Raw genomic sequence first — 72,089 nt, forward strand, 5'->3', positions numbered from 1 at the left:
TATGAGGTCCCAGCTTTCCCACTATTAGACCTTTGAGCCAAATCATATTGAACAAAGTAGTTGGCCATTTGAAAGGTCTGAAAGTGCTTGGAAACCTGCCATGTTTCTTTGGCTTTAGCACTTTCCTCATCAATTAGCCTTTTGGCTTCTTTTTCTCTACGAGCGCTAACTTTTTGTTGTGTGCCTTTTGCGTGTGCAGAGCGGCAAAGCTTTTCAGGGACTGGTTCTAGTTGAATGGGTTCAACCGGCTGTGGGACAGCAGTGTGGACCAAAAGAGAGTTGTTCTCTTTTTGCCATACTTCATTGAAATGCTCATGGGCTTACGGCCCACATACTTCAACCAATGGGTTTCAGAGTTGTCTAGGAAGATGTACCGCTTTGGCCTAGGGAATCCTTTGGGCCTGTGAGTTTTATGGGAGCATGTACTCCTTAATGGCTTAGCTCAGACAACCTGATCCAGCTCTTGCATGGCTACATGGGGAAAATATGTTGAACTAAGCATATACAACAATGTAAGCTCTTGCCCATCTGCCGTGGCAAATCTTGTACCAGTTTTTCTAGGCAAGATGTCTAGTGTAGCGAGGATATGCATCCAGTTCTTAGAGTCTTCCGACTCTGGGGGAGTGGTGCACAATCCTCACTCTCCTTTTCATCTTCCAGTGTTTTATGGCATGTCTAGCATAGATGGACTTTAGTAGTTCATGTAGTTGTGACTGAGTCCTCTCTGCAAATGGTTTGCCACTCATGGGGTGCACTTTCCATGTGCATAGATTGATCTTGAAGGTAAGATCTTTTCTCCAAATGTAGATATGATCAGTATCCCAATCATGGATCATCTTGGATTCTTGCATAAAGGGTCTACCAAGGATGCAGTCGTATGAAACTGGCTGACGTCCAAAATTCATCACCACAAAGGTGTGGCGGTAGGTGGTTCCAAGAATCTTACTTTTAAGATCCTTTAGTAGACCAATGGGTCTAGCGATGGCTCCATCAGTGAGTTTAACTAACAATCGGGTGTTGTTCAAGGTAGGTGCTCCCCATTTTTCCCATCATTGTTTTGCCGCAACGCTCACTCCGGCTCCTCCATCCAAGATTGCAGTAACTTGGTGGCCGTCCTTGAAAGTTATCAGCAAGGCCGCATTAAGTTTATCGCCTTCAAAGTATTGTTCGAGCTTGTTCACTCAAACAGTAGGAGTCCCTTTTACCTTAAGAGGTATGTGGGATTCTTCTCCCACATATTCATCAAAGTTATTGGGTCTAGCGATGGCTCCATTAGTGAGTTTAACTAACAATCGGGTGTTGTTCAAGGTAGGTGCTCCCCATTTTTCCCATCATTGTTTTGCCGCAACGCTCACTCCGGCTCCTCCATCCAAGATTGCAGTAACTTGGTGGCCGTCCTTGAAAGTTATCAGCAAGGCCGCATTAAGTTTATCGCCTTCAAAGTATTGTTCGAGCTTGTTCACTCGAACAATAGGAGTCCCTTTTACCTTAAGAGGTATGTGGGATTCTTCTCCCTCATATTCATCAAAGTTATTGGGCTCCATGGCTTTGTGCATTCCTGCCCTGAGACGTCCTTCCATCTAGTCTTTCAGGTCATTCCATAGGCTTGGGCTACGAAGAGAGACTTGCAATGTCTCTTGGAATGGAGGCAATCCTTTGAGGAAGGTTAGGTTTGCTTTGTCTCAAGCTTTTTGAGGTGTATGGAATGGGAACAAGGATTTCTGCGATAGTTCCCCTATGATTTTCATCTCCCAGGTCTCTAAGATATTATGCCACCCTGTCTTTCTGTTGGGGGGTGGCTTCTTCTTCTGTTAACTCTTGCAAAAGTGGTTGGTCTAGAAGCTCGCAAAGATTAACCTGAGCATCATATGCAGGTCTCTAGTTTAAGACAGAGATGAGCAAGGTTTGAGGTAGGCAGTAGGAGGGTCAGCTTCCATTTGAGCTTAGCACTCTCACAAACTAACTCTTGGGCGACTAGGAGCCTTTCTTTTTCCTCAATAGGATTTGGATATTCCATAAGATTTTTGGATATCTGCTGACAAGGGTTAATGGGTTTTTTAGCACGGGCAACTACACATAGCATATCTTCTTCTTCAGATGAAGAAGTCAAAGGATACGTTGTTGTGCTGTGCCGCCAGAGTCAAAACTGCTTTTGATTATCACTCAGCTTTCTTCTTCCCAACCTTGGTGGCCTTCGCCGAGTTATTCGGGCTTATTCAGGGGTTCTTGCTTAGTCCTGGTTTTGAGAGGTTGATGCCCCTATAGTAGCATGTGTTGCGGCCCTTGTTCTACAACCTGGTTACTATGTCGTTGAGGGGGACTGCTCGATTGAAACATCTCTAACACTCAACAGGTTAAGGCTAGTGTTGGGATTATAATCATAAGCCTTTCCAGTTGTTCTTGGTTTTAGCAGCAGGCAGACTTTGTACATATGGTCAATACCACATCCAATGCACAATGGAGTCAAGGCTGGAGCACCTGCTGGGGTGCTCACCATCCTATTCCTATTGGGACACTTAGTCACTCGGTGATATCCACCACAATCATAACACTGTATGGGCGATATTTTTGTTGTTTGATTTCATATCCCTAGCTCGCAATATCGGGGTTGCTAAGTACACAGGATTCATTTGATCACCCTCCATAACATAGTGACTGATAATTTGTGAGGGCGCACTCACGGGCTCTTAGGTTTCATAAGTGGGAGTCTCCAAGATTTCTCCCTCATTCCCATCCTCGAAGAGTTCTCTCAGGGTTATTTGACGAACTGGTGTGCGACTCTGGTGGGTAACAAGGGCCGCAGGGCGGTAGGAGAACTGGGGGTGGTAAGGGCATTTCTGAGACCCTAAGGATTCCTCTTTGGGCCACTTCTTAGCCAGGTTAGGGAGAATTGTGATGTGTAGGGGCTGGCAAAGCCAGCGATTGCCTGGGGTTTGCAGGTAGTACATGAGGCATAGCTTGAGCTAAGGCAACCTTGTGATGGTAGCAGTTAGAGATCTCGTGATTGCCCCATTTTACACAATAGGTACAATAGAGGCTTGGGTGGGGTCTCAGATGAGGACATTTGATGCCACTATGGTTTTCTTGACAGGTCGGGCACCATACAAGTTCCCTTCTAGGATAAAGATGTGGATGGCCCCCTCAATCCCGGACTTGGTTGATTCTCCATTGTTGGGTCATCTGTTACATTAGGGCGGTGGCCAGCTACTCCACACTTTGTCCAGACATGGATTCCTTACCCTTTTCATGAGGCTTTGTGCTGGTGGTCTTGAAGGAGGCTTTTGATGCGCCTTCGTGGAGTTGTTGAGAACGTGTTTCCTTGAAGTTTTCCTCAAACTTTAGAGCACTCCTGCAACATTGTTCAAAAGAGGTGTGACCCGAGGTAAATAAGGAGTTGTGCAGGGGAATATCTTCGAGTCCCTCTAGAAATATCCTAATTAGTCTCTCATCAGAGAACTTGTCTATAGTATTATAGCGTGAGTGGAGATATCTGACTCTATTTATGTAATCTCTGATGGTTTCGCCCTCATTTTGTTTGATATTATTGAGTTGTTCAACATGGCTTCATCGGGTACCTTAACGAGAGTACCCTACCTTAAAAGCTTCTTTTAGAGCCTCGAAGGAAGCTTTATCTTCCGCTTTAAGAGATCTGAACCATTGGCCAGCTATGCTATCCAAGGTGAGGCCAAAGGCACTTATCTTTATCTGATCATCTATATGGCCAAATCTTCACAGATCTCATTAAACATCTCTAGGTGAGTGATGAGATCACCTGTCCCATCAAACTTCGTGACTTCGAGATGTTTGCTGGTTTGATTCCTTCTTGCCTAGGTTGAACTGGTGTGCAGGGGGATTAATACTTGAGGCTACCCCCTCCCTATTTCCATGGCAATCCTTAACATTTCAGGTGTCAACCCTGTCATGGTGGCGGGTGCAGGTTGGGGAATGGGTTGTGGAGGAATGGGATCGGGTGAATAGTAGACAAGTGGGGGTATTTGCCCTCTGGGAGGACCAAGTTGTGGCCCTTTGGGGTCCCGCTTAATACACTGGGTGTACCCCTTGGTGGGTACTGCTGATAGGCTAGCAGGCCCTATTGTGGCGATGGGCCTGGGTAGACCCATTCTCTCTAGTATGATGTCTCAGGCCTTTGGGAAGATGGACCTGGTTCTTGGTTTGGCAAGGTTTCTGGAGCTCTAAATGAGTCTACGAGCCCCAAGAGCGGGTATGGATCTCCAGTCTAGTAGGTAGCGGGGTTTGGCTTTGATTACTCTCGCCTTGGTCGACCTCCACTCTAGGGATTAGAAAAGGAGTGGGCCCACTTTCTTGAGGTTGATCCATATCTCTCACCCTGGGTTGTAGTTCTACGGACTATGTGTTTCCCATGATAAAATTACGAAGCCTTAATGCAAGGCTTTGCTGAGAATGAGTTGGAGAGATAGGAGCAGTTTCTTGGACAGATGGTCTGTCCATGTACTGTGGTTCAGGCTCTCTCACCTCTGGGTCTGCAGTCCCCCGTCCACTACTAGGGAGGTCCTCACTCTCTCACTAATACTATCAAAGACAAGCACGGCTTAACTCCATCCGGTATTTATTGATGGGTCCAATTTGATTTACGAAGGGGCGTCTAAAGAGCTCACTTCGTCGAAGAGAGGGTTATTTCTCACCAACCTACTCGAGTAGAGGTGCATGGGAATATAGAATTACTACTCAGAACCCCCTAAAAAAAGAAGGTTTTTTTTAATGGAACGGTTGTACGCTTGTGAGCGAATGGGTGTACGCTCCTGAGAGAGAGAAGGAACGGGCGTTCGCTTCTCTCCTGGCATAGCGTGTGCTTCAAGGAATTCGAAATGGATAGGAGTTCACTTCTAGTGATTGAGAGAAGAAACGGATGTTCAGAATGAGATCGCAAAATGGAACAGCCGTTCGCTTCAGGGTCAGGAAGGAAATTGGAATAGGCGTGGCAAGCTGATGCCGCGGGTGTTTTCTTCAAGGTTGGCCATGGGCGTTTGCTTCCGAGTGTCAGGCAAGAACGGACGTGCGAGTTTATGAGCCAATTAGGACGGACGTGGCAAGGTGAAAAAAGGAACTCAAATGGGTGTTCGCTCCAGGATGAGGAGTGAATGGGCGTGGCAAGTCTTGAACGATTTTAACAAGCATGGCAAAGTTGGAACAGGTGTTCCTTGAACTTGCCACAGATGTTCAACTCTCAGAGAAGCTTGGCAGAATGCAATTTTGCCTAGGAACCTCTCCAATTAGCAGCAGCTGATTCAAGCACCTTCCCAGGGTCTTTTGATGCTTTTGTTTTTAAAGGAGCTAGAGCTAGTCTCTAGATACTTATTGTGATAACTACAATGCATGGTTTAAGTTATTAGATTGAGATTAATTGAATGATTAAATAAAAATGCAAACATGAAGAAAAACATAGAAATTGAAAATTGCTTGAATGTTGAGGACAAATAGGGACACTTACTTCCTTCTTCCCCGCCCTCGGGTGAAGACTCGAATGCTCCGATGCTCAATCATCAATCCAACATCTGGGTAATCTCTAACAAAACACAAAACAACAATGTTAATCAACCAACTAGTGGATTTGCATCCCAACTCCACAAAATCAAGCTCTAGAGGACCCTAAGCCAAATGCCAATCCCCGACGCAATAGCATCGAAGATGTTAATGATTCGAGTAGAGGACCCTAAGCCAAATGCCAATCCCCGGCGCAGTAGCATCGAAGATGTTAATGATTTAACATGCTGTCTCACAAGCACAAAAGAGAAGAAGAAGAGAGTGTATGAAAGGGTAGAATCAGATGATTTGCACCCACTTGGCCAACCCTATTAGGGTTAACTCCCCGATGTGAGGCCACTAAGGCTCACTCTACACTCTCTTTATGTCACCTAAAGAGAGATCCAAGTAAGCTAGGTAGGAGCAAGAGGGAAGGAGCTAGGGACATCTCAACCTGTACCTCATGCCAATCGTATGCAAACAAGACAAAGTGGAGAGCAAGAGAAGGAAGAGGAGAGAAGGAAGAGCAACACCATTCCTATTCACATACACCAACAATCACAAGCATGTCAATCGTATGAGAAGGAAGAGAAGGAGAGAAGGGAAAGCAACACCATTCCTATTCACATACACCAACAATCACAAGCATGCAAGCATCACAAACAAGAAAACTACCATAAGCTCAAGAGAGAGAGAGAGAGGGAGAGAAGGCAAGACTCAATTGAGACAAATGGGATTGTTCCTTTTTTATATTCCATAAAATGTCTTATATACATGAGCTCACTTTTTACAATGGCTAGCTTCCCAATTACAAATGGGAGCCCAAAACTAGTCTTCCTAGTTTAACTAGCTCTATGTACATCAATTCCTTATGATCAGCATTACACAAACCGTAAGCTCGGTCATCCCATGTCTCATTTAAAATTGGCACTTAGCGCGGTTACAAAAAGATGGATTACAAAGGAAGTGTGGTAGCCACGCGAAAGGTCATGTTAACCAAAGTGGTTAGCACTCCCATGCAGACTGTCACCCTCAGGTTGCAGTGATCAGCCACTCCTGGGGCAATGAGGCATATCCTTGCTTACTACATGGGTCGTTGCCCATGTACACTACTACTAGCTGTGGCTTCAACCCCAGTTGCCTTCGAATCCACCCATTGGACCAAGCTTAGAAGTTGCTCTCCTATTTCCTGGGTGAAACCACATAATTGAGGAAGGGCAATTTCCACCTTTACCCCTACCAACACTGCCTCCCACCAACGTAAATTACTAACCTTGGGTTGAGTATACTCCTCATCTGCCTTTGAAGGTGTGGTTGTTGGGGGAATGACCAAGGTAGGTGCCGCTTCCTTCTCCATGGGTGGTGTTTGAATGAATTCCTCCATGGCCTCCTTATAAGCTTTTTCCACAATGGATGGGTAGACTGCACCATCCGGGGGAGGAGTTGGTGTCTTTGGGGCTCCTTGGGACCAGGTGACAGCCGCCACTATTGGAGTGTGCACCTTGGGAGATGGCACCATTTCTTCCACCATGTTAACAAGTGGGGTTCTAGGACAATCCCAGGTGTAGTGGTCTCGGCTCTTCGGGCAATGTAGGCAATGGGACGAGCCCTCTAGTATAGTGTATTGAGTTTGCAAGTGGCCGCTCCCCCCACAATGGAAGCATATAAGGGGCCGGGTGGGTTGTTGGGAGGACGGCGATTGGGAAATCTTTGGTTAGGCTAGGCCCCATACATGTTGTTAGCGGCCGAAGGTACTAGAGGAGTTGCCGCATAGACCATCGGGGGTGGGTTTTAATAGGCTTGGGGTGTTTGTGGGATTGGCACAGGGGGGAGGTATGTCTAATAGGTTGGGAGAGTGCCTCCTTGATATGGGATTTGCATAGGCAGGGGGTTATATGTTAGGGTTGCTCCAGAATGAGGGGTATTGGTGTATGCTACCGTGGCCACTTGAGCTCCCTACTAAGGCGATGTGGCCTGGGGCGGTTGGAGGGTTGGTACATAAGTAGCCATGGGGGAGGGAAGGGTATGTGGGGAAGCTACATAGGAGGGTTGGTACATAAGTAGCCATGGGGGAGGGAAGGGTATGTGGGGAAGCTACATAGGAGGGGCCAGTGGTGATAGGGTTAATATAAGCTTGGGATTGGGGGGTAGCTATTCATGCCGATTGATGGTTCAAGAAGGGTGTTGGGTTTGGTTGGTGGTTAAGGACCTAGGCGAAAGTTGAAGAACTACTGGTTGGGGTCACCATGTAGTCTTCGGCAAAGGGATTAGGCAGGGTGCTTAAGTTGTTGTTGCATAAGTCAAAGTCCCTTGAGGTAGTAACTCCTTGTCCTCATGGCCCGTCTTTAAGCAAAATGAGCAATATTTCTTGGAAGATAGCCTTGGGAACTACATATCGGGCACCATGGACTCATCTTGGGATCTTTGGCCTTAAGTTGCTCGATCTCCTCCTTCCTCGGCACTGCCACGGCCGCGTCCTCTTGTTGTGACCTTTTGAAATCTTCAAGCTCCTTCTTGAGCTTGGCTAGCTCATCTAGGGAAGTGGATGTATAAGCTACTATTAGGGCTAGAGGAACCATTGGAGGAGCCGAAGAAATGCCAGGGGTAAGTGTAGACCAAGAGGTACTACGCTCCGCCATGAGGCGAGCATTCTCTAGTTGTGTAGGTATGTCTTGGAAGTCTTGCAAGGTGCCTTGGGGTGAAAGGTCAATCTCATCTTCATAGCCGTTTGAGTAGGGAGTGCGCAAAGCACCCATTGTTGCAGCATGTAGTTTCTAGGATCTTGGGGTAGCCGAGCGACCAAAACTTTAGGTCTTGTAACAAGTTGGGCCACTGACTCCCTCATCTTCATGGAGAGTTGGTTGAGCTCTTGAGTAATGAGATCGAAATACTTCCCAGGCTGAATGGTAGCCAAGAACTGTAGCCTGAGGGTGGCCCAATCTAGGAAGTGGTTGGCGGGGAATGGAATGTACCACCAGTCTACTTCCAGCGTTGTTCAGAACAAGACCAAGCATGCATCATCTCGATTGAGCCCTCTGCACATGGTTAAGGATAGTAGCCAGTGGAGATGCCATAGGGTTAGAAGAGGAAGATGCTCAGGGAAGAGTAAAGAACGGTGCTAAGGGAAGAGTAAGGAAGACGCTAAGGGAAGAGTAAGGAATGAGGAAGAACCTTATAACAACGACTAGTTCAAAGAGGAGAACGAAGGGTTGAATTACCTCCATAAGCTCTAGTCTTCGAGGGCCTACACAACACTCCTCTCACCATGATCAAAAATCACCAAAAAAGAAAAATAAATTTTTTGAGACTATCCTTGACCTCTAGGAGAGTCCCACCGTGACCGCCAAATTTTGTCTTAGTTGTGGATGACTCTGCCAGTCCTCACTAGAGAACTCGTGGACTACCACACAAACACTAGGGTTGGGGGAAAGGGAGCGTGGATCCTCTCAGGGAAGTATACCCGCCAAGGATGAGTCGAGCTCACTGGCTAGACATGTAAGACCTATGCTCTACATTGTCTACCGTTCTCTCCGACCACCACCTAGCACCGCAGTATCCCTACATGCCTCTCACTTACACCACACCCACCAACTGACCACTCACTCACCTCACTCACATAGAGAGATAGACAAAACACCACAAGAGTATAACACTATATACCAAAATGCCAAAAAGAATGATACAAAAGAGACTGTGCTCCAATAGAGAATGCACTACAAGAGAATGTCCTCTCTGAGAGAATGCACTACAAGAGAATGTCCTCTCTGAGAGAATGTGCTACAAGAGAATGTCCGCTCCGAGAGAATGTGGTACATGGCCGAGAGAGTGCTCCCCTTAACTCCTCCTTGGGTGTCCTCCTCCTCGAGGTCCCAACCCTCATCATGTTGTGTAGAGGGAAGATCTTCCGTTGGGAAAAGGGAGATGGTGCTCAAAGAGGATCTCACCTTGCCTTGGGAAAGGGAGAGGGGGGTGTTGCCTCCATGAGTACCCTCGGAGTTGGACATGCACGTCGTAAGTTCCACTAGTAGTCAAAGGACCTGATGGGTTGGAGATGTCAAAGGACCTGATGGGTTGGAGATGTCAAAGGGCACTAACGATGATGGTGGTCAGAGATGTTGGAGGTGATGATGGTCGGAGGGCACCAGCAGATGACGGTCAAAGGGCATCGACACTGACGGCAATTGAAGCGGTTGGAGGTGTCTGAGGGCACCGGCGATGATAGCGGTGTCGGAGAGCGGTGAGAGAGCACCGACGGTGGTGACGGTGGTTGTAGGGTCGAAGGTGATGGTGGGAGGCTCTTGGTGGAGTGTGGAGGACATGGCTTCCTTTCCACAGTGTACGTAGGTCTATGAGGGTTAGGTACCTTGTTTTGAGAGGTTCAAATATAATGAATATACAACGCATCATTATTCTTACATGGTTGAAGCAATATGTATGAGTTAGAGCCCACTTGTTTTGAGTAGGCACTTGAAAATAAAAAATGGAAAGATGCCATGAATGAGGAGATAACAGCACTCGATTCAAATGCAACATGGGAGTTAGTGTCTTTGCCTAAGGAAAAGAAGGCAATTTGATGTAAGTGGGTGTATAAGGTCAAGCATAGCACATATGGTTCAGTGAGCAGGCATAAGGCAAGAGTGGTTGCCAAGGGCTATGTGTAGACCTATGGCATTGACTATGAGGAGACATTTTAGTCCGATTGCAAGAATACCGACCGTGAGAGTTGTCATTGCTATGGCCGTTTCAAAAAGTTGGTCTTTACATTAGATGGATGTAAAGAATGCCTTCTTGAGTGGTGATTTACAAGAAGAAGTATACATGATGTAACCACCAAGTTATGATAGTGATACACACCGGATTTTGTATGCAGGTTACACAAAGCCTTGTATGGCTTGAAGTAGGCACCTAGAGCATGGTTAAACAAGATCATGGAGTATCTTGTTACCATTGAATTTTAAATATCCAATGTAGATTTTCCACTTTATGTGAAAAAGACAGATAGATGGATCGTGCTATAAATCATTTATGTCAATGACTTGATTAACTAGTGATAGTAGTGATGCTGACATACATGATGTCAAGAGGATTTTGAAGCAAAAGTTTGAGATAAAGGATTTGGGTGAGCTCTGATATTTCTTCGGCATAGAGGTCGTGAGATCACCTCATGGAATTTTGTTATTATAAAGTTAATATAGCTTTGGACATGTTGTCCAAGTATGGTATGATAGGATGTAAGCCTATTTCAATGTCATTGGAGCAAAACACAAAGCTTTCCATAGATATAGGTGAGCTTTTGGAGGACCCCACTACATACAGGTGCATAGTGGGTAGCTTGATCTACATGACCATTACTAGGAGCTATGTCCTATGGACTTGTGAGTCAGTTGAATCCAACTAATTATGTAAAGATATTGAGATTGAGTCCAATGTGAATGATTAATGTGTTTAATCACTTGTGTGTGCTGATAGTTACAACCGAGGATGGTTGTCTCCTAAACCAGGAGGAGTGTCACATGAGTGAGATTTTTGAAATATTTTATTATCCAATTTTTTGTAGAAAGAAAGCTTGTAGAGCAAGCTTGGGGCTAAAATAGCCATGTAATCTATTTTTGATGGAATAAAACACTATAAAAATACTCAAGCAGGGATGCTTTTGGCACACTCTTGGGGGCAGGCCCCTAGGAAACCATACTTGGATGTGACTAGATAGATTCTCAGGTACATTAAGTCCACAATTGATTATGGACTTTTCTATGAGGCTGGTACAGAGATACAACTACATGGGCACACATCTCTGATTGGGCTGATAGTGTTGCAGACAGGAGGTTTACCAGTGGGTTTATGTTTTCATTTGGGAGTGTTGTTGTGAGTTGAGCAATAAGAAACAACCAAGAGTTACTTTGTCACTATCTAGAGGTAGAGTATAGGGGTGCTGCTATGGTAGGTTGTGAGGGATCTTGGTTTCATAAGCTACTTGGTGATATGGGTGAGCACATGAATAAGGGAGTTATCATTTATTGTGACAACATTAGTAGCATACAGTTGCAAGTAACCCAATATACCATGCTAGAATGAAGCACATTGAGGTACATTATCACTTTGTGAGGAAGAAGATTCTAGTAGGTGCTGGAGATCTAGTATATGTCAGCATAGAGGATCAGGTGGCTGACATCTTCACGAAGGCATTGGGCACAGAGAAGCTCCATAGGTTTAGGAGCTTACTTGAAGTGCAGTGTGTGGAGTTGAGCTCGAGGGCTATTGTTGAGATATTGAGCTCAACTAGATGACCCACCTGGGTGATAACTTCTGTACTTATGTCATTGTGGCATGGTTGGTGAGATTATGGTTGATATGCCACCAGTGGATGACAGGCTATGTTTGCAAGAAACTCAAGCTCTCCCTCTCCCCCACACTCTTAAAAATCCAGCTAAGATACGCCCACAACCTCCTTCTAATCTTCTCAATAAATCTGATAGTGAGCGTACACAATGCAACGATTTCATTGACTTTGACAAACAAGATGCTCCACCTATTGTCAATGAAATTGGTCGTTAATGATGGCACCAACTTGGATAACGTAGGAACGATTGTCTAAGTCCAGGCATCCATTGCAAATACTACTCTTGAGTACGAGATTTTAGATGTAGAGTTTGAGAGGCTACAAGAAGAGCTATTTGGACCTTGACCGCAGCACCAGATACCAATGGAGGAGGCAAATCAAGGTAGAGCTCATCCAGGTAATAACCTTAGGGCACCGTTGGAGACGGAACAGGACGAGGCCAAGCAGGTCAATTTATAGTACTTTTTAATAAAATTTATATTTTTTAAGAATTGAACAAAACTTGATTTGCATGCTCTTAGGACCTCTACAAGCCCCAGGGAGCTCGCACATCAAGTTTGGTTACATTCTGATAAAAAAAGTTTGGCTATCTTTTTTTGTGTGCAACTATTGTTTCTGCGTGTGCATGTACTTGTACTTACATATTTTTCATATTTGGTTTGCAGTATGTTTAAAACCTTGATGAGTTCTCATATAAGTAAGCCTGCAGATTTCAAAGTCAAGGAAGAGTTCAAGACTTGGCCCTAAAAGAGTACATCGACCAAATGGTGTCAACATTGTTGTTGTATTCCACAAGACGTGCTCCTCCCCGGTTGCTCAAATAGTTTTTTGAAGCTGAAGGCACTAACCAAGGTTTCTACCTTCTTCAAGACTATCCCTTGACGTCTAGCTTGGAGAAGCTCATGCTCATGCGACATGCTAAGCTATTATATCTCTTCTCAAAGCAACAGTTGGGGAGGTTCCAAGCACTTGTGGTAGTTGGCTAGATTACCAAGATAGATGATCCCTATGTTATCCAAAGGGAGCTTGAGGGTGAGGCAATTTTGCTTCCTACTATCAAAGCCCCTCCTCCATCGTTTGGTGAGCCAAGTAGCAAGAGGCGTTGGACATAGCCTCTTTGATGTACTTAATAGTTTGGATTTCATGTAATTTATGATGTAATGAAATCTTGCTTCTTAATTCTTTTCACATTATACACTTGGATGTATTTGTTCAACATTATAATTATTTGGATTAATTATAATGTTGAACAAATACACTTGGATGTATTTGTTCAAGAATTCACTTGTGCACTTGTTGTGTTTATTTTATAATTAACAAAGTACCATTTAATTTAACACAATCTCTAAAAAAAATAAAACAAAGTAATTAAATAACATAATTAAAATATTAAAATAAACTTATCAAAAAACACAATCAAAACAAATAATTAAGGAGCAGATAAGAGATTTTTATGTTCATCATAATCACGGAGTTACATAACGTAGTTTACATAGGTACACAATTACATATACATAATGTATTTACATGCCGATGTCATCTCCTAGAGTATCCATCCATCTTCGCACACATCAAACCAACAATTGCATGTCCTTGTCAAAGATGGTCACTCTCGTTGTATGGATAGTAGCTTAAAAAAACTATCACTAAACATATTCATTAAGTATGCTTAGTGAATATGTTAACTAAACATATTCACTAAGTACTTACTGCCACTTGTAAAGCCTCCAGTGCTTATGCTGACCAACGATATGGCAGGCTGACAATCATGGCTTGGCGAGCCCAAAATCTCATGTCTCTTCTCAACTTGAGATCATCATTGACCTTTCGTACAAGTCGGTGGAATGGGGCTGTTAGGGATAATGTTGTGTATTGTCTTCTTATAAAACCTTATCAAGCGCAAGGCTACTACAATGCCTAGTCTCTACCAATGCTTGCAATGTCATTGGTTGAGGCTCGGTCTCATCTCATCTGCTGTTGTTGTTGCTCTAGTGAAGGCATTAGTCTTCTCACCTTTAAAGGAATCACCCTCTTTGCTATCTGCTTTGTGCGAGCCATACTTCTTAAAAATAAAAAATGAGAAATGAGGCTAGCTTATGTTTATAAAGTCAACTTAAGCAAATTTTAATTGCTTTAATTAAATGCTAAATTAAGTCTAAAATGTTCAAATTTATCAAAATTGCATGGAACTTGAGGTGTGTGTAGAGCAGTCACTAGAGAACCCCTTTAAAAAAATTAGGCTGATCTAAGGCTTCTAAGGCCCCCAGCCAAAGGCTCGCATGTGGGGGCCTGGATCTACACAAAGGCTTGCACCTTCGGTTGGGGGCCTTAAAGGCCTTAGATTAGTCCCATTGTTTTTAAGGGTGCTCTGTAGGGCCCGGTCTACTCACATGTCAAGTTTCATCGTGTTCTGACAACGTTTGAATTCTAGGATATTCTGGTACCCGATCATACGTCCACACGAAATTTTGGTTATGTAATTGATAGTTTTTTGCAAAACTTACATAATGTTCAAGTGTGTCAAGTTTCGGTAATATCCAAAAAAATTGTGGACTAGGGTAAGAATATCAATAAGCTTAATGAAAAAATCATTATCACTACATAAAATAAAATCATAACCTTATAATAAGAAAAGTACAAAGTCCAAATTTGAGTACAAGGTATGAGGGCACAAATTAAACATAAGAAAATGCTTTAAAAAAGTACCATGTACAAAGCTTGATTTAGTGTGCGGACCATTTATCATCTTAAACAATACACGAGCATGCATCTACAAGTCCTCACATCATGTCAACATTGAGATTAAAAGCATCAGAACTATTGTGTATCATTAGAACGAGCCATAAATCGTTGTCTTTGAGATTGATACGCTTGGCATGAATTGCTGCTATTTGGCCATCATACATCAAATCCACCAAATAATCTTCAGCTCTACTAATTGGATAGCCAATCAATGGTTAGACTGATCATCAACAGTCGATAGAGTTCGTGCGATATTGTGTATAGAACATGTTCGACGATGATTTTTGTAGATCTTGCATCGCTTTCCTGACCAACCTTGCAAAATGTGCCTTTGGTATAATTAACTCCGTGGACTTTTGGTACTTCCTTATCTCTCAAAGGGTGATAGTACCTGGTCTCCATCTTTTTGTTTTTTATGAGGTGGCCGTGGAGGGCACTCAGGAGCTAGAGGAGGTGGAGCTCTCTTAGTTGGAGGAGTTGTTGGATGTTGAGCAGGAGGAACACTCGAACAACTAGACAATACAACTCATCCTCCCTCATGTCCAAAATCTCCAAGATGTCTTGCAAGATCAGGAACTCCTCACCCTCTATGATGATAGGAGTCAGGGATGCAAGCGGTGGGCCATGAGGGTGAGACTCTGAGGGTTGCTAAATGCTCGTAAGTGCTAGCTCTATTAAGGTTAACATATAGCTTGGAGAGAACCACTCACCTCTACTCACCTCAATGTGTCATGGGGATGTTTTTGATGGGGCCGAGCTCGTAACCCTTGAGATCTCCGGGCTCAACACTGCCATTATGAGAGAAATTGCCTTTTATACATGGCCATAAGTGTTTACACACTTAACCTGTGGTTGGGCAGGTACCTAGGTACCCAAAGCTTCAATTTGGCCTATTGCTTGTACATTGCTTCATCTCATAATACATTGATGCATTACAACACTAGGGAGCACATCTTAGCTCATTTACTACCACACACTCTTGGAGCAGGAAATGCCATTAATTATCCAATCCAACCTTTATGGGCACGTGTCCAAGTCCAAGTTTGAGATTTTGACACCATTGCTTCATGGCTTGTTTGTACATGAGTTTGATGTGTTGACATTTGATATAGATCACTCATGCTTTAGCATATAATTGGGTGTGGCAAACCTTGTTAACCCTAACATGGGTTAACATCCACCCTTCCTGATGTCGACCACGTCCTTGTGATCGGATTGAAGACTTTGTTGATGAGGGGTAGATGTATGCTTGGTGCTGATTAGTAGATGTTACATATCTTTGTTCCTCCAGAGGGATGAAGAAGCTAGTTTTAGTAAATGAAAATATTAATAGCAGAGGGGGATCCTGATTGGGGTGGGGAGCTTGCTTGTGATTGCTTCTGATTTTTTTAATTGTTTATTTTTGTGTGGCAACAGCCATAGGCAAGGTTACAATATTTTTTGTGGTTATCAAGGATGCTAAGGCTGGTTAGCTTTGGAAGAAGAGTTGCATCACCACCAAATTTGCTAAGAAAATTGTGACTATGCCTAGTTTGGCACACTTTCAAAGTCCTTGTTCAACTTGTCCTAGGTGGCTACTACCTCAATGTAGTCTAGCATGAGCTTTTGAAATGTGTGGGCAGCTTCAGAAGAGGAACCTCCATTTGGACCATCGGGCGATAGTAGGAGCTCGCTCACCCTTCAACACAACTGCCAAGGCATGATGTTGTGAAAGGTGAAAAAGTTGTGGCAATGCAACCACCAAGCCATGATGTTGTGAAAGGTGAAAAAGTTGTGGCAATGCTGTGAAGCGTGTGAAGCCACCCTTAAAAAGCAGTGCACTTATGGTGTAGGTTATCATAACGTTCAAAATTTGAAAATCCGGATACCAAATGAGGAGGAATAGGGCAAAGGACATTAAAAGCTGGAGTCCGGGCAAAGGAAAAGGAAAAGGAAAAGGAGTCGAAAGGGTCATCATCAACGTCGTCGTTAGGACATTTTAACGTTAGAGGGTAGAACAAGCTCATCTGCCACTTGGGCACCCGTTCTTCTGCAGGTTTTCCCTTTGAAATCTCCAGTTTAGAGCAAAAAGAAGGATGGAAACAGGTACGGCAGCTAGCAAAGCCCCGGCTATGGAGTTCTGTATAGACCCCAAGTATGAGTTTTCTGCCCCTCACTTCTTCGATTTCTGCAACGGCGAGACTGAAGAAGAGGCCGCTGCTGCAGAGCGATGGTTCCAGGCAGCTCTCAGCCATCCAGCATCTCGTAAGTACAGCGCAACACAGCAAAAATTTGGCACTTTGAGGTTTATTCTATAGCCCGAAAAATCATCAAAGAGAAAAAGCCCAAATATGTTTCCCTCCACGGTAGGTGCATTTTGATTCGAAATAAATGCCCAGAAAATTCAATGAAAGCCCAGTTTTCTTGGTAGATTCTCTAAATGCCCAAATATTATAAGGAAAAATAAACACTCCACGGCAGCCTCTTTATCCAAATCCAAATTGCCTCATGGTAGCTAGCTTCTACAATGTAGCAATTGAGTATTGCAATTAAAAAATCAGCCACATTTTTTTCCACTGCAGCTTTCGTGGGTAAAGTGAAATCTGTTCGGGAGTTGTCAACAGGATGCAGTTTGGAGGAGTACATTGAAGTGCAAAAGGTGAGACACCCTACTAGGATCAACTGAACCGTCACCATTCTTATGGGATGCTGTTGAACCATATGAATTATCATTCAAACTATTTTGATAGAATGTTTGCTTTTTTGTACGCATAGCACCTTATTGCCACACCCAATGCATGGTGGGAAGCATCAAACCCTTGCCTGTAGTAAGGGGCCAGGCACTGACACTCGTGTGTATATAGATGGGCAGGCATTGCAGGCACTGACGCTCGTGTGTATGTAGGTGGGAAGGCATGGCTGCATCTAGAGGGAGGAATTGAACCCTCATATGTATACATAAGTTTAAGACCTGTTGTGTTATTACACGCCTGCATGGACTCTCATGCCACTTGATATGTAGATATCCAATGCATGGCTGCATCTGGGAAGCATCAAGCCCTCATTTTTATATGGGAAGGTGGCTTAGGCACAAGTTTAAGTTGATTGTGGGATGGAATGGACCACACAAATGATTACCCCCCCCCCCCCCCCCCCCCCCCCTCCTCCTCCCCCCCCAAAAAAAAATAAAAAATAAAAATAAAAATTGTGTTGTATGCTAACCTCCACACCATGGCTTGCACCTAGCTCTGGCATTTTACCCTTTTCACCAACATGCAAAATTCACCAGGTGGCATTAAAAAACATCATTCTTGTCAACTTGCTATATGGTGCCATGGCCGCTCACCGAGCACTGTCATGGAGCGTCATCTTAATGCTTGAAGTGGCATCATCATTATGTGGTATCATGCACCGTACGGATAAGTGTATAGTAGTGCTGGTTGATCTTAATGGGCCTTGTATTTTTGTTTGTTTTAGCTTGTAGCACGTCTGTCATCCGAGCTTCCAAAGGAGACGCAGGTCGACACTGCTAGGTATAAACACATTACATACGTACGCATGTATGTATGAATGGATGGCTAGCTGGATGGATGCATACATGTATGCGTGTGCGTGTACATATGGCTTCTCTGTATGTGTGCACCTGTGTATAAATGGAAACTGGCTAGATGGATGCATGGAAGATTGCATGCAAGTATGTATGTTTGCATGCATGAGTCTTTAGTCTTTGGGACCTTTTCCTTTTTGATGCAAGTGCTCTGTATGCATGCATGTATATATGTGAGGTTTTGATGTTCTCCTGTACTGGCATCCTGCTTCAATATGTTATCTTCCTGGACCAATCAAGGAAATGCGTATTTTATAGTGCCACTCAAACAAGTGCTGCAACAATGGTTGCCAAGGAAGCAAGCGTGCCCTACAACGAAATAAGTTTGCTGCCTAGGGACACAGGTCTGCCCTTAAATAAGCAAGGTACTACGTCTTTGCAGAAGTAAGGCATTGGTTTAAGGGTCTTTTTCTTTGCCTTCAGGAGGACTAGGATATCATTTTTCACAAATGGTGTAAATGGTTGCAGGCCTACGATGTGAATTGACTAAAGATGAACCTTGTACTCCAAGAGACCAATTTCCTCAGCATTTTGCTGAGCTTAAGAGTACCAAAGCTACACATACTGCCCCTAACATACCTACAAAGTGGAATCACTCAGAGTTGCATAAACAGGCTACCCTCGAGAATATCAAGACATTATTACCAAGGTTCAAGGGTCAAAGTTCATAAATATATTTTTTCCATCCAGAAGAGGCTTGGTGTGCATTAATGACTTATTGCGACTGCTGTCAGCAGCTGTAAAAGAACCACTGCTAAGCGCTGCTTGGCTGGGTCTCAAAAGATGGAGTCAGGTGAGGAGAAGCAGGCAACTAAGAAACAGAAGCTTGAGGGAGGGCGTTCATGCCAGGTAGTTGTCTTGACGAATTAAGTTGTTCTTGTATTGCATTGAACAAGCTGGCGGATTGCTATAGAGTCCTATGTTTCATTTGAGACTACACCCGATTGTTGTGATTCTTTCCCAATCAGGTATGGAACACAAAGACACCCGGAGTTGTACCTACTTTAACTGTTCCACAAGAGTTCCGCTTTAACACAGAGAAGCGGGCAACTAAGAAACAAAAGCTCGAGGGAGGACGGTCATGCCAGGTAGTTGCCCTGACCAATTCAGTTGGTTCTTGTATTGCATTGAACATGCTGGCTGATTGCTATAAAGTCCCTATGTTTCTTTTTGAGATTAATGCCCGACTGTTTTGTTCTTTCCCAATCAGGTATTAAACACAAAGACACCCCGAGCTGCACCTACTTTAACTGTTCCACAAGAGTTCCGCTTTAACACAGAGAAAAGGGCACACATTCACAGAGAAACCGGACAATGTAGCTCTGATGCCCAGGTACATACCAGGGTTGTAATTTTCTAGCATTGCAGTGGGCAAATCACCTTTCCTTGTAATAAATAGTACTAAAATGTTTCTTTTTTTGTGTGGTTCATAGTTTCAAGGCTCAAGCTTGCCTTACATACCTGTAGCAGAAATGGTCCAAAGGTTTCAAATGAATATATTGGGTGAACTCAGGACGCAAGTAAGTGTTAGCACCTGTTGAAGCCAAGTTTTACTTCAGAATCTGAGTATGCCAATTATCAGAAGGGTTCAACTGAATGTACTGGGTGAACTTGGGAATCGTTGTTGGGATGCAGATGTGCCATGCTTTATGTCAGTATGTGATTGTGTATGCATGTGTATGTGTGCATTTGTTGGATCCAAGCAGCCTTGTATAATTCTAAACCTATAAGCGGTGATCCAACCAGCTTGGTCATACTGCTAGTCATGGAAGCTGTCTATGGTCAGGCAAGCTTGGTCATACTGCTCGTCTCGTGGATGAAGCTGTCTATGGTCAGGCAAGCTTGGGCAACTAGCTGCTCATTAGCTTGCCTGCTTCTTGCCCCTCATCTGGCTACTGTGAAAGTTAGCAGCTTCAGGCACATACAGGTGACAGTTGAGCTGTACAGATTAGGTGTGCCCCCCTGCCCCCCTCTCCCCCTCCCCTTTCCCCCATCTCGGACAAAGACCCACTGTCTGATGCTGTAGTCTGTTGTGGAGACATCCTTTGATCTTGGAAGGCAAACTGAGCCGCCCCCCCCCCCCCCCCCCCCCCCCCCCGTGTGGGGTGCCCCCCAAAAAAAAAACACCCCTCACCTCACCCCTGCCCTCTCCCTATCTCTTTAAGTGGGGGCGACGCTTCCTCCAGCTTGTGTTGGTCATGCTTGTGGGTGTCCATGTCCATCCGTCAACCCAAACACCAGGCACAACATGTGAGCAACACGGCAAGCTTCTTCTCTCATGAGAAAAAACTTCAGTATCTAATTGGTGTTTAGAATGCAAGGTCTATCTGGCTCACAACCTGGAAGAATGTAAGGCCTATCTGTCTCACAACCTGGTAGAATATAAGGTCTATCAGTCTCACAACCTGGTAGTGGTTCCCGGCTGTAAAGTGTTCATATATCAGTGCACTTTGTGATGTCTTTCTGGAGATTCTTGCTGAAGGAAGGCTATATCTGTCATGCACATCCTGGACTGGATGCCGTGGACATGACTGTACAGGGCCTTGAGGCTGGACACCATGCATTTTGTGATTCCTTGTTGAGGGATGAGTTGTTGGTGTACGGCCTAGGGATGTTCAAAGTCCAATCGTGCATGCCTTGCACACGTCAGCAGCCGTGCTAGTCCCGTGCAAGGATGTAACCCTCTTGTACATTAAAATAATGATGTTCTGGTGTCCTGTACACTTATTAGAGCCACTGGTTGGGTAGATGGATGGGCACCTATCATGTCAAATGTCTAGGATTAGATCTTTTCTAGGTGTGTATGAACCTGCACTAGTAACACCACATGGTGGGCAAAGCTTATGGTGGTTTGAATGGTTTTGGGCAGCTCAATGGTCACCCAAAAGGGGGCCATGGATGAGTGTGGGTGCCGATGTGGCCAAGGGTCATTGGTCAAGTATGGGGCGTCTAGCCAAAAAACACGTTTCATACCTTAGGGTACTTGCATGAAACTTTGGAACGTTTCAAAAGTTTTTTTCAAGTTTTTTTTTTTTCACTTTTTTTGAAGTTCCTTGGTGTTTTCTTCAACACTTTTTCTTTAATTTTGGCTGCTTTGAGAGCACATATGGAATATGAATCGTGCCTCATGACTTTATCTTTTGTCACCTGTCTTGGGCAGTTGGCAAGGTTGAACTCTGAGCTGCCAAGGCCCAGCTGACAGCTCTCAAACCTTGTTATTTTCACATGTTTTAAAGCCGAAAGATATGCTTGTCGTGTATGTTTATACATTCTACAAGCTGCGCCAAGTATATAAATGCTGAATCTAGCATTTTTCTGACTGTACGCTTCCCCCCTCAACCCTTCTATGAAACGTTTATGAAACTTCTCCAGTTTGTATGAAACTTTTCTGAAAGGCTTTTTTTGAAACACTTTGAAACTATGCAGCATACATACCCTTCAAAGGGGCTTTACAACCCACAACCAGCCTTGGAGCCTAGTCGGCCAGCCCCACAGTGGGTTTGCCAGCCCTCATGCAGTCCTCGTCGGAATGCACAGCGGAAATGAGAAACTGCTGTGAGAGAAAACGCAGAAGTGTATAGAGAGAGAAGCTATATAAACTCTGCTATATACACTGAAGGTCTGATACAGAATGATACAACAAATGGTGTGGTGGCAAGGGTGGTATATACCAACCTGGGGCTGCTGGTTGGCCAGTCTAAAACAGGCTGACAGCAGCAAGACTGTCCATGACTGGATAAAATCGCAGTCGGCCAGCATAAGAGCAATTGGCCAGCTCATGATCAAGTTGGGTAGCAAACAGGCCATGTTGGCCAGCAGACGACAGGGAAAATATGGAACATGAGGAAAAATGTAGAAGCACGGGTTGGCACACCCACAACAATGGCCCTAATGTGTAATATGTACACACAGGAGATGATTGCTAACACCCCCTCTCAGCTCCTGGATGTGGAACCAACCCTAGTGAGTTGGAGTGTTGATGGAGCAACTACCGAGGTAGAGGCTTCGTGAAGAGGTCCGCCACATTGTCCCATGTCGAACAATAGATAAGCAAGATGTCACCAGCCAAAATCTTCTCACGAACAAAGTGATATTGTATCTCTATGTGCTTGGTCTAGGCATGGAAGACCGGGTTCTGAGCAATAGCTATATAGCCTTGGTTATTGTAGTGGATGACCGTGGGTTCCTTTTGGGGAAACCCAATCTCGCCAAGTAATCTCCACAGCCACACAACCTCGCAAGCAACACCACAAGCGGCCCGGTACTCTGCCTATGTATTTTGGATCTCCTTCCCAATTAGAGTCACTCCAACCTCAGAGTTTGACTCGGTCCTTCATCTCCCCTCCAGTGCCATAGAAGAGTCCAAGATCCTTCATACCTTGCAGATACCGCAAGATCCATAATTCTGCGACCCAATGAGTCCTCAAAGGTGTTTGCATAAATGAGCTCAACAGCCCCAATGGAAAACTCAAGTCCAATCTGGTGTTCAGCAACCAAATCAATGAACCAACAAGCTTCCGATACAAGAAGGCATCAACCTGCTCACAAGGATTATTTACTGTCAGTTTGGTATTCGGGTCCATCGGTGAAGAAATAGGCTTGCAGTTCTCCATCCCAAAGGCCTCTAGCAACACTTGAACATATTGCTGTTGAGAAACAAAGAACCCCCCCTTTGGGTCAGCCAAATATCCAATCCCAAAAAGAAATGGAGTAAGCCTAAGTCCGTCATCTCAAACTCCTTTGACAAGGCAGCCTTCGTCACAGCTATGTGCTCCACATGACTGCTAGTGAGAATCCACATAAAGGATAATCAAGGTGACCATACCGCGTTCCCGAAAGAGATACAAGTTCGGATCTGCAACCGATCTCTGGAAACCCTTTCTAAGAATCAATCTTCTGATTCCAAGCCTTGGGAGCCTATTTAAGACCATACAAGGGCTTCCGTATCCTGTAAACCATCCCTTTGATTCCGGAACCTCAAAGCCTGGAGTTTGCTCAACATACACCTCCTTTTGCAAGTCACCATTGAGGAACACAAATTTTACATCCATTTGATATATTGGCCACCGCCGTTGAGAAGAGGCAAGGGCAAGAACTGTCCGAATCGTGGTCATCCTAGCTATTGGTGCAAAAGTGTCCTCATCGTCGATGCCAGGCCACTAAGCATAGTCCTTAGTAACAAGTCTGGCCTTGTGCTTGTCCACCGACCCATCAGATGTATACTTGGTCTTGTAGACCCACTTGACACCAATGATTGACATCAAGGTGACCATACCGCGTTCCCGAAAAAGAGATACAAGTTTGGATCTGCAATAGATCTCTGGAAACCTTTTCTAAGAAATAAAGAATCAATCTTCTGATTGCAAGCCTTGGGAGCCTATAAGACCATACAAGGGCTTCCGTATCTTGTAAACCATTCCTTTGATCCCGGAACCTCAAAGCTTGGAGGTTGCTCAACATACACCTCCTTCTGCAAGTCACCATTGAGGAACACAAATTTTACATCCATCTGATATACCGGCCACCGCTAAGAAGAGGCAAGGGCAAGAACTGTTTGAATCATGGTCATCCTAGCTATCGGTGCAAAAGTGTCCTCATAGTCGATGCCAGGCCGCTAAGCATAGCCCTTAGCAACAAGTCTGGCCTTGTGCTTGTCCACCGGCCCATCATTTGTATACTTGGTCTTGTAGACCCAATTGACACCAATGATCGACCGTTTTGATGGTCGCGGAACCAACTCCCAAGTGTTATTCTTCTCTATGGCTTCAAGTTCCACTTGCATGGCTTTCCTCCCCAAGTCTCCTAGGAAAGGGCTTCCTTAACGGAAGTGGGCTCTTTGTTCCGAATGATACGAGACATCAAAGCATAGTTCACTTGTAAAAGCTCCTCTGACTGATGAGCACAAGAACTGGAATGTCCTTGCCCGCTTGCCAACATCTGGCAAGCCATCCACCATCCAGTCCCAGCAAGCCCGTTGTAGCGTATCCACATTCAAGTGGCCATGATGAAGAGGACCTGCAAGAGAGAGTGCTGAGAGTCTATAAATCCCATTCTACACTCCACCTTCCCAAACAACTTGGCCTCTTACTTTGTCCCGCATCAAACTCCACCCATATGCCAGTCTTGTAAACCTCATGCATTGACAAAAGATAAAAACCAAGAGATGGAACAAAGAACTTGGGAGGAATGCTTCCCTCCTTTGCCATCAGGAATGATCTTCAACCTACCCTCACTATGAATAGGGATAGTAAGGATGTGACCTGTTTGCCTTCGAAGATCTTGTAATAACTCTCAAGAAGGAGTCATGTGCTTGGAAGCACCATTGTCTAGAATCCACTCCCGAGTATCCCCAACGGTGAGTCCAATCGCCTCCTTGCTCGAAGAAGATGAAACTCCGGCGTTCATAATCTCCAAGTGCACAAAAGCTAGAGTCTTCACGATTATAGCTGAGGAATCGACACCTTTCTCGGTGCTTCGCTGAGGACATTTCCTCCAATAGTGACCCTTCTCGCCACAATGGTTACAGGTTTGCTCTGCCTTCAAGGCATCACCATCTGAGTCGGGCTCCTGCTCAGAAGACTTCCCTTTTCCCTTATTGTTGTTATTGTGGCCTTTCAACCATTGGCCAGTCAGAGCCTGATAACCTCCGCCTTGTGGAGGGTTCGTAAACCGCTCTTTGCGATCCAAAACCATTGGTACAAGCTCCTCCCTTGTGATGGTGTTGAGCCTTCCACTGGTGATCAAAGAAGAATAGAAAGCTGAATACTGAGGGGTAAGATGAGACAGCAAAGTAATGGCCATATCCTCTGAAGATCTCTCCTTCCCAACCTGAAGAACCTCCGTTGAAGAGCCTGGAGTTTGTTGATGTGCTCCCGCATCGCTGAAGACTTTGCAGGATTCATCACTCGCATCTGCACTTCCAAGGAAATCCTCTTCATGGGTGATACCCTGCTATACAAAGAAGCCAAGTAGTACCAAATCCCTCGGGCCAGTGTCATGTGTTTGGTGTGATTGATCACTTGGGGTGTGCAATTAAGGAAGATGAAAGAACGCACACGGGCATTGACACGATCCCACAATTGTGCTTGAGCCTCCCGCTCTTTCCTAGTAGAAGGTAAAGCTCACCCTCCTCCAACTTTGGTCGTGGAACTCCAACCACAATGAAATCAGCCAAATCATAAGACTCCAAGACAGACTCCATCATTACCTCCCAGATGCCATAGTTGGTCCCGTCCAACTGTTGATCCACCGGGAATGTGGAGAGGGTGGGGATCTTCACATAATTCTCAGCCATCTCGAGCAAATCGGTCTTGTGAAGGGAGGGTGGGTGGACAAAAAAATGAAGAGGAGGCTGCAAACACTATGCAAGGTAGCGAGAGTGCCCACGAGACTGCCCATGACCAGATAAAATCCCAGTCAGCCAGCACATGATCAAGTCGGGTAGCAAACAGACCATGTCGGCTAGCAGAAGATAGTCCCCCATGACCAGACAAAAAACAGGGAAAATATGGAACATGAGGAAAAATGGAGAAGCACCTACACGGGCGAGCACACCCACAACAATGGCACGAATGTGTAATATGTACAGACAGGAGATGACTGCTAACAGTCCCCATCCCTATCTAAGGGGGATTTAGTCCTTGTGGAGGCCATCTCTGATTCTTGCAAGAACCATAGCTTGTGTGCATGCCTAAGGCAGTCTATAGGCCAGAAAATGCAAAGAGAAAGGGGTGAAGAGCTAGGCGACCTGCAGAGAAGCAAAATGCAGCGTGTAGAGGTGTCCAGAGGAAAACGCAAGCATCAAAGGGGCTATCCAGCAGATCAGAACAGAGTGGCCAGGTGCGTTTCCTTCCCAGGTGCTCTGCATGATCGAAATCGTTGGTCTTTAGGGCTTGAAAACATAGTTATGGGAAATGCCTGAAACGGCCGTTTTTGAAGGCCGAAACACGTTTCGGGGTAGGTAGGGGATTGAAACGCGTTTCGGTAACCCTTAAACGGCTGCCCAAAATTTTTCAGCTAACAGGGGAAACGTTTCAGCTTGCCGTTTCCCACAACACCGCATGTTTCGGAGATCTTTCCACCCAAATCAATATGTACTTGTAAGAAAATGTCACACTACAACAACTGATATCCATTTTATTCCCCTTTTATTCTTATAAACCATAAAATTCATGTCATAATGGGATCACATGTGCATACAAACAATCATGAACTTTCAACCCCTCCCCTCCTTTAGCCCTCCTTATTGACATGTCGTTTCTGTTTCCGTTTCCGTTTCCGTTTCCGTTTCTCCTCAAAATTTTCGTTTCCGTATCTGTTTCCGTTTCCATTTCCATTTCCGTTTCCCCGTTTCCCTCAACTATGCTTGAAACAGCCCACAGGTCAGTCCCATCTTTACATCTGTTGCAATAACGTTTGTGGTGGGGGATCTTCAGAGAGTTGATTGGGACACAATCTGGTGTACTGCCTATCTCTCTCCCTTTCTCTCTCATGTGCAAAATTCTGGTTTATGGATTGCCAAATTCTGCTCTAACCAAGTTAATGAATCCTACTGCAAGCTTCCGCATGTAATATTATCAGACCTAAACTCCAGTAACAATATCAGAGAGTCTAGTGGAAGTGATCAGTAACAATATCAGAGAGTCTAGTGGAAGTGATCAATCAAACACACTCAATCAAAAAAATGGACATCAAGAATGTATTTAACATGCACACACAGCACAGAACAGAGTCCCAAGGGTACAAAATGGGATCCCCCACCAAAGCCCCCCACAAAACACACACACACACACACACACACACACACACACACACACACACACACACACGCACGCACATACCCTCCCCCTTCCTGCTCTTCTTGCATAGTCTTCGCTTTAGTTGATATGAGAATTAAAGCCTAAAGGTCTTTACCTCTCTATGCTCTTTTGTGCTTCTTACAAACCTGGGAACGTGTAAACCAGCTATTGTGTCCTATTGGAGCTGCATTTCTGGATTTGCGTGTGCTGAAGGTGGCAGATTTGCATTTGCTGTTTGGGGCTAAATTGAGCTACAAATCAAGGGAGGGCTGTTTTTGGCACCCCCGGGCTGGCCAGTCTGAATAGCCAGTCATCGCTGCTTCTTTTGCAAGTCCTCTGGCCCTTGACAGGGTCTAATCACCAGCATCTCTTCATAGTTGGTTTCCTGTCTGTGCTTTCTCATTGGCTAGTGCTATAACCATCCATTAGTGCAAACCCTAACCTACACTCCAGTCACTCATTGACCACGTCCTTTCTGTGAGGGCACTGAAAAGGCTACTAACCTTAGAACTATCATATCGTACTCTATACATGTCCTCAAGTCGTCATGTGACACATGCATCTGAGGTGGTTTAAAGAAATTTTTGCTGTTGTTTCAAATGGTAACTCTTCAATGTTGTTTCAAGAGTGTGCAAACGATGTCCTTTATCCTCGAGCTTTTGCTCCTCTGAGAGAGAGAGAGAGAGAGAGAGAGAGAGAGAGAGAGAGAGATGATTGATTGATTGATTGATTGTATTAACGGCTACAAAAGACCCAAAAGGTCTATGACTCTATGAGATTAACAATGAGTACATATGATCCATGAATAACTGGATGTTGGAAACATGCAAAAAAAAAAAACCATCTACCAAAGAAAATGGGCCCATGTAATTGTATACAAAGAAGAGAGTCAAAGCTCATAAGATGTCATTCTCGAATCTCCTCCCAAATGTTGTACAATGCAGCAATGTCCACTTCTTGTGTGGCACATCTCTGTGATCTGCACTTGGCGAGTGGAGGGTCTAGATCCACAGGGATGGGGATGTTTCTCTATGGAGAGATTACAGTCTCTGTCAGGTGACTGAGGTGCGTGGTGCTAGGGAGTTGCGGGCTCGGCTGTGACTTCAGTGCTCTCTTTGGTCCGGGGAGCCTTGGTGCTGATTGCCATGGTCACTTGGTGGGGCTCAAAAAGGTGGATGTCTGAGAGGTGTCCTGCCGATCCTGCCACACAGAGAGAGAGAGAGAGAGAGAGAGAGAGAGAGAGAGAGAGAGAGAGAGATCTCTTTAATGATTGCAAACAATTTTTGTAGGAAAAGCTTACATCATCAAGGAGGAGGAGCCTAAAGTTGACACGGCCTAAAGAACCAATGCTAGGGACATCATTGAGAGCACGGCCTCCCACGTCAGTCAATGTTGCATTTAAATTTATATAGCTTTTCAAAACATGTACGGTTTATTTCACTCACTAAAAAAAATACGCAAAGCTTATTGTCATGCGCTTTTGGGCAGTGTCAAAGGTTTTGCTGAACAAGAAGAGGAGATGTTGGCAAACTTACCTAGATTTAAAGCACGTCCTTTGAACAAGAGGGTAAGTGCCTACCTAAAAAGTTCTTTTTGAACTCTGAATTCTTGTATTATGCTTACAGCATTTATGAATCCAGTGATGTGCGGATTTGCATAATGTATTGGTGGACCCTTTTCATCTTTTATCAGTTTGTAAACAACTATTTGTTTCCTTGTTTCTCTCATTTTCTATTCTTTCATTCCTTCACCTGTTCAACATCGCTTCCCCCTCTTCCCAAGTAACATGCTGCTACACATGCCTACATGGTGTTTCCAACCTTTTTAATCCATTATTTTCATATTTTTTTGTTTTTATGTTGCGTTTGAATTTTTAGGTTTTGATGACTAAGATTCGTGTGCATGTGTTGTGTGTGTGTGTGTGTGTGCGCTAACAACATGATGCACACATGCAAGCATGCACATGCGTACACACACACATGTACATGGTGTTTATAATGGTCGTTTTCATAATTTTATGGTTTTGTGTGGCTTTTGCATTTTTACGTTTTGATAACTATGGTGTGTGTGTTGAACACACACACACACACACACACACACACACACATGCATACATGCACTTGCACAACCTTGCATGCACACATGCGTGCACACACACACACACACACACACACACACACACACACACACGTGTGCGCATAGACACTTGCACACCTGTGCACGCATGCACATGCATGTTCGCACGCATGCGCATAGGCAAATGCACATACATGCCTGACACACCCCACCCATGTGCGGAGTTACATGCACATATGTGTGCTTTATTTCCAGTCCTCTACATATGGGATTATGCAGTATGAACAAATTATGCCAAAACTAAGGTGCCTTGGGGATATTAAGCAAATTTGTAATATGGAAGTGGGATGCAACAACTCATGTATGAGCTGGTCTACTTATGCCGGAAGTATCCTAGTAGTGTAATTAGAATGCACTAAGACATTTTGAGCTGTAAGTGATCACTCTCGCTAACTTATAATTCTTATCCTTGGGTATTTTATCATTCCAGATTCTTGAAGGTCCAACTCTGCCAATGCTGCCTAGAAGCACTCCACAGCTGCCTGAATTTCAGGTTATTTCCATAGCCAATGAAACAGAGAGGAAAGCATAGTAGTTTTGTTAGTAAGGGGCAGTAAAGTAATTAAGATGGAAGCATAGCAATTATGTGGTCTTATTAGCACTAGGTTTACTGCTTGATCCTTTGTGCTTGTGCAGGAGTTCAATCTGAGGACAATGGAAAGAGCCTTAATGTACCAGCAAGCCTTACCATCCATGGAGGTAATACCTACTACACATGAACTGACCTCTTTGAAGCTTTTTAAGCCTGTGTGTTCGGACAGCTGCAAAATGGAGATGTTTCTTTTTGCCAGGTCTCGAGTGCTACTGAAAAACAAGAGAGATTCTTCTCATCAAAGGGAGAGTTCCATCTGGAGACTGCTGCCCGTGCCCGGCCACCCAAGTACGTTTTGTCATGTTCATGTGTTATGTACCTTATGTTCAAGTGTTACATTGCATCTCACCTTGGACTTGTTTTGCTCTCAGGATTAAGAGCACAAGAGAGTTGGAACAAGAGCTTGCAATGATGTCCAAGTTTAAGGCACGCCCACTCAATAAGAGAGTAAGTCCTTTTTTTTTCTCAGAAAAGAGACTTCTATGAAGTAATATAAAATCATACAAAGGGAGATCTCAACCAATTGGGGACACTATGCTGCCATAAAAGCTCCGTAGGAGTGGAGGAGAAGAAAATACCATGGTTCCACTCTCTCATAAATCTGCCGTGTTTTGTTTGCGCAGCTCTAAGAGATCCCTGTATACGGGCCCAGGTGGCCAAAAGCGTATGAACAATGTCACTCCATATACTGTGGATACACTGGGTGTCAAAAACATGAATGCCCCCCAAGGCCTATGAGCATCTGGTCTTCCAGATTTGCCATGCCGTGATACTAGGGAGATTCCATGTATTGCAGATACACTGGGTGTCATAAACATGAATACCCCCAAAGGCCTATGAGCATCTGGTCTTCCAGATTTGCCATGCCGTGATACTAGCAATAATCTCCCAGGTGGTGTCAATACTCAACAGAGGTGATGTGTATGGTAATTGAGGGATGTCTTGAAGCAAACATCTCTGTGACATTGGTATCGGAGGTTCAGGTTGAGTTTGACATATTGGTGCTGTCCATGTCCCACCCACCCTTACTGCATTGCACATGGATGAAACCATCACCCATGTCTTGATCTTTTGGTGGTGTGAGAACCAGGCAACATTGTTTCAGCATCAGGCTCAGCAAGGCTAAACATTGATTCAGTCCCAGATGAAGGTGCGCAGGTCTAAGCTATAGGAAAGTGCACAGGTACGAGGCCCAAGGAAAGGAACACAAGATCTGTGATTAGCATAAAGGGAGTCACTTCCAGCAACACTTTCCAAAATTTGTTAACATACTGTTGCACACTCTCATTATCTTTTTGTTCCAGCCTGTCCCACTTTTGAGTGAGAGTTTGCTCTGCATTGGGTGGCAAGAACTGAGCATAAAATCTATCTTTGAATTCCTTCCAAGTAGAGATGGGATCCTTGGTGATCTTTTCGGTGATCCACCAATGGGCAGCAGTGCCTTTCAGAAACATGCTAGCATGGCGCACCTTCGACTTTTCTGTGAAATCCTCATCGCTAAAAGCAATGTCGAACTGTGCCACAAACGCTAACACCTTAGAGGCATCATGTTCACCATGAAAGACATCAAATTTGACAGATTTATCACCTGCTTTGAACTCCTTGAGCTTCCTGGCATGAGGCTCATGGTCCTCTCTTTTTCTTTTCCCCTTATCCAACGGGGTAGCCCTGTCTGCATGGGCTCCATGGGCCGTCATAGAAGCTTCATGGGGCACGGTGGCATGTGCTCCACGAACTCGAAGCTCAGATGCATGTGACTTTCCTGCATAAGGCATAGTCTCTCCATGAGACAACTCAGAAGGCAAAATTTTTCTGGAAGCAGACCTGTCACCATGAGATACATATCTTGCATGCATGTGACTTTGATGCCCTCCATGAGCACTGGCATACATAAATCTATCAGGCTTAGTGCCTTGGGGAGAGGATGCATGACGAGAGGTGACAGTCACCTCTTCCTTTTGCATAAAAGATTTCAGTCTCTGGGATGCAGGATCTCCATGCTTCAAACGAGGTGGATTTCTGAATTTTAGCTCTCCGTCATCCCCCTCTTTGATATCACCTTTGCGAAGGAGATAGGCAAGTGCCAACTCCCTTGGTTTCTTGCCCACTTCACGAGCCATTGATTCAAAGGTTACATCAACCATAGCATCAGCCTTCCTGGCTTCAATAGCACTTTGTAGATGAGGATCTTCATGCAAAAACTTCAATTCTTGCTCTTGAGCCTGCAAAAGTTTTCTCATATGTTCCATTTCAGCCCTCATAGCATCAGGGTCTTGTTCAAGCATAACTGTCTTTCCTGGAGACAGTTGACCCTTGGATTCACTATCCAGAACCCTTTCAAGGGGCTTGTGCCTACCACGCAGGGCATCAGACCCACGAGAAGCACTAGAGGGACCCCTTGAATTTGGTACTTCCAAAGGGTTGCCTTGGCTGTCCATTGTGTTCAAAGTTTGCTAAAAGCGGGATGTCCAGTACACAGGTTCGTTTCCCCACTAGGAAGAGGGAAACAACCGTGCTCTGATACCAATGAAACCGATCGCGTCAAGTGGGAAAGACTCCGCTGGACACCCACACGCTTAATAGCACAACTTTAAAACCACAAATTTGAAATGGACAACTTTAAAACAACTTGAATTTAAATGAACAGAAATGGAAAAAATGGACACCAGCACTGGGGCCGGAACGGGCCGACCCCCCCCTCAATATATGATATATTTATTGGGAGTATTTAATGAATACAATGCTCCATGGGTTCTGCGAACCAGATAATGTCCATGTACATATGAAAACAGTACCAAACAAGTAGGCTCGGATTTCGATGAAGAAAACTCGAAGCAGAACGACCACTATTGTGGCCCAATCTCTGCGGTCCTGTGCTTTCACTGGACTCCGCGGAGAGCGCCTCACTGGTGTTCCGAGACCACGCACAAACAGGCGCTCTCGTACTAACGCCTGGCTCTCCCGATCTCAGCACCTTTGGACCGAGGTTCGCCAATACAGCTTGGACAACCCGGCACCGAACGGGTGTGGCCGTAGAGGGATGAATCCCTTATCAGATTTAAACATTAAATGCTTTACTCAAATCTGAAAATCACTTACTTGTAGTTGGTTGATAAAAGACCAAAACTTGTGGAATGATGAAGCCACTCAGGTGATGTGAAGTCTTCCTTGTAGAACACCCGTGGAGATGATGTACCGCCACAAAGGACACAGCCGCCTGCTCTTGCCTGATTGGAGAAGGAGTGCACAGTCACTATGTACCACCACTTTCAAAGTAGACAAACCAAGAGATAGCTGTAGACAGCCGCCTGCTGGAGCACAGCCTGATAGTGATGGATACACAGCCGCCTGGGGGAAGCAATTTAGAGGTAATACGTGGCCTTCATGTGATGGCAGCCAACTCTGTGTAGGCAAAACATGTAATGGGCGCCTGGCTGTACAGAAACGCAGCCAGCATCCAAAGGTTCAGTCGCCAGCAATAGAGGTAAAGAGAAGGCAGCCGCATGCTGGAGTGGTTGCAGCCAGCTTGTGGGAGGAAGGGCACCTGGCTGCTGTATACAGGCTCCTGGCTGCTGTACACAGGCGCCTGGCTGCAGCCGTACAGTAGAAAATATGGCAGCCGCCTGTAGTTGCAGCCAGCCGTCTGGGGAGAGAAGTCGCAGCAGTGCTTGTGGAGATGATAACCGCCTGTAGGAGAGTAGGCGCAGCCATAGTATGAGCAGTCCCCTTTGCGTAGGAAGAGCAGCCGGTTGATGGATCCAACGCTAAAAGGAAGCGATGGGTGATGGATCAACGCCAGCTAGATGCGATGGCTTCAACGCTTGAAGGGGGCCCTTTTTTTAATAAAATTGAAAGTGGAGTTAACCTTGGTCATACCACGTTTGCATGTGGGGGATTAGTGGGGGTAGGTGACCATGCCCACCCCCACACTCACTTAAAAGTGAGGCTCCCCACCTTGGCCCCTAAGTGGGTGCCCACTTTTAAATGAGTGTGAACCCCTAACCTTATAAAACAAAGGGGTTAGAATTAAATAACAATTTAACAACATGTACCATATACTTACCACCTGTTCACATGCACTGAAACTCGTCAGAATACAGAGCAGACTTCACGACTCACTGGCAGGCGTCCCCGCTCAGTAAGTAACACGTCAAGCAGGCAAACACACGAATACATGTCATGCGAAAACAGTTTCAAACATGCAAAATATGTGTGCATGTGCAAATAGTAACATGGACATATCTCCCGTTCATGGAACATGTACAAAATATCTGTCGGCACAAAACTGGCACGACATAAAACATAAAAACCTGGTCTTCCTATGGAGTGACAGTCCCATAGGTAAGACACAGTTCCAGGCACGAGTTTCCCTATGGTGTGACAGTCCCATAGGTGAAACACGGCACGAATACTGGCTCGTCCATGGCGTGACAGTCCCATGGATCGAACACAGTCCAGGTCATACACGGGTGGCACTAATCTGGCTCCCGTCCATACGACACCATCTTGCTAACACACGGGTGGCACCAGTCTGGCTCCCGTCCATGTCAGCAAAATACTGGCCTCTTCACATGAGACACCGGCCTGGCCTCAAGTGAACGAGACGCAAAAACTAGGAATGGACCAAATGGTCGGCCAATTGGTGACACTTCCTCCTCACTTTGAGAAGGATGTACGAAAGGAATGGGATTGGGTAACACAGGATGAAGGCGAATCCGTTTCTTCTTATGTTTCAAAGTTTTGGCGGATTCTTCTCAAGGTCGCACCTTTCATGACGATTAGTGAGGACGAGAAGAAAAGAAAGTTTGAGTCAGGGCTGCAACGAATCATTCAAAAGAGCCTTGCAATGTACCCCCACAACACTTTATAGAAGCTCATACACTAAGTAACTATTTTTGAGGAGTTGTATGGCAAGGGAGCATCAAAAAGACAAGAATTCAGCTCATACAAGGGAAAATTCAGAGCTGGAAATGAGAAGAAAAAGGGTGGACAACCATCTAAGTTTATGTCTCATGAGTCCGAGGATGCAAAAGGGGGTTTAGAAAAGAAGCCGGGGGGTAAAAAGAACGATCCTAAGTTGTCTAGACAGTATATCTTTGATTGCATGAGAGAGGGGAAGTGTTTCTCCTTTGGGAGCAAAGATCACATGAAAGCTCAATGTCCCCATAATCTCAAAAAGAATAATGTGCAGGATGCCAAACCAAGTGTGAATGTTATACCCGATGTTCAGGGTAACACTGCACATGAACCAAAGAGCAGGATTTTATGCAAAGCTTGGGGCAAGTTAAAGGACCAAACAGCTTTATTCCTTTTTGATAATGCCTCAACAGATAACTTCATATCCATGTAGATGGCTGCTGCTCTTGGGTTAAAGCTTGAGGAATTGGGCATGGACTTTCATGCAAATGTTGCCTTTGAGGGAAAGGAAGTTAAGGTCACTCCCATCATTGGGAAGCTTCGCATACAGATTTAGCGATATTTGGATCATGAAGACTTCCTCGTGGCACCACTTACAGGATGTGATGTGTTACTTGGGATGCCTTGGCATTACTGTTTGGATCCCAAGATTTTGCACAAAGAAAAGAAAGTCGTGTTTACTCATAGGGGTAGGGAAGTTTGTATTGATGCGGGTACTACTGGGAGTACCATACCCATTGTAAGCCATATATCTATTTCAAAGGCAATAAAAAAATCAGCTTGTTCTTACTTGGTCTTTGTATGTGATAATGTTGAGCATGATGCTGTAGCTCCCGTAGATCAAGATAATAAGATTGATTTCTTAAGTGAATATGCTGATTGTTTTATCGATTCACTTTTAGGAGAGTTACCTCCAGAGAGACCAGAGGATCATTGTATTGACATAATCCCTGGGAGCTCTCCTCCTAACCGACCTCCTTATAGGGTGAGTGCTGCCCAATAGGAGAAAATCATGACTTAAGTAAATGATTTACTTGAGAAGGGGTTGATAAGGCCAAGTTCTTCACCTTATTGTTCTCCAGTTTTACTTGTGCAGAAAAAGGATGGGACATACAGGATGTGTGCTGATTATAGGGCCCTTAACAAGATTACTATCAAGAACAGGTTTCCGATTCCCCGAATCGATGATATTCTTGATAAACTTGAGGGAGTTGCTTGTTTCAGTCGCATTGATCTTAAGAGTGGTTACCATCGAATTCGAGTGGTACCTCAAGATGTGCACAAAACAGCTTTTCGAACATCATTTGGATTATATGAGTATTTGGTTGTGCCATTTGGACTTATGAATGCTCTCGCCACTTTCACTAGAATGATGGACATAATTTTTAGACCTCATTGCAAGTTCAAATCATTGCAAGTTCACAGGAACTTTCTTTGATGATATTATCATTTTCTCAAAGAGTGAGGCTGAACATAAAGAGCATCTTGTCATTGTTTTGGAAGAGCTAAGGAAACATAAGCTTTCCATCAATGGTAAGAAGAGTGAATTCTTCTTGTCAGAAATTCACTATTTAGGGCATATTGTTTCTAAGGATGGAGTACGCATAGATCCCGCAAAGATTCAAGCAATCAAGGATTGGCCGGAACTGTAGAATGTGCATCAAGTTAGGAGCTTTATTGGTTTATGCTCGTACTATCGTTGATTCATTCTACACTTTGCTTTCTTAGCTTCACCGTTACATGATCTAATGAAGAAGAAAGTAGCATTCCGTTGGTCGGATTTCGAAAAGACGGCTTTTCAGAAGTTAAAGGATGCCATCATATCAGGGCCAGTTCTTATTATTCCAGATTTGCATAGGCCTTTTGTGGTCGAGTGTGATGCATGTGGAGATTGTTTGGGGGCTGTTTTGAACCAAGAAGGACATGCAGTGGCTTTTGAAAGCCGCCGCCTGCAACATGCGGAATTGTATTTGCAGGTTTATGAGAAAGAGTTATTAGCCGTTATTCATGCCCTTCAAACATGGAAGCATTATCTTTTGGGGGTTGAATGTATGGTAAAAACAGACCATCAAAGTTTACGGCACTTTCTTTCACAGCCTAAAATCTTGAAAAAGCATCTAAGGTGGGCAAACTTTTTGTCCATGTTCCATTTTCAGATTTTACATATCCCGGGCAAGAAGAATTTTGTAGCGGATGCTTTGTCGCGTAGGCCACAAGTGCATGCCGTAACTACTGCCTACCATCAAGACTTATCAGGGATGCCAGATATGTATGCTTTGGACATAGATTTTTAGCTTATTTGGGCTGATTTGAATCATGGTACTGCTGTCCCATCTTATTCGATTAGAGATGGGTTTTTGATGATGCAGAATCGTATTTGTGTAGTGCGTGAATTATGCCAAAAGGTTATAGAAGAGTGTCATGCTCCTCCATATGTTGGTCATTGTGGTATTCTGGCTACTACACACGCTTTGGAAAGATATTTCGTTTGGCCAGCTCTACACAGGGATATTGAAGCTTCTGTGCGAGAGTGCATAGTGTGTCAGAAAGTCAAGTTTGACAGACACAAGACACTTGGTTTTTTGCTTCAGCCTTTACCCATTCCACAAGAACCATGGGAAAGCATTGCTATGGATTTTATTATGGATTTTCCGAATTCGGCACATGGAAATGATGCTATATGGACTATTATAGATCGTTTTAGCAAACAGGCACACTTTATTCCTGTGAGGAAAACAATCAAGCCAGAGCACATGGCAAAGTTGTTTTTAGCTCAGATTTTCAAACATCATGGCGTGCTCAAGTCTATTGTGGGGGATAGAGATCCTTCAATCTTCAGTTGGTACCCCATCAGCACTGACTACCAGTTTATTTTGGCAGGCATTGTTTGATAATTATAAAGTTGAGTTTTTCATCAGCCTATCATCCTCAGACAGATGGTCAGAGTGAAATAGCAAATTCAGCTGTGCTTGATTTGCTCAAATGTTATGTATCTGAGCAGAAGTCAGATTGGGAAAAGTATTTGCCATTGGTTGAATTTGCATAGAATAACACCGTACATTCTTCAACTACTAAGGCTCAATTTCAGATAGTCTATGGCAAGGTGGTGCTTCCATCTATCTTACGAACAAAAGATGAAATCTTTGCAGCAGATGAGTATGTCTGTGATTTGGATACTGCGTTTGCATAGGTTCGGACAGCCATAGAGAGATCTCAAGCTAAGCAGAAAAAGGTAGCTGACAAACACAGGTGAGAGGTGGTTTTCGAGGAAGGTGATTGGATATTACTAAAGTTTGAGAAAGCACGTCTTCGGAAGCGGCCAGCTAAGGAAGGTCAGTTTCCTAAGCTTTCAAACAGCTATTACGGGTCATTCCAGATTTTGCTGAAAATAAATGAAGTGGCATATAGATTGGTATTGCCCGATCACTGGAAAATCCACAATGCCTTTCATGTCAGTTTGTTAAGGCCTTATGTGGGACCATCATCTATGGAACCAGTTTTGGAAGATCCACCTGAAGTGGATGAACTTGAGGAGGTATTGCAACTTGAGCAGATAGTTTTTCATAAAGAGCGCAAGCATGCAGGTGGCAAGCTAGTGCGCAGGTATCTTGTGAAGTTTAAAAACTATTCGGCTATGGATGCAAAATGGATGGACGAGGATCATTTTGCGGATTATCCGGAACTTCTGAAGGCCTACTTGGAAGCTTTTCAGTTGCGGTCAACTGCTTAGAAGCCAGGGGGAATGTCACAAAATTCCTTACAGCTTCTATTTTTTTCTACTCTTCATGTGTGGCATGTGGAGCTTGACATGACATACATGTATGGCTGGTGTAGCCTGACATGGTGTGTCTGTGTGGCATATGGAGCTTGACATGACAGTATATGTATGGCTGGTGTAGCCCAACATGATAGTACATGTGTGGCTTGTGGGGCATGACATGGTGTACATGTATGGCCATGGAGCCTGACATGATGAAAGTCTCTAGGACTAGCTATCCTGGAGATCTTGTGTATTTATGTTCTAGGAAGGTTCCGAAAGGATCATGAGTCCTGGATATTTTATCGGATACAATTGAACAGATGGGTGTTTCTTCCAATATAATTGCACTCATGTGTGTGCATGACTTTGATTTTATCTTTGGATGACTTGTCTTGTTTGCCTGGACAATGCCTGAGATTTCTGCCTGTGTTGTCCATACGGCCGGGGACGCCTGTGCACCCTGTGGACGTGTATGTGCACACCTGTTTGGGACTGATAGGTGGTCTACATGTGTTTTGCAGGTGGTAAGTATTCCCAAAAACTCAATTTACAGCTTTATGAGTTCACATGTTAATAATTATAGGTGCAGGTTTAAACTCACTTATAAGTGACCGGAATGTCACAAAATTTCTTACAACTTCTATTTTTTCTACTGTTCATGTGGAGCATGACATGACGTACATGTATGGCTGGTGTAGCCTGACATGGTGTGTCTGTGTGGCATATGGAGCCTGACATGACAATACATGTATAGCTGGTGTAGCCTGACATGATAGTACATGTGTGGCTTGTGGGGCTTGACATGGTGTACATGTATGGCCATGGAGCGTGACATGATGAAAGTCTCTGGGACTAGCTATCCTGGAGATCTTGTGTATTTTTATTTTGGGAAGGTTCCGAAAGAATCATGAGCCGTGGACATTTTATCGGATACAACTGAGCAGATGGGTGTTTCTTCCAATATAATTGCACTCGTGTGTGCATGACTTTGATTTTATCTTTGGATGACTTGGCTTGTTTGCCTGGACAATGCCAGAGATTTTTGCTTGCGTTGTCCATGGGGCCAGGGACGGCTGGGCACCCTGTGGACGTGTATGTGCACACCTGTTTGGGACTGACAGGTGGTCTACATGTGTTTTGCAGGTGGTAAGTATTCCCAAAAACTCAATTTACAGCTTTATGAGTTCGCATGTTAATAATTATGGGTGCAGGTTCACACTCACTTATAAGTGACCAGACAACTTATAAGTGAGTACACATTGAGCAGGACTTATTTCATACACGTGGCGGCCAAAGACTGGGCATTGGACATTATTTGGACTCCCTTCATGTAGGCGCCTCTTTTTGGACCAGAAAAGCACACGTGTGGGCTATTTTCAGCAGGGGAGCCTCCAATATTGACAGAAACTCCAGATTGAGGGGGGCGCATGCTTTTCAGGAGTGCATGAGGGCTGGTCGGCTGGTTTGCAGCCTGTTGGCAAGTTTCTACAGCCATCCATCGCGACTGAAGTTCACCGGATGTATGGGAAAAGCTGGCTGACTCTTGCTGCATGTTCTCCACTATTGGGCGGCTGATTTACAGCCTGAATAGAGGCTGGACAGAGGTTAAAAACAGGGAGGAAGAGCTGGTCGAGGGCTTCTAGATAGTTTTCCTTCCGACTAGAGGTTTGCAAGCTTGTGCACAACTGCTGGTCGCTTTCTTCTATGGCTACTGAGGGCTGGTTGACTGCTGAAAACAGCCTCTGAGGGCTGGTCGACTTACCCTATGAGCCAGACAGAAAAAAGATGAAGATGTTGAGTTGTCCCGGGCTGATGTGGGAGTGCTATGGACTGTCCATAGTTGTCCTGCATGTGCTTGATGCCGGGAATGCTCACTTGTGCTGAGAATTGTCAGCAAATTCAGACTTTGTGATGTGTTCTTGTTTTCATATTGTATTGGAAGAAACTGGTGCAGCCAGTGGTGAACCCTGGGCACCCGCATAAGTTGTATTGGAAGCAGACTCCTTTTTGGTAATCTAACCATGAAGGAGGGGGGGGGGTCAGCCCATCTTCTGGCCCCTAGTGTGGTGTACTGTGCAGAGTTGTCATCTTGTTTTATCTGCCATGCAAATGTGTATTTTTAGATTGCATGATCGATTAGATTTTCTGCGTTCAGTTTCCCCTTCCGTTTACAGTGGGCAAACCTTCGTGTAGAAACAACTAGAAAAAGTAGGAAATTTGGCTCCTTTTGTACGAGTGCCATTGTTTGCTGGAATCTTCTTTGAATGTGGGATTAATGTCATACGTCTCCCAATGAGGCCTAAATGGGAATTCTCTGGGTCTGTCCAAGCATGAGCAACCTGGCGTTACGCAGTGGAACCGAAGAAAGATTTACTTCTTATGGGGTTAGTCACACCAGTCCATTCCCACTCACTAGGGTTTTAATGTAGATATCTGATATGGCATCCACCATATAGTCGTAAGCACCCAAAGGCATGAGTAACCATCACTGAGGAAGGGTAAGCATACCAACGCTTCCTAGAGCAACCCACTAGTCATTTGCATCTCGCCCAATAATATAATGGGATCTCACACGTCAGGTGGATTAGGAGTGGGTGCACGTCTGTCAACCTGTCTTTAAGTCCAAACAAGCCGAGGTTTGGAGGCAGTGGGGGTTGGAGGGGCCTTGGGTTGTGTCACCTGCGGGGCACATTTGTGCTGTCTCCTAGGGTAGTCTTGGATTCATCTAGGTATATAATTCAGCCGTATTAGCGGACATGCAGATTTCACATTGTGAAGTTTTCGTCCGAGTTGTGGCCAGTTGATATTGTGCTAATTCTTTCTATCTTTAGCGGTGCATTTGCCCTATCAACTACTTATTTGCTGTACTAATTCTTTCTATTTGCTACTCCCCTTAGTGCTAGGCTTCATTATGGCTGAGTCTGCCCTCATCTTCGGAGGTTTGACAGAAACTCAGTACAAAGGGCTTTGTGTGAATATATGCTCTTATGTGTGTGTGTGTGTGTGTGTGTGTAGTGCGTGTGTGTGGGACACTGACATCCCCACCCCTCCCTCTATTGCAGTAGAGGGAGGGAATTCATCTGGGGGAAAAGTATTTTGAATTAAAATGGGGAGTCTTTGCAGGTGCTTGCTTTGCCTGTCATAAGTTTGGACACCTTGCTTCTCAGTGTCCGATGGTGTTGCATCAGCCTCCTCCCAATGTCATACCTCCCCCTGTCTCTCAGCCATCTACTAAGTTTGAAGGTCAAGGCATCAAGAATGCTGATTATCTTCAAGGAAGGAATGCAAAGACGACCAATCAGATTCAGCCCAGCTTGTCCAAGGGAAAGGATAAAGGCAAAGCAAAAATGAAAGAGTTGGATGCCTCGGTCAAAGAAGCTTTACAACCACCCAGGAAGCTGCTCTTATCTTCAACGAGGCCTCTTTAATCTCGTCATTGGGATGCCTCCACTCCCTCTCCCGGTCCAAACCTCTACTTCAGCTGATTCTCCTGCCTCAAGATTATGGGTTGATGTGCTGAAAAAGGGCATACCAATTTGCGAGTCAGATGATGCCAACCCTGTACTCACTTATTTAGAGCATGAGGATTTGCAGCCTATGGCTGCCTAGCTCTGTTACTTGTTGCCTTGACCTGCTTTGTACATACCCCTTGCTATGTTTGCTTCAATCAAATGTTTTCCCTTCAATGTACAAGGTCTTTGTAATGCTAATAGGTGGAGGCTTTTTGGCACTATGTACATACATTGCATCCGGATGTGGTGTGTTTGCAAGAGCATAATTAGCACTCCCTTGCTGGTCAGCAAGCTTCTTTTGCCGGATATGACATATTCTATGCAGGCATGGCAAAATTCTCTGGAGTATGGATACTGGTCAAACATGACTTGCATCCACTTTTGACTTTCAACGATCCTAATGGCAGATGGATGGTGCTCCAAACCATGATTAATGGGGAGATCTATGAGTTTGCTTCGGCATATGCATCGCGCAGACTTCAGCTCTCAGGGCTCGTATGTGGGACTCTCTGGCTAAATACCCCTGGCTGTCAAATGCCTTTATATGTGGGGATTTTAATAATTCCCCTCAGCCACAAGATAATACTTCTCATAAAAGTCACATGCTCCCTTCTGAAAAGCAATCTTGGGAGCACATGTTATCCTCCTTACATGCAAGAGATCTCTGCATATCCATACATAACACAATACCGGGATACACTTTTCATCATAATGCTCTCTGTGAATATTGGGCCAGGTTAGATCGATGGTGCTTACTGAATGCATGCCAGTTTGATGGATTCACGTGTCATCTATCTGTTGATCATTCTCTCAGGATGTCCGACCATGCTCCTCTTTGGTTGTCTCTGACATTTGGTATGCCTTGTGATGACCTGAATTCTCGAAGTAGCAGGCTGCTACATGTCAATAATGCTTATCTTCTACATCAACAGTTCCAACACATGATCCGGGCTACCATACACCCTCTCTTCTCTCATGCACAGGAGGATATTAATTATGCATGGGAAAGTTGTGTGTGCATAATTCAGGCAGCCATACAGGACTATGGTGTTTGGTACATGGCTGAATGGAGAACCCAAGTTTCTTGGGCAAAAACAATGACTCAATCACTCACTGAATTTAGTCATTGCAGGCAGCTCTCTTTTCAAGAGATGGATTCCCTCTCTCATGCTCACTCTCTACTCAAATTAAATGATCATCGAAAACTCCAAAAATGGAAGATTCGGGCAAGAGTGAAGCCACTGTTGGACAAAGGTTGTTCCTCTAAATCTTTTTTCCGAAACTTGCATGCTCACAGAAGGAAACAATCCATATATAGAGTGAGGCTTTCAAATGGTTCCTGGACTGACACTATGTCTGGACTACAGCATGTATGTCTCCTTCATTTTCAGAATTTGTTTTTTGGGGTACATCAGCCATCTTCTCAGGTACATCAAGCTAGGCAACAATTTGTACAACATGTCTCTCCAGTTATCCACACTAAGAATGCAGCTCGATTTGAGCTACCTTTCACTGAAACAGAATTGGAAGAGGCCTTGCATCATCTTGGTAAATCCAAGTCTCCGGGTTGGGATGGTCTTTCAGTGGAATTTTACCTAGCTTTTTGGGAAGACCTCAAGGATGTCCTCCTGGAGATGATTAACATGGCATGGGCTGTCTTCCTTCTTCATGGAAGCATGGCATTGTTCAACTAATCCCTAAGAAAAGTCTATGCCAACATATGTCTGACTGGAGGCCAATCACACTCATGCCGGTTATTTATAAACTTGTTGCAAAGATGATTGTTCACCGGATATCTGGAGCATTGAGTCATGCACTCCATCCTCGTCAATATGGTTTTTTGCCCAGACGGCAAATACAGGATAACATTTCCAATGCATTGATTGCCATTGAATATGCAAAATATACTCAACAAGATGTGTTGATTATGCAAGTGGATGTGGCCAAAGCCTTTGACACGATTCATTGGGATTTTATTTCTCTCATCATGTCCAAGATGGGCTTTGGTCCTAAGTTGGTACACATCATATATTGGTTATATTCTGAGTCCACTTCTCAATGCATCCTTGGTAATCATTTATCACAGGCTTGGAAGTTGACCAGATCTGTGCGTCAAGGCTGTCCTCTCAGTGCTCTATTATATGCAATTGCTACTCACCCATTGCTCTTGCATATGGACTCTCTTACGACGCATGGACATATTCATGGATTGAGCATTCCTGGGTCTACCCCTCTTATAGCACAGGCATATGTCGATGACTCATATTTCATGCCAAAGAATACTCAGCAAGATCTTCGGACTCTCATGGATACTCTTTCTCTTTATGGCATTGCAGCTGGTTTGATGGTCAATTTTGGAAAATCCAAGCTCATTCCCTTAAAGAGCTGTGATTGGCATGCCCTTTTATGGCCCGGAGACATTGTGCAATGTCATGAGGCGGTGCGTCATTTAGGGTATCCAATTGGCTGGAATATCACAAGGAAACAACAAATGGAATGGATTTTCCGGAAGCTTCATGACAAGTTGGAATATTGGAAAATTCCCACATGGCCGTTACATGTTAGACTTCGGATAGTCTAATCTATTCTCATGGCATATGTCCAGTTTTACTTACCTTTGCTTCACTGGTCTCCGAGGGATATTTCAGCCTTCATGTCCCAGGCAATGGAATTGTTATGGAAGACTAAGTCACATGTGAAAGCTTTGCGATTACTGAAAATGGATTTTGTATGCTCCCCCAAGATGCATGGTGGTCTTAACATTCTCAATCTCAGGTATCACATGCTTGCCCGTAAGGCAACTTTGCTTACTACTTTTTTTTCCCAACAACAGCCCTGGGCCATTATGTTAGCAACCATGTGCTCTACTATGAAATCATCGGTGTATGGCAACTGGATCACTGATCTTTGGGAGGTAGTCTTGGGAAAATTTCAAGGGAGAATTCGAGGCTGTCCCCTTTCCACTTCTTTGTTGCAAGATTGGAAACAGGTTTTATCCTCACTTAAATGGTCTCCTGATAATGAGCATTCTTCCAACTCTTTACGGCAGGAAAGTCTCCATTGGAGTGCTGTTTTTATCATCAAAGGGACAGACTAAGGGATTGGACTTTGCAATCTTCAGTTTCTGCTGATCATCCTCTCCCTCTTCATGCTTTGGCTTCTATGAAGGTCTACAGGTCTATTTTGCCATGCCCTTGGATTGCAACTCATGCCAACGCCCTTTGGCATCTGCACAAATCTCTTTCTTGGTGGAGGTGTAATCTTAAACTACTATGGGCAAGTAAATTACCTTTACAACAAAGGTTATTTTTATGGAGATGCATGGTTGGTGCGCTTTCGGTGGGAGTTAAATTAGTCAAAAGAGGGATAGCGTCCTCTGCTTGTCTCCGATGTTTGTATCAGTTTGAGACAGTTCCTCACTTGCTATGGCTATGTCCTCACTCAAAGTTGCTTTTGGATAGAATTTCAAGCTATTTGCATCTTCGCTTTCCGGGACAACAGAGATTTGGGAAATTCTTTTGGCTATTTGGCAGATCTTCACATTCCCTGTCAGAGTTTTCCTTGTTCCTCTCTTTGGTTCGATATTGGGCACTATGGATTATATGGATGCAGCATAATTATGCTTTCTTGGGTCAGCCACTGTCTCATTCATATGAGTCCTTTAGATCCTCACTGAGGCAGTCTTTGTATCACGAGGGTGATCTTCATGTCTCTTGCATAGAACTTTTTTACTACTGTTTTTAAGTTCTAGGGTTTAGACATCCTCTTTATGTCAAACCTCTTTGTACATTTATGATATAATGCAATTTCAACTGGTTTTACCCAAAAAAAAGAAGTGTGTAGTGCGTGTGTGAGAGCATATCTTGATACAGAGCTCTACACCCACTCTTGGGCACTGATGACGTTAGTGGGGATGTCGTAGTATCTAGTCCATACTATGCATAATGGAGTTGATAGTTATATAGTCTTGTGGGTTGTCTACCATGAGTATATAACATGCACGTTCTCAAAAGGTGAATTTGGGCATGTTCTTGGATTCATCTAGATATATATATATATAGTCCTTGGCTCTCAGACAATGTCTAGCAATGTGGCTGTGTTGTCGATAGACATGGCACTAGTCCGTTCTATCGTCAATCTCCATCTGCTGTTTGAATAAAGAGCTATCTGGTCCTGCAAGCATCACATTATCGTTTGTAAAACAATGGTCACTGATGAGTATCATGACTCGTGGTACCCCATCAACACTAGCTGTGACAGTTGTTGTGGAAAGTCTCTCGAAGGACAGGGACTTCTAGAACCTGTCCGAAGGTTAATCCTATGGAAGCCAAAAACTTCCAATAGATCCGTGGGAGCCTAGGAAACTTGAGGAAGATCGGAAAAGTTGCATTCCTCTAGCTCTAAGTCAAAGTTCTAGCGGTATCGGAAGAACAATAGTTTCCTCGGGTCGAGAGGAAACAGGTTGCTTTCAAGAGTCTGTGAGGTTACTTCCGCCGGATTGAAATTTTCTTGGAAGAAGCTTCTTCCAAGCAAGCAGGCATCAATGAAATGCGAGGCAAGCTCTTTGGGAAGTGCCACCAGGATCCAATATCTAGCTTGAGAGCGGGAGGGATGAGACCGGAAAATCTTTCCAATAAGTGTGGTCTTGACTTCTGTCAAATCCCCACCGGATCTCCTCGTGGAACGCTCCTGGTACGAGACTCGAGACCTGCAAACAAACAAACAACAAGGGGGGTGCAGGCCTGACTTACTTCCCAACCATGACAGCCATGGGCAAGCCCACAGTCTTGGCTGTCCCCATCGAGCCACGAGCTGAGCTAACTAGTTTGACGTACCGACCAATCTCCTCCTCGCGACGTCCCATACCACCACGAAGCTACCCTCGCGGGCCTCGAGATTGCTGCCGGCCTCGGCTGCATAAAGCAGGTGCACGTCTGCACTAGATCTAGGCTCCAAGACCATAGAGCTCTCACAAATCTCGCGAGACTCTATATGACTAATGACTAACCTTGGCCACCCTTTTATAGGTTCTTGGCCGATCATCGGGCGTCCACACTTGGGCGCCCGTCCGTCCATACTTGGGTGCCCGCCCGTTAGTCCATCCCTAACTCAGCTCGCCAATCAGCCTGCCTAGCTCCAAGCTTCCCCAAACCTCGAAGCTAGTCTTGTGTGCGTGTAACACACGGTAGATACACACTGTGCACATGATTTTCGAAGAAAAACAACAAAACCGAGAAAAGAACGAAGTTGTTTCACTGTTAGCGGTATAGGCCAGTCCAGAATCTTTTGAACTCGGTCATAGTCAATGCTCAATCCATCTCTAGTGATCTTGTGTCCCAAGTAAATGATGTCTGTTATAAAAAACTCACATTTACTTAACTTAGCATATAGTCGATTCTATCTTAAAATAGATAAGACAATTGTGAGGTGTCTAACACGATTCTCAAGAGTACGACTACATATCAAAATATCATCCAGGAACACCACCACAAATTTCCCCAAATGTTCACGAAAAAGATCGTTCATCATTTGCTGGAAAGTGGCTGCAGCATTGGTTAACCCAAAAAGTAATACTAGAAACTCGTAATGGCTATACCTAGTTCGAAAGGCGGTTCTTTCGACATGCCTTTCATGAATACGTATCTGGTGATAGCCAGTACGTAAATCTATCCTCGTGAAATATTTCGCTCTTGCTAACCGGTCAATCAGGTCATCTGATCTAGGGAGAGGATAACGGTTCTTAATTGTCAGCTTGTTCAATCTCTTGTAATCTATACACATTCTCCAGGTGTTGTCCTTCTTTCTCCTAAGCAACACAGGTGCATCCCAAGGCGATTTACTTGGACGGATCTGGCCCATCCTCAAATAATCTTCGAGTTGTTTAGCCAACTCATCTTCCTCAGCTTGGCTCATCCTGTAAGGTGGAATACTGACAGGATGAGCACCAGGGATCAAGTCAATACGATGATCTACGGCCTGTTCAGGTGGTAAACCCGATGGCAGTTCCTTAGGAAATACATCTTGAAACGAATCAAGTATCTTCTGTAATTCTTTGCTTTCAAACACACGTAATTCATTTACATCCATGGAAGGGATGAGAAAAGAAGAAAGTGGAATCAATACACAATGGAAAGCGGTATACAAAGAAGAACCATTATATTTCCAAAATCAACTGTATTTACAAGAGGTCCCTGAGAGGGATGAATACAATCACCTAAAATACTATACTGGATGTTCCTATGCTGAAAAGAAAAAATATGACTAGACCAATCTATCTGGACTTGAAGAGTCTTAAACCACTCAATCCCTAATAACAAGTCTACATTTTCTAGGTGCATAACATACATAGCATTCCAGAGTATCTTTGTAGTCCTGAATCTGGATTGGAAGCATCTCCACCTTTCGATCCCATACTTGCCTTCCCGCAGGTAGGCGTACCTCATAGGTATGATCGCTGGGTGTCGTATCAAGACTCAATTTCTACACAAGTTTGTAGTTAACAAAGTTGTGTGAGCTGCGAGGGTCTAGAAGAATGTGAATTCTATGGCCATTCACTTCTCCATAAACTCGGAGAAGATCATGCAAGCCAAATACTTTAGAGTTGAACAGACAATCAGAACATGCACTAGGGCGAGAAAGTACAGTAACTGATGTACCTGTCAAAGACAACTGGTTAGCCTCCTTTGGCTTGGGTCCTGCGTTGGTCTTGGCACCCCCTTCTGCTTTGGGCACTCATTACGCATGTGTCCTTTTTCTTCGCAGATAAAACAATGTCCTTCCTTCTTGAGCTTTAAAGCCCTAAGGAGTCGTTTCTTCTTCGCTGGTGTCGAACTTGAATTCTTCGAAGGTTGGTCCGAAGACTTTCCTTCAGTCGTGTTGGCCATAGGTGCAGAGAACTTTCGTTTATGCTTGTTCCCCTGCTCGGTAATGGGTTTGGACTTGGAAGAGACCATTGTATCATCATAGATACGAGCTGAATGAATGGCTTCGTCCAATGTTTTGCATTTGTTATTTTTAACTTGTAAATGATATGAGTCTGGTAAACTAGCTACGAAGAATCCCAAAAGAGTAGTGGGATCCATCTTTGTAGCTTTCATCTGCAAGTCCCTAAACTTCTGGAGGTAGACCTCATAAGTGAGGTGCTGCGAGGTCATGGTCAAAGCTGTAAACCGGGCAACAACATCATAATCATCCTCTTTCTTGAGGAATTCCTTCTTGAAGACGTCTTCGAATTGTGCCCAAGTTGTTGGCTTAGGGTTGAGTTCCTTCCACCAAAGCAAAGCTTTGCCCGAAAGGAAATCTGCTGCTAACTGGATCTTTTTTCCATCATCATATGGATGAAACTGAAAATGGACCTGCCACTTATGTAGCCATGTGTCCACGATCTCCTTGGTACGTTGCTTTTGCTCGCCCTTGAACGGTTCCGAAGTAATGTTGCGGCCTAAAGCAGAGGCCAAGGTATCCATACCCGAAAGAGTAGAGAGGGTAGTGGTCAAGAGAGAGATGGAGTTCTGCAAGGCTTGCATCTGGGCGGCAATTTGTGCCCGACGTTCCGAAGAAGAAGCTTTGAGAGCAACTTTGAACTCTTGGAAATCAGATTTTGACACATAATCGTCAAAAAGATCGGCATTGGTATCTTCCGTAGCCGGCAAGCCTTCGCGTTCGACAAGGGGCTCCAACTCCGATTCTTGGGTCGACATCGTGAAGAGGGCCAGTGGAGAGAAAATTAGATCTTTGCACAGTAAAAGTGTAAGGAAACTTGAGAGCTTGAAAACTTGAGAGATGTGTGGCAAGAAGCCGGTTTATGTAACTATCCCCAAAAGCTACTTGAGCTTTTGCTTTTGTGTTATATATATGTGTGTGTGTGTGTATATATATATATATATATATATATATATATATATATGGATATATATATTCTGTTTTCTTAAAAAAAAACAAACACCTTTAAAACTTGGAGGGGGCTTTTAAACTAAAAAAAAAAAATTTAAACTAAAAAAAAACGAAAGCAAGCCCAAATCGGCGAGTGCTTTCCTTGTTTTTTTTTCTCTTCCCTCTTGGATTAACGTCGCCGGTTGCCATCGTTGCCTGCATCGTTGACGTCATCCAACGGGCTGCCCTCGCCAGCCTTCTGCGGTCGCCTTACGTGCTCTGCAGGCGCCCCTTCATGCAGGTCTGCGCCAGCTTGAGGCAACGTAGGCCTTGCTTGCGTAGGCCTGGGCGCCTGTGTAGGCCTGGCCTGGGCACCTGCCTACATTATGCGTGTGCCTACAACCAGTACAACAGTACCCGGCCAGCAGTACACGACCAGCAGTACCCGACCTTGCATGGTCAGCAATCGCTTCTCTCGCTCTCTCTCTTTCTCTTTCGTGCAGCCAAAAGCAAACGTGCTTTTTTTCTGTTTTCTCTCACCTGAAACTGTTTACACAGTTCAAAAACATCTTTCCTCTTCTTTGCAAAGCAAACAACTCTTTCTAGACCACAATCGCTATCATCACGGGTTCCTATGATGAAAAACAACGTATTGAATCTGAAAAACAGTAGTATGCACAGAAAAAACAGCAAGCTTTTTGAACACATACCTTTCTTCGACCTCATCTTCTCTACCTATTGACTTGCTCGTTCACGAGGCATGCTCTGATACCACTGTCAAATCCCCACCGGATCTCCTCGTGGAACGCTCCTGGTACGAGACTTGAGACTTGCAAACAAACAAACAACAAGGGGGTGCAGGCCTGACTCACCTCCCAACCATGACAGCCGTGGGCAAGCCCACAGTCTTGGCTGTCCCCACCGAGCCACGAGCTGAGCTAACTAGTTTGACGTATCGACCAATCTCCTCCTCGCGACGTCCCATACCGCCACGAAGCTACCCTCGCGGGCCTCGAGATTGTTGCCGGCCTCAGTTGCGTAAAGCAGGTGCACGTCTGCACTAGATCCAGGCTCCAAGACCATAGAGCTGTCACAAATCTCGCGAGACTCTATATGACTGATGACTAACCTTGGCCACCCTTTTATAGGCTCTTGGCCGGTCATCGAGCGTCCACACTTGGGCGCTGGCCCGTTAGTCCATCCCTAACTCAGCTCGCCAATCAATCTGCCTAGCTCCAAGCTTCGCCAAACCTCGAAGCTAGTCTTGCGTGCGTGTAGATACACACTGTGCACATGACAACTTCTTTATCACAATCTGCATGTAAGGTCCAAAGCTTGTCTTCAGAAAAAAGGATTGTTCTCCTGGTCGGTTGGGGGGAGGCTGATTGGCTTAGGCAAAAGCCATAATGCCAATCAAAGGGCGGGCGGTCGACTTGAACACAGTAGAAGATTTTCCATATAATGGTCATGTTATGAAATTGCCCTTTATGTCCCTGTCCCTTCATGTGGGTGAATCTCTAGCAGTGAATGGGAATTTGCCCTTGTGGTTAGCCCATACTCAACTGACTTCAAAACCCCACATCTCGAAAAGTAAAAGTTTGAAATGTGCTTAATAAAGAGAGAAACTAATTTAATGTAACAGGATATGATATAAGACATCATGATATAGTATAATTAATACAATGTAATATGATATAATATAATATTATGCATAAGATGGTATTCTGATGGTATTATGTCAATGCAGATTTTCTCGAGTAGGGGTGATGTGGGAGTATTTACGGTCCCAAAACGCCAGGTTACCAGACCAAAGGTGTGATTTGTGGTTGATCACAAACCCTATATGAATGAATGCTTTGATGTACAGAAAGCAAACTTCAAAGCTTATATTGTAATTTGTACAAGTGGAGCCAGCTGCGCTTGTGCATGGGCAGAACTATATGGTTTGCATTAAAAACATATTTAAAAAAAAGCATGAGTGAAATCGTGAAAAAAAAAAGTTTTCCTTTCAATGATTGAATCCGTAGTATCACTTTTGCTAATTGATTACATGTGATTCTAGGAATTTCACTTTGCAACTGATCAACGTGCACAATATCATGATGCTCTTATGATGGAACAACAAAACCGGGTATGTATGGTAGTTTAGCTGTCTTTTCTCATTGATTACACACATAATTAAGGTGTATTATTCTCCATAATGTGATACTAGTGCAATAACCTGTGTTTCACACTAATTTTTTAAATTTATAATTACTACTTTAGATACATTTTATAATTGAATAAATAAGTTTAAAGATGAATATATATAGATAGAGAGTTCATTCGTACTTCATATGGTTTCTGTAATTATGTTTTTTTCACCTATCTCAAGACCATCCAATGGTAGATATTATACATTTCTAGCTATGCTTTTTTTCTCTTACCTCAAGGCCATCCAGTGGTGTTTTACTAGGTGTGATTTTATAAGACTGGATATAGTCCAATCTTATGAAGGTATATATCAATAAGCATACTCCTTCTGCCTACAGGAACAAAGACTGACCAAACAGTGTAAAATTGAGAGAGGTCTATTTGCACAGGAAGCAAGTGAGCAGAATGCGAGAATCTCCATGGCATATAACCTGCCCGCTACTGATCGATTCAATGTATGGTTTCTCACTCATCTGAATTTCTGAGCATTGGAGCATATGAAGCTTGTTAACAATCTTTTATGTGGGCAGGATCTATATATTTTAAGTGAGAATGATAGACCGCAACAAAGAATGCAGCTTGATGCAATGGCACGTCAAGGCGTGCCTACTCTTAGCAGCAAGTATGTATACGGCATCCAAGTTTAGGATGATTAAAGAGTTAATGTTTTTAATTCTTGTTTTTGCACATTTAATCTTGCCTTATAGTGTGATTAAGAAGTATTTGTGTTCGTTTTTCTTGTTTTTGTACATCTAATCTTGTCTTTATGGTCTGCTTTTGTTTTCCTACTGTTCCAGTGCTCAAGTGTATCCTGAGAGATCCAGAAAGCCTCTTGGTGAGATTCAGCAATTTGTATTTGGAGAAGAGGCACAAGCTGTCCAACAAGCAAAGAGCGACAAGAAGGTTAAGCTTGCAATTGTAAATAGCAGATTTTGCCTGTCTGTAAGCAGCTGCGCATGCCCCCCCAACCCCCCCCCCCCCCCCCCCCCCCCCCCCCCCCCCCCCAACCCCTGTCCTGCCCCAAGCTGCTCTGACTCAAGGATGCGTGGGTTATGTTTTGTAAATTGGCTGATTGCCTGTCTGTAAGCAGATGCCCCCCACCATGAAATGCTGACATCAAGAATGGGCTGGTTATTTGTGTGTTTAAGGCCAGTTACACTCTATTAGTTTCAACAATAATCCCCCTTTTTGTTGATTGCAGTATCTCAAGAACCACATTTATGAGCAGGAGGATAGATTTTTTCATGTAAAAAGCACCTTCTATCCACAGCCAGTACAAGAATACGAGGCATTTCCTGTCCATACGAGGTATGTTATAACAGTTCTATCATCGTAGTCCTTTAATACCCATGTCATGTGCTTTATTGAGGAGTTAAATTTGTGTAGGTCAACAAAGGACATCATTCCACATATGACTCCACATATGGCGCGACCGAAGGAGGATAGGCAGTCACAAAAGATGTCTTTCCCAGTGTGCTACATGAGATGATGACTATGCATTCACATGAATCTGTGTGAATGCAAGGTGCCCCAACGACACTTGGGGCCACTTGTAGTGAGATTGCCGGGGATCAAAACCAATCGGGCTAGAGCCTACTGGCTTGGAGTGAAGAAACGAAGAAAAGGATGGGAGTATGGAGCACTCCATGAAACATTTCCATGCACTTGACAGGTAAGGTTACAGTTATAGTAACTGCTGGTTGCTAAGAATTGAAAGGACTGAATGGAAGAGATTTCAAGTCATGTGAACCTACAAATCAAGGTCTGAAACTGGCACAGCTGTGCCTTTTTGGTCTTTGAGATGTGATTGAGACCAAATTTTTTGATGGTATTTTTAGCCCCACAGGCTAACTTATTAGGATTGCCAAGGTGCTGGGCATGGTTGTAAAATATTTGATCTTCAGATAATTTATCACATTAACTGGTGGTGTAGTTGTTGGCTGGTAAATTAACGAGGGGTGGTGGTATAGTTGTTGGCTGGCAACGCGTAGGGTGGCAAAACAACATGGTCTCAGGACTGCCAACCAATGAAACCATAGCAGCCTTGAGATGTTTCAGGTCCTTCAACGAGTAGTTGCCAGGCAAATCACTTCATTGGAAGGGGTAAATGAAGAGGGTATGAAATTATGTAGCTGGCATGTAATTATGATCCTTGAAGAAAAAGTAAGGGACACAGCTCATATCTTTGTAGTTAGCATGGCCAAGCCAAGTACACCACATACGTTCCATACTATGGCACCAAAAAAGTAGGGGACCGGACTTGAGCCCGAGAGTCCTCGATTAAGAGCCTAATGGCAAACTATATGCTAGTAATCCAGAGACTTAGACCACATTGGCTGATAGTGATTTGTAATCTGCACAATGGATTGCTTGGATGGTGGGGCTTTGTTAGTGGGTTGCTTCCTTAGATTTATCCAACTTTGAGGCCTTACCTCCATGTGGGTTGCACCCGAGCCAGATGGAGGTGAGGACTTTTTTAGGTTTGGCAAAGTGAACCTTAGGAAGGTTGGAAGGTGCAAAAAGTTGTGATGTGGTACACACGGGAGTGTAGCAGGCCTTTCATAAGTAAAAGCTAATAATTCCAAGGTGGTGTTAGGATAAAGCTCCACTTTTTTTTTTTCCCGTACACACCCGGGGCCCACTCAAGTGGGTGGAGCCGATTTCCCCTTCCAACAATTAGCCAATTATCATGGTCGGGCAAGGGCCACGCACCATTGGGCAAGAGCCACGAATTAGGCATCCCCCATGACTACCGCGATGAGTCGAGCGTTGGAACAGCGGAGGGGTCTCGTATGGATCCTCCTATCTCGGGTGATCCACCACCCGAGGAGGAGGAGTCACTCGAGTGTTCAAGGGGCAAGAGCCCGAGCAACCAAACACATCAAGCGAGCATAGGTGTCCCTTTATAACATGAGAGAGCTTAGTGGGACTTGAACTCATAACCTAAAGGTTACAAGTCACAAGCTTTGACCACTACACTAACTCACTTGGGACAGGATAAAGCTCCACTTGTGCGACACATTACTTAGCAAAAAGCCATTAGGTGTCTAGACTCTAGGTGATAAGTGTGTATTGTCTTGGCTTGCCTATGCAAGAATTTGCAAATTTTAAACTTTCTTGAACTTAAAGAAAAAAAAAACCACAATATTTTACATGCATCTTTTACCATATATTAATATTCCTAGATAAAATTGCTTGGTGTGCATATTCACATTTTTGTTTGGTGTGGATTAATTTTATGCCATTAAATCGATTCAATGTTAGTATATGATTGGCATTAAATTAATTCAATGTTAGTATTTTGTATAAAATTAGGATCCAAATGCATTTATTTTTACTTGATTACATATGAACATATTGTTTATAGAAACAAGCTACTCCCATGGAGGTGAATTTAAAAGATATAAGAGAAATAATATAGCCAAAGGGAGTATACATAGAGGGCTTTCGTGGCAAGCGGATTGAAGATAGTGTTCACACAAGACACGGACGATAAGACTGTTTATGCATCATCTTCAGGGAGTCTTCCATATTTTCTTGTAGTAGGGGGTAGGGGGATTGTCCACTTATTATTGCCTCTTTGAATTGAATTTTGAGGTTTTTACTTGTACATACAAGTAATTTTCGATGTAGTCTTGTTCTTCAGCACCTTCCTCCTCGGCATCATCAACAATTAGATTTCGACAGTTGCTGATGTGATTACCTTCTTTGTTTGATTGATTCATCTTCTCTATTTTCTCCATAGAAATATCTTCTTGTTGGTGTATCCATGTAGAAAATTGTTTCTATTCACAACATTGTGTGAGGCGTGGAATTAATCACTTTCTATATTGATAAAGCTCTTTTTCTATCCATGTCATTGCTTGTTTTTGGTATTATTCATGATGTTGTAAGATAGTACTTGCCGGTTTGCACTATTCAACAATTGGATTTTGATGGTTGCTGTTGTGATTACCTTCATCGTTAGATTGATCATTTGCATCATTTTTATCTTCTTTGTTTTCTCCATAGAAACATCTTCTTGTTGGTATATACATGTAGAAAATTATTTCTATGTCACAACACTGTGTGAGGTGTGGGATTTTCATCACTTTTCATATGGACGAAACTCTCTTTCTATCCATGCCATTGCTTGTTTTTTGTATTATCCATGATGTTGCAAGATAGTACTTGTCGGTTCGCACCATTTAGAGTAGAGTGTTCTTGATGTAAGAATGTTACATCGTAAACAGATACAATAAGAGAACGTACACTAGACAATGCAATAGAGAGAACATAGAGAATTTTAAAATTCTTATTATACCAAACAAAAGATAGGTACAAGATGATGGTGTTGTATTGCGAGTATAGGGAATATATGCTCACAAGCATTGGATGCCTTTGCTTGTGCTAATTATGTCTATTTATAGTGTTGCAGATAGTGCGGTGGATGCATCCAAGACACAGGCGGCTATGCTGCATTGACGTGGCTGATCGCTCGTGTATTCATAATGCGTTCCCATCGACCACTGCCCACTAATGATGAAGTTAGTATTCGAGAGAATATTTCACATGTAATATTCTCTATACCATTTTCGGATCTCAGCTAACACTTGTATTTCTCATCATTTCCTAACCATCAACGGTTACAACTATGATTCTTTTCAACATCTAAGTTGGGATTCCTACTAAAGATATGTGCATAAGTGGGTTTTCCTCATAATGGGGGCGGTACAAATGTGCACCACACATCAATGTGAGATACATGTTGAGAGGCGGGCATTGAACATAAACTAACACTTGAGTGTTGCGCCAAGCTTATTTGGAATATAATTTTTTGTGCCGATGTATGCACGCTCAAAGAGATTCATTGGTGATAGGTATATGTGGTTTTTGAGATCTCCTTGATCATGTAGAGTGTATGGTTGACGTCCATTTACTTTCTTCACACAAAATATTGTGGTAGAAAAATTTGAAGTGGCTTTTGTGAAGATCCCTCATGCAGTATCCAACCATACCTTCAAAAGTATGCATACGTATTTGACGCAAGTCTCTACACACAATTAATCCTCCTTCAAGCTTGAAGAAATCCCATTGCATGCATCTTTTTATGAGTTTGCCAATACTTATCAAAGAGGGTGTTATTGTAGAAATGACCATTTGAAAATGTAGATGATTTAGTGCTTCACCTTTTTCCAATGCAAACATTCCTTTGAGACATTTCATACGTACATATTCTTCAAGAGGTTCTCAATAGGATACATCGATATCTCTATTCCCTATGCTGATTGTAGTTGATGCCTAGTTTCGCAGCACGAAACTTCGGGTAACTACTCATAGAAGGACCCAATTGTTGCTTCTTGCCTTTTCTCTCCATAGTTCTAGAAGAGGCTGCAAAAAAGTGAAACCAGATAAAATAAGGTGTGTAAAGTATACAACTACCAATCTTGCAAACAACAAGGATATATATATATTGACAATTTATATATCAACATACAATCAGGTTTGCTACAAACAAAGTATACAAAGAATACCAAGCGAATGCAGCTTGGACCTTCGGATTGCGTAAGAATCCTTCCTGGGATAGAATTTGGAGGTGTGTTTCTCAGAGCAGTGGTACCACTAGGTTTTGGTTCGTCACACAGAAGCACAATGGATAAGCGTGACATCTTGCAGTGTAATTCTTTTAGGCACCATGCTTACAAGCATATGTCAGGGTGACCACCTCGCATCTGATACCCATCCATCCCCTGATATTATGTCGCTCAATGTCTAGTTGGCATCAGCACACTTGGAGAAGATGGATTTATATATATATATATATATATTCTGGTCACATGCAACAAGGAAATACACATAGAACATAGCTGCCAGCTCGAATCACGCATCCAAACATACCATCGGCACCCGCCACGTGATATCCATCCTGTGCATGGGGTGGATGGCCTTGTAGAAGTTAGATTTCTGCGAGAAGGTGAAAAAACGACACCCAAAACAAACCGAATAGCTCGTGGAAGATCGCATGGAACCAGTGTTCAACATGGAAGAGCGGAAACACAATTGCCGGCTCGGATCACGCATGCAAATATACCTCCAACATCCACCACGTGATATTCATCCCGTGCATGGGATGGATAGGCATGTAGAAGGTGGATTTGTGCCTCTGCTATAGTAGTCAAACACATGGAATGCAAACACAATCTTGGACATGGAAAGCAACATTGCTCAATCGTTAACAGAGTGAGGCTTTGCCATAGCAATCGTAGATGGACGAACATGCAATTGTAGATGGAGATGGAGCACAGGAAATGCCAAAAGACATGGAAGTTTCAGACCGAGGATCCGCCATAGCAATCACCACAGACGGAGGAACATCCAATCCCAGACAAAGATGCGATGGAGCACATGGAATGCCAAAAGCAAGCTCACACACGGAAGGGCGCATGCAGAGCCGAACTTGAGCCTTATTAAAACTCGACCTTAGTAAAATTGCCCGTTATGTTAAAGCAACCCCCAAAAAGAGATTAAATTAATTAACGCAAACCCGAAAAAGAGATTAAATTAATTAACGCAAACCCGAAAAAGCATTTTAGGTCCTTATTAATATTCCTAGATAAAAATGTGAATTACTAAACTAATGCTTTAACCAGCAAAGACAAGCCTCTAACAAGAAATTATTCTTATCATATTAGTTCCTTTTGCAGCTTACCATAAACTTCGGGGGTTGATGTTGATAAATGTTATATACACAAGTCATGGGATTTAGAAAAATCAATTCTACCTATATTTTCACTTTTGATAAATAATTATAAATTAAATTATACTAAAAATTTCTCTTTTATCCATTTAATTTCTTGGACCTCAAATATCATGGGAATTCCTCTTTTTGCATTGGATTATTTGCATTCCAATGTCATGAGAATTCCTCTTTTATCATCAAATATTTTTCACAAAATAAATTTATCTAAAATAAAATATCCATTATTTCAATATGCTACGAATTTCTCTTTTTCCATTTAAATGATTGAATTCCATTTGTCTCATAGGAATTCCTCTTTTATCATTTAAATATTTCTCATAGATAAAATAAATTTGTCTAAAATTCATCTTTGAATTTAAATAAAATACCCATTAATTTCAATATACTAGAAATTTCTCTTTTTTCATCTAAATGATTGAATTGCAAATGTCATAGGAATTCCTCTTTTATCATTTAAATATTTTTCATAAATAAAATAAATTTATCTAAAATTCATCTTTGAATTTAAATAAAATACCCATTCACTCCAATATGCTAGGAATTTCTCTTTTTCCATCTAAATGATTGAATTCCAAATGTCATAGGAATTCCTCTTTTATCATTTAAATATTTCTCATACATAAAATAAATTTATCTAAAATTTATCTTTGATTTTAAATAAAATACCCATTAATTTCAATATGCTAGGAATTTCTCTTTTCCCATCTAAATGATTGAATTCCAAATGTCATAGGAATTCCTCTTTTATCATTTAAATATTTCTCATAGATATAATAAATTTATCTAAAATTCATCTTTGAATTTAAATAAAATATCCATTAATTTCAATATGCTAGAAATTTCTCTTTTTTCATCTAAATGATTGAATTTCAAATGTCATAGGAATTTCTCTTTTATCATTTAAATATTTCTCATAGATAAAATAAATTTATCTAAAAGTTATCTTTGAATTTAAATAAAATATCCATTAACTCCAATATGCTAGGAATTTCTCTTTTTCCATCTAAATGATTGAATTTCAAATGTCATAGGAATTCTTCTTTTATCATTTAAATATTTCTCATAGATAAAATAAATTTATCTAAAATTCATCTTTGAATTTAAATAAAATATCCATTAATTTCAATATGCTAGGGATTTCTCTTTTCCCATCTAAATGATTGAATTTGAAATGTCATAGGAATTTCTCTTTTATTATTTAAATATTTCTCATAGATAAAATAAATTTATCTAAAATTCATCTTTGAATTTAAATAAAATATCCAATATGCTAGGAATTTCTCTTTTTCCATCTAAATGATTGAATTTCAAATGTCATAGGAATTCCTCTTTTATCATTTAAATAATTCCTCTTTTATCACTTAAATAATTCTCATAATTTTCTTTATTGAATTCTAGAATATGGTAGGAAGTCCTCTTTTCATATTATGCATGAAATTGATTTATGTGTTAATTTTTCAGAAATTTTATCATAGCTCCGCTGCTATTACTGATAATTTTTAATAATTTTGAAAGCATAAAGTTTTAGCAATACAATATGATAAAATAACTATCATTTGGACCAATATCCAATTTTGGATTTGATTCCTAAGTTTTTCATTATTTAAATAGCATAAAAGCATTAAAAAGCCACTTCTTTGGCTTCTAATTTGACAAGCACAGAATTTGCTTTTAGATTTGAGAATTGCTTCATGAGAAGCATCATTTGAATATTAGAATTGGTCATAGGAATGACCATTCTTGGGGGGGGAGAGAGATATGCTTTACAAAAAATTTAATTTAAGCATAAATGTAAACTTTATGTGTTTAATTACAAAAATTCATTAGAGAGCTTCAATTGCATTATTGAATACATCTCAAGCTTCAGAGGGGTTGAGAAGTGAGAAACATTTAGAGATTAAGAAAAAGACCATAAAGTCACACTTTACCTCTTATTTTGCTTGATTCTTTAGTCTAAGGAGAAGCCCCCAACCAATCAATTGGTTTAGTATATTGATGAAGACTCCAAGGAAGGTTGAAGAGAGAGAGAAGCTCTAATCTCTCCAAATTGTAGAGGATAATAAAAAATATCATTATTTTAGTATATTACTGGCATGGTGTAGTTCACATATTTTTTTATAAAGGACTAAGGATCTATTTATAGCTGAGGGAGGCCTCTAACCAAGTCCAACCAGGTTCTAGAATTTTTCAAGTTCAGTTTGGCTGAATTTGGACAAGATTTGGACCTAGTTTGGCTCCCTTTTGATTTGGTTTGATCCAGGAGAGAGGAGAGATAAAAATATCACAATTTTTTTGAGTTAAAAACTCCACCACGTGTGAAATAAGCGCCTTCTTGAAGTGCCCCCTTCTCCTTACCAAGGTGTCAGAAATGTATCATTAAACCCAAAATATCTCATTTTTTTTAGTAATATCTCATAGTTTTTTACGAATAAACCTTGTACTCAATCAACTCTTCATCTTATGTGGGCATTTACTCATTTTTGGATATTTTTCTTTTATAAATTGGATTTATCTTCTCCCCACACTTGGATTGATCCTATTGGCCCATAGGAACCTTAATTGGACCATAAGCCAAAAATTTCTGAAAATCTAGACCCTTAGGTTAAGGTCCTTTACCTATTTTCAGTTAATTCCAATTGCACATTGGAAAGTTCTTTTTGAATTTCTGTTTCAAGGGAAACCATTTTAGATACTAAGAGGATTTTCATATCCAAAAATATCTCAATTTTGGATTACCTCTCTCTAGATATTTTCTCTCTCTAGGCTAAAATAGGGTAAAACAGGATCTTTCTTTTATTTCAAAGAGGGGAATAATTATAAGATTAAAAGGAAAGATAGGCTGTGGAGAAATGGGTGAAAGCCATGGAAGAATATTTTGATGTTACAGGCTACAATGAGCGGAGCCAAATGGCTCTTGTGCCAGGCTAAAAATAGTGGAAACAGCCAGGGTAGCATGGAGGAACCACTGTGACACCAACCGTTTGGACAGAAATACTCAATCCTGGACCGACCTTAAAACCTATTTGAGAAAGAGATTTTGTCCCCCTGGATTTTTGGAAATCAAAATGAACGAATTCTTAGAGCTAAAGCAAGGGAGCAAAACCATCGAGGAATATCACCAGGCCTTTGCTCTTCTACTTAAATATTCACCACCTCTAGATGAAGATCAACTCATGGCCAGGTTCATTCGGGGGATGAACGAACCCTTGGACACACTGGTCAAAAATGCCAAGCCAGTGTCCATGGCTGAAGCTGTTAGAATGGCGAAGGACTTTGCCAAAGCCTTCATCGTAAAAGTCCAGCCAAAGCCAGCTCCCTCATCCTTCAAGAGATTTCAGACACCGAGAAGTTCTTCCAACTTTCTGCCTCCAAAGAGACACCAAGGTCCTAACCAGAATGTGGAAATGGGAAGCTTTTGAAATGTAGGAAGACCTTTCCCCCGAGGTACATTCTTCGAAACTTCGGCTCTCTCCAAAATGCAAAGAGAAGACCTTTGAAGCGAGAACAGATGCTTCGGATGTCAAGGTCTTGGGCACTAGCTGAAGGATTGTCCATCTCCTTCTATGGGCCAAGGAAGCCAGGGTCCCAGAGTTCCAAGAGACTGACTCCTTCTTATCAGTCCAATCAGGGTCCCCTGCGCCAGAATCAAGGAAATCCCAGGAGAACTCCAGCTCAGCCGTCTGCCTCTGTCCAGAGTAGCCTCAGAACTCCTTCCCAGAACTGGGGCAACCAAAGAGAAAGAGTTCCGCCTTAGACTGTAGTAGCCAGAGCAGTCACAATAGCAGAAGTAGTGGAAGAAGAAAGAGGCCAGATTTATGCAACAATTGAAAATCAAGGGCCAAATCGTCAATTCTCCGTCATCAATACTTCAGCTGAGTATCAGGGTAAGCCTTTTAAGCTTCTGATTGATTCAGGCAGTACTCATTCTTTCATTTCCCCTGGATGCTTGCGTAAGCTAGTCTTAGATCAGAAATCAGGGAAACCTATGCAAGTTGAATTGGCAAGTGGGAAGATTCTTTTCACTCATCTTGAAACATATTGTATTCAGTTCAATCTAGATGGGAATTTAACTGACTGTTAGTTCAGAGTTATACCTTTGGGAGTTTTTGACGGGATCCTTGGAATGGATTGGCTCCACAAAAATCAAGCTGACATTCACTGTCATAATGGAACCATTTCCTTCCGTGACCTTCACAGAAACAAAGTTCAAGGAACTGGAATTTCAGGATCCTTAAGTCTGCACTTAGTAAAGGCTTCTAAGTTACTAAAAGGACTTAGAAAGAAGCAGCGCATTTATCTTGTCAAAATGAATCCGGTAGACTCAAAGTTAAAAGCCAAAGAACCTGAATGGTTAAGTGATTATGATGATTTATTTCCAGTAGAGCTAACAGAGATGCCTCCAATTCGGGAAGTAGATCATGTGATAGAATTGACCCCCCGGAGCTCAGCCCCAGTAGCCCTGCGCACATACAAAATGCCAGTTCCTGAAGCCATTGAACTCAAGGAATAGCTTAGACAGCTATTAGAACAAGGGTTTGTAAGACCCAGTGTTTCACCTTGGGGTGCGCCAGTTCTCTTTCAGAAAAAGAAAGATGGAATGCTAAGACTCTATGTGGACTACAGAGGTCTAAATCAGCTGACAGTTAAGAATAGGTATCCTATCCCCAGAATTGATGAGCTTCTAGACAGGCTAAGTGGAGCCCAGATCTTCACAAAGATAGATCTCAAATCAAGGTATTATCAGATCAGGATGAATGAGCAAGATATCCCGAAGACAGCCATCAATACTCGGTATGGGCATTATGAATTCATTGTCATGCCGTTTGGATTGAGAAATGCCCCAGCTACATTCAATCGCTTAATGCAGGACTTTCTTAGAGAATACTTGGATGATTTTGTTCTTGTTTTCTTTGACGATATTCTGATTTACTCAAAGAATGCAGCTGACCATGAAACTCATGTCAGAAAAGTTCTTGAGATTCTAAGGAAGCACCAACTCTTTGCCAAAAAGAGCAAATGCACTTTCTCTGCCGTGACCATATCGAATACTTGGGCTTTCTCATATCAAAAGACGAAATTTCTCCAGATTTTGCAAAAGTCCAAGCAGTCATAGATTGGCATGAACCAAAGACAGTGAAAGAAGTCAGAGGATTCTTGGGATTGTTTGGTTGGTATAGAATTTTTATACCTAAGTATGCTCTCATAGCTTCCCCCCTGACTAATCTTCTCAAGAATAATATTTCGTTTCAATGGTCTGCCAGGTGCCAGAGTGCTTTTGATAAGCTGAAGACCGCCTTGGTAACCAATCTCGTTCTGAAGCTGCCAGATTTCTCTCTACTCTTTGAAGTAGTAACTGATGCCAGTGGTTTTTCCCTGGGAGGTGCACTCATGCAGGAAGGTCATGCAGTGGCCTATGAATCCCAAAAACTCAGAACGCATGAGAGGAATTATGCTGTCCATGACTTGGAACTACTTTTAGTAGTATATGCCCTGAAGTTGTGGAGACATTACCTACAGGGTCAAAGATTCACTTTGATGACAGATCATCAGAGCTTAAAGTGGATGTTCACTCAGAAGGATCTCAACATGCGCCAAAGAAGGTGGATGCAGACCCTTCAGGAATTTGATTTTGAAATCAAGTACCGCCCAGGCAAAGCAAATGTGGTTTAGCAGATGCCCTCAGCAGAAAAGCCTCCTTGCTTGCAATTGCTGTAGTGTCAAATCCCTTGATTATTGAAGCAAGAGAGAAGATCATGCAGGATAGATTCTTTGGCCCTATTGCTACCCTACTTATGTAGGAAAGCAAAACTCCACAGGAGTTGAACCAAGTTCAAGGGTACAGCCTGGATGATGGAATTATGTATTATAATCGCAGGCTATGCATTCCCAATGATGAGGGAACCAAGGGACAAATTTTGAATGAAGCACATGAGACAGCCTTATTGCAGGATATTGAGGTTTCATCAAAACCTACATGTCTGTGAAGAAAAGCTTCTTTTGGCCTGGTCTAAAAAAGGATGTGCTTAATCATGTACATCAATATCTGATCGACCTGTCAGAAAGTCAAGACCGAGAGAGTAAAAATGCATGGGAAGTTACATCCTTTAGACATCCCCCAGATGAAGAGTTTTAAATCTTCAAAAATTGAGATATTTCATCTCTCCTCTTTTCTAATTCAAGTCTAGTTTCAAAAAGTTAGCTCAACTGACTTAAAAATGGTAAAAAATTGACCAAACTGATTTGGAAAATTCTAGAATCAGTTTGTTTGGTTAGGAGCTTAATTTTTCCTATAAATAGAAGCCTCCCCCTTTGTTGAAAAAATAATAGTGTTTATGCACTGTTACTCTACTCCTCCCAAGCCAAGAACTGTGAATTTATTAATAATTCACTAGTTTTTGACGTTTCCCTCTTCCCAAAGATTGGTGGCCACTCTTGTTACAAACAAGAGTAGAATCCTCAAACCATCAAGCCAAAGGAAAGCTCCCAGAAATTATGTAAGTAGAAATCTTGTAATTTTCTTTTATGCTTTTCTAAATTTTATGATTGTTTGAAGTGATAAATGGACGCTTTGCCTTGATCGAAAGGCTTTTTCCCTCTCTCTTCTTAGAATCAACCCTTCTTTATCCTAGTTAAGTGATAATTGTTGGAATTAAACTTTTTATAATGTTTTCTCTTTTATAAGTGAATTTTGATTAGTCTAGATTACTTTAAATCAATTAGAGTTAATTTTTAAGACAAATTAAGTAGGAAAATTTAAAAAATGGTTAGCCATATAAAGGAGATTATGGCGAAATTTTTGGAAATAAGCATTATCTTTTATTATGCTAAAAGAGTAATCCCTATCATTTCTATACTCTAAAAGTGTCATTTTCATGCATAGAAGATGCATATTGATTATTATTATTTTTATGCATAAAAGAATAATTTTTTATTATGAAAGTGTTACTTTCATCAAAATGGATTTTTATGCATAAAAGAATAATTTTTTTATTGAAAGTGTTACTTTCATCAAAATAGATTTTTATGCATAAAAGAATAATTTTTATTATTATGAAAGTGTTACTTTCATCAAAATGGATTTTTATGCATAAAAGTATAATTTTTTATTATTATGAATGTGTTACTTTCATCAAAATAGATTTTTATGCATAAAAGAATATTTTTTATTATTATGAAAGTATTACTTTCATCAAAATGGATTTTTATGCATAAAAGAATATTTTTATTTAAATGAAAGTATTACTTTCATCAAAATGGATTTTTATGCATAAAAGAATAATTTTTTAATTATGAAAGTGTTACTTTCATCAAAATGGATTTTTATGCATAAAAGAATTTTTTAATTATAAAAGTGTTACTTTTATCATTATTGATTTTTATGCATAAAAGGATGATGGCTTATTTTACATATTTGTTCACTACTTGTATATGAAAGGCACGCCATGGGATAAGAAGCTTGGAGTTACTAGAGCTAGGACAAGGTGTTTGCACTAGTGTAGGCAGACTTGGATGCACTAGGATCTCATTTTTAACATTGGCTAGCCATGTGTGAACACTATGAGCTAAGTATAAAGGTCAAAATTGTAACTCTAAATCCTCATTCTTGTATGCATTGCTGTATGCACTCTTGTATGCTCTCAAGTAAAGATAGTGTTCTATTCTGCTCTCAAACCTTGCCTTCAATGCTTGTGTGAGTGTGTGTGTGAGGGAGGGAGTGAGAGAGACCAATGGCTACACTTGAGGCATGGTGGCAGCATCTTTGTTGAGAGTGTGCTTCCATTGACATAGCTACCACAAGGAGTTCCCGATTCAAGAAAACAAGTAGGGGTAAGTGAGAGTTTCCTTGCTAATGCATTGCATATTTCCCATGGCATATTGGGTTTGGGTTGGAGTTTAGGCTCCCTAAGGCATGAGAGAAGAGTCATGTTAAGTGGCCACCAAAAGGCCCTGAAAAAAGGGGAAGGAAGGAAGCATCACCTACAACAAGCACACACTCACAATCAAGCAAGCAAGCATGCATCAACACACAAGCTTACCACCACCATAGCCATAAAAGATGAAAAGGGAAGAAGAAGAAGACTCAATTGCGATAATGGGATTGTATCCTTTCATATTTCATAAGTCACTTATATACGTGAGATCTCTTTTTACAATGGTTGGCTGCCCATTAACAATTGGGGGCCCAAAACTGGTTCTCTAGCGCTATGTACACCTAGGCTTTGTTGCTTTTGGCCAGCGTTACACATGTCATAAGATTGGTCATTCCTTATCTTTTTACATGAAGAGCTTAGCATGGTTCTATATAAAAATAAATTACATGAAGTGTACTAACTATACTTTGAGTAATGTTAACCATTGTGGTTAGCATAACCCCCTCCCTAATTCAGGTTCGTCCTCAGAATTGGAGAAAGCTCAGTGGGCGGTAGTAGAGGGAGTAGGTGCAGAGAAAGTCATACTATGATTTAGGTTGGATGGAAAGCTTTATATCTTTTCTAGCAAATGGTCTCCATCATATCTTTGAAGGTCTAGAGGTGCCAGGTAGGCATTCATTGTATGTATTCATGATAGCCGAAGAGCTTCTTGAGTGTGGGGCCGTTGTTGATGTCGAAGGCGAGGCCTTGGGATCCTTCATGAAAGTTGTGCGAAGTGGGGAATTCTATCAAGAGGGTGATGATGAGGTTGAAAAAGCAGATGATGGTGGGATTGGGCACTTGATTATACTTGGTCATCAAGGCATGCATTTGGGCAAAGCGCGCTTTCTTTAGTGCATGGGCTTCGGGACATAAGGGGGCTGAACCAAGGAAAGTTAAATTGGAGCTTTGAGTTTTGTTGTTGTTGTGTAGAAGAGGTCCCAGGGCCCATTGACAGGCAGATGGGGAGATAGGCAGGGTTGCTGTGAAGATGGCATGGAGCTTTGTAGTATTCGGCCCAGAGGTGAGTTTTGAGGAGCCTGAAGGAACTTCGCCAAACCGACTGCTCACCCATGAGACCAAACGTGAGGGGTTGAGCATCAGAGTTAGGCCGGATGTAGACGTTGTATTGTCTTTGTAGGTGCTGGCATTTCTAGGCATTCTGCTTGTGGCGTCAATGTAGAGCTAGACAACATGAATGTCCATGCGGTCAGTGGTCTTTGTTAATGGTTCTTGTTGGAGCTAATGGCCCAACAGGATGTAGATGGCTTGCTCTAACTCTGTGCAATCCAGAGGAACATGCTAGTTGAGGTGATTAAGGGGAGGATCCACCTCATCTTGCTCCTACAAGGGCTGGGGAGGGATTTCACCTTCTTCAAGGGGGAGGGAGATAGGTAATTCAGAGGGTGGGATTTGCTGATGTGGAGGGGTTTTCGATGTAGAGGGGGTGGTGCCAAGCAATGCATCTAGGAGTGGATGTGGGCGATGAAGAAGGGTGGTCCTTGGGGAGTAGTGTGCCAAGCCCAGTCATAGATGGGGGGAGGAAGGTGGTGAGTGATGGAGAAGAGGGTGGCAAGGGAACATGAAGAGGAGTGGTATGTGGTGAGGGAAAGAGGTTGATAGAGGGAAGCTAGTCCCTAAGAGGATTTTGGCATGGAGGGTCATGGGGTTCAAGAGGACATTCACGGGCACTAGAGGGGCCCAGGTGGGATGGCGGTTGAGAGGTGGAACGTGTGTGAGGGTGGGAGTGGGGGACATGAGGAGGTTGCTAAGTGCGAGGTTGGGGCAGGGGGGTCTCCTTGTGTGGGGGGATCATTGTTGTCATCATCATTATTGCTATCATTTGGTAGGATCTCCCATAGGGTGGCAGCATGGTTGGGCATTTGGAGAAGAATAAGGCTTTGGTTTGTTGAGCCTCTTTGGCAGTGAACTCTTGGGAAAATTTGACATGTGAGTTGTTGAATTGAAGGATGGCAGTTTGGGCGATGACCTCGAGTAGTTGTTGATGGTAACAAGGAGACTTTATGGGGAGTAGGGTGTGAGGGTGCAATGATATAGGGCCTTTTAGGCTGTGTAAACAGTTATCCAGCCATGTCGATCTAGGTAGGCGAGTGCAGTAAGGGTGTGCGCTTTTACCGCACGAGTCGGAGTTGGGGACTTGCCGAACACCGTATGCGAGCCATGAATGGTTGCATACAACCAGAAACTAGCAAGCTCAAACAGGAAGCAAAGGTGTGTCACTCACCGCTTAAACTACCGTCCTGAAGGATTCTCGCGTTGCCAGTGAAGAAGGAGCCGCCGTCGCCGCTCTACCGCCTCGCCACTGCCGTGCTGCCACAGAGTGCTCGATCGCTCTCTCTCTCTCTCTCTCTCTCTCTCTCTCTCTCTCTCACACGCAGGAGAAGGGGACCGAGAAGATAAGGCAAGAACACACTTGTATTCAACACATTGAGAATGAGAGTTTTAGGGTTACATTTGACTCTTATATGAAACCTAACTGTTCACACATGGGCGTCCACACATGGCCGACCGATCCTAACCCTTATCCTGCTGATATTTAAGGTGCGCCTCTCATCGGAAGTGACCGATCACCCAATCCCTTTATCCTTTACATATGGTGCCAACAAGCCCGGCCCATGACTCAGAATACTTAAATTAATTACATGACGTAAAACATAGTACGTCTCAATGTCCATCATAGGTTAACATGCCCCCTTTCCTGATGTAGATTCCGTCCTTGGAAGCTATGGTATGGTAAGCTCGATAGGGTTTGTTTTGGTAGACCGTCTGCAAAACAGGGAAGTGGAGTGAAAGTATGCTGGAATTCAAAAGATATAGAGTGTAATAAATTCAAGCATAGACCACAATGGATGTTGCCATGAGAACTTAAGGGGTCACATGAATGAGCTAGCGTAGCAAATTAACAGGAGTTTAAAATTATTGAAAGTAAATCAAGAGTTAGCAAGGTGTTGAAGGTTAATAAAGGTCTATTACTAGCCTAAATCAAGGAAAATTACCAAGCTTAATAAATAAACAGATGACCACAATGTGTCTTCTCTAAGAACAAGTTAATACCACGAGCCTAGGAACACAAGAAACATGAGAGTTACAGGAGCCTTTTGCCTTTAATTCTTTATGCACGTGACATTTTTACACACAATGGCGACCTCCCTAAGGCAAAACTAACATCGATCCTGGTATGTTGCGGCAGTCTCTCAAGACTTGAAAGCGAACCCACCTCAAACGTTTCGACCTGTACAACCAACCAACAAGCACTATACCTCGAGAGGCACATCAGTCTGAAAAATTAAAGACTCATTTAAGGACTCCAAACTAGAAAAAACTTGAAAACACTAACCTACCTACCAGTCACCACACTACTACTACTGAGGATATGGTAAGAGGATGTTGTAGAGTCCTGGCTCTAGCTCTAAGGCTAAGCCTCTATCCGCATCATCCAAATAAATAAAGTCAGCCTCGGTAGTGCCATGAGTTTCATCCGTCCATTCATCATCGTCAGATATATCTTTTTCATTTTCCCATCCACATAAACTCATCAAGAATGTAACCATGCGAGGATAGTCATCTTGTGGAAAAGGAAAGTCTTGGGCTATCGGGGATATGTCCTCCTACGGAGTAGGGGTCAGTCATGGTCAATAGGCAAATTAGCCATTCTAATTCCTCGACATTTTCCTCTCTAGCTAGTACATCTATATGATCCAATTCGGTTTTAATTACAGGATAGCACATGTGAAATATCTGAGAAAGGTACAGATGATACCTCTCATCGAAGGTGGGAGTGGATGAAGTGTGTGATGCTCATGTATCTGCCATATCTGCAAACACAGATATAGCATCAGTAGGTTTATGACAGGTCAATCTAGTTCCTGATTGTATACAGATATTTCTCCTCTTAATGTGCTCTTGCTCTTTTTACTATTTTTTATTTTTCTTTTCTTTTCTTTTTTGTGTATGAAGCTATATATATACATCCCCTTGAATTTGGCAATTACATGGTCAGGGGAGAAGGTTAGGGAGGAAGCAATAGAATGTCGAGCATGAGTACATGCTCCCCCTTTCCTTGGGTAGATCATATTTTTTGCAATGTTGTTGCAGCCTCTTGGAACCAATTTGTCCAGTGGGTCATAGGTGGTGATGTTTGCAGATAGTTTTTTATGACCCTTGTGGCCACATCAAATTACAGAGATGGTAGTGTACGCTCCCATGAAACGAATGGAGGAAATGGTTTCTGACAATACTTTTACAAGGGGAGACGTAGACTCATCGGTATCTTGCTGGGTGTTGACAAGAGCAGGTGTAGAGCATGAAGAAACTTCTATATCAACGTGTGCCTGGCATGAGGAGCTAGAAGCTTCATGTGGCTCCCCCCTTCCTGAGCTAGGTGGTATTGATCGATCTCGTTTGGGAATCCAAACTAGCTCTGGAAGAAGTGGTGCGGAGCACTCTGTTATCTTTCCCTTACCACGGTCTTGAATTGTCATTGGGGTGACAACATTTGGTTTGCAAGGTTTTACAGGTGATGTAGAGGGATTCAGCTTATGTTTAGGGACCCAAATCTGGTCATTCCCTTCGTAGTACCCTTGGGCTACTAATAATTTTATCGAGATCCATCGTGATGTTACGTTGCCTTTTCTCTCGGGCGGGTAGGTGCTTTCCTTCTATGAGGCTTCTTGTCTAAACGAGATTGAGCAGGGGAGGTAGCTGTTAACGAAGCTTTTGGGACCCATTTGTATGTACTCTTTGGTATAGTAAGTGGAGCCTTGGAGACCACACTGCCTGTTTCCACTCTTGGCATTGAAGCATTAGAGGGGTGGCAAACAATTAAAGATGGTTTTGCCACTTGAATTTGTGATTTTTTCGTTATCTAGCATTTTGTCCAGAGTCGATGGCTTAGGTGTGAGATTTTGAGTGGTCAGACTGAGTGTTGGTTCTTGCGTTGTGACTCGCCTGGTTGCCCAATCGATATTGCACTTGGTGGCTAACATCCATTTGCGCCCTAAGTTTACAGTCCCCTCCATGGTACCAGTAGGCATAACCAAAAAGCTTTGAATTATGATTCCCTTGTCATAGGCAACCGGAGTGTGCAGAATTCCTGAGACAGGGGTTTTCTTCTTGTTGATTCCTTTAACTTGGATAGCACTCTCGGATAAAGGTGGTTTTCCAAGTTGACACCACACGCCATATGATAGCAAATTGTGTTGAGCTCGTGTATCCAATAATGCATTATACAACACCTCCCCGTAAGGACTTTGTAACTCAATTGGGTATCTTAGAGGCAGGTCAGATTCTAGTGAATCCTCCTCTGCCTCCTCAAAAAATACTTGCGTAATCCCCAAGTTGGCTTCTCGTTGGCGCCTAGCACAATGTTGACGTTCCTTGGCATCATTTCTTGCTTGTATCTTAATAAGCTCAGCTTGTTCTTTAGCTGCCTTCTTTTGATGGATTGCATGTAACTCCTCTTGGCTCAGG

The 72,089-nt window shown here is 42.9% G+C and overlaps 1 protein-coding gene across 4 annotated transcripts; it reads left to right on the plus strand.

Annotated features, from left to right (window-relative positions):
- The first annotated feature begins 16,532 nt into the window (after positions 1 to 16,532).
- On the plus strand, positions 16,533 to 53,898 carry LOC147619465 (protein TPX2-like). Of its 4 annotated transcripts, none has more exons than XM_086773139.1 (22): positions 16,533 to 16,828; positions 17,146 to 17,222; positions 18,041 to 18,096; positions 18,411 to 18,535; positions 18,639 to 18,819; positions 18,908 to 19,019; positions 19,139 to 19,258; positions 19,381 to 19,503; positions 19,604 to 19,690; positions 28,258 to 28,349; positions 28,457 to 28,535; positions 29,535 to 29,597; positions 29,741 to 29,803; positions 29,896 to 29,984; positions 30,068 to 30,143; positions 51,505 to 51,570; positions 51,820 to 51,897; positions 52,289 to 52,405; positions 52,481 to 52,572; positions 52,748 to 52,853; positions 53,152 to 53,258; positions 53,337 to 53,898. In XM_086773139.1, the coding sequence occupies exons 1-22, from the start codon at positions 16,660 to 16,662 to the stop codon at positions 53,437 to 53,439; spliced, it is 2,181 nt and encodes a 726-aa protein (XP_086629265.1). In that variant the 5' UTR covers positions 16,533 to 16,659; the 3' UTR covers positions 53,440 to 53,898. The 4 variants fall into 4 exon arrangements, with proteins under 4 accessions (XP_086629265.1, XP_086629266.1, XP_086629267.1 ...); XM_086773140.1 differs by having other exon boundaries at positions 51,820 to 51,888; XM_086773141.1 differs by having other exon boundaries at positions 18,429 to 18,535.
- Positions 53,899 to 72,089: the final 18,191 nt, after the last annotated feature.

The sequence above is a fragment of the Cibotium barometz genome, chromosome 33, assembly GCF_041138505.1.
Source record: "Cibotium barometz isolate CiBa-2024 chromosome 33, ASM4113850v1, whole genome shotgun sequence".
Taxonomy (NCBI): domain Eukaryota; kingdom Viridiplantae; phylum Streptophyta; class Polypodiopsida; order Cyatheales; family Cibotiaceae; genus Cibotium; species Cibotium barometz.

Coding starts and splice junctions, on each gene's coding strand:
- LOC147619465 (XM_086773139.1), top strand. CDS start 16,660: ATGGAAACAGGTACGGCAGCTAGCAAAGCCCCGGCTATGGAGTTCTGT. Junction 18,536..18,638: donor TCTGCCCTTAAATAAGCAAG/GTACTACGTCTT, acceptor AAATGGTTGCAG/GCCTACGATGTGAATTGACT. Junction 19,259..19,380: donor AGGGAGGACGGTCATGCCAG/GTAGTTGCCCTG, acceptor TTTCCCAATCAG/GTATTAAACACAAAGACACC.